This window comes from Camellia sinensis, chromosome 4, assembly GCF_055761805.1.
Source record: "Camellia sinensis isolate YWXY chromosome 4, ASM5576180v1, whole genome shotgun sequence".
NCBI lineage: Eukaryota > Viridiplantae > Streptophyta > Magnoliopsida > Ericales > Theaceae > Camellia > Camellia sinensis.
In genome coordinates, this window is record NC_138964.1 from 109545208 (window position 1) to 109617296 (window position 72089).

The window sequence follows — 72089 nt, forward strand, 5'->3', positions numbered from 1 at the left end:
ACTAAAGTTTTTGTGTCATGTTGTGCAGTAATCTCACTGATTTTTCTTCCAGGGTGGATAAGATTCTAAAGATCCAAAGTAAAGCACTGCTGATATGACAGTTTTTGTAAGTCTCGTGATATGTGGTCCTCCCTATAAGATTTTTGTAACTCTATGGCTTTCATCTAGCCATGGTGAGGTGATACTTTTCTGGTGATATGAAGCATACTTCAGGCATTTGGATTTGTTCTGCTCTTATTGTGACAACTCCTTAGTTCAAATGCATAATACATACATAGATATATATATATATATATATATATATATATATCTATATATTGTTTGAGAATTGGCATTCTTTATTCAATTTTGTATCTCTTTGGATGTGCATGTCAGCTCTTGATTGATAAAGATCATCCCATTGTACATAATCTTTTGTTTTGTTGTCTGCAAGAAAAAAGATTGCTTAAAAAATAACTGCTCTATATGATAGAAGCGTGTTAAAATATTTTTTCTGCCTTTTTCTGTGGTTTCAAAGCCTCAGAAATGACTGATTTGTTTAAGTTGTTCTTCCAGATACAAAACCTTCTTCAACAGATGGTGAGTTGTAATGTAGATCTTATGTTTTATAGTTACAACGCTTCTACTGTTGTTGATTTATGCAATTCACCTAATTTGGCTACATGTTCTGATGTAGGTATCCAGACCAGTGAAGACTACAGATTCTATGCTATATCAACTGAGTTCAGTGAATTTAGTAACAAGGGCAAGACATTAAATTAAATCATAACTCATAGGGTTTGTCTTGATGTTTTTCCTATTATTTGTTGGTGAATGTTAAAACATGATTTGTGGATATATTATTTTGTAGTTAATGGTGATTGGATATTAAATTGAATGAGAAAGTGAATTAATGTTATATTTGCTACCTGACAGCTTTTCATATAATTGGCTTATCTTTTGACAAATGTTCATTTGAACGGAAATGGGAGTGTTATTGTTTCATATTAGTGCTACTTTTCAATTTTGTTACTGGTATTTTTTTAGTTCAACCACATAGAATTAGCACAATTTCAAAAAAACAATTAAAAAAATAAAGATATAATGGCATTTTTCAAAATGTCACTATATAGCTAATGGTTAGTTTTTTAAAATAAAAAAAAGCTATGACGACATTTTTGAAACGTCACTAAAAATTGTCATGATGTCACTTTGCCGTTATGTACCACATTTAGCAAATTAACGACGTTTTTAAAGCGCTGCAATGCTACAACGACGGCTGCGTCCTCGGCATTTGGTGCTAAGCGTCACAAAAGAATTAGCGGCATTTTTAGCACCAACACCGCTAAAAGCTAAATTTCCTGTAGTGTATGGATCAGTTGGGAATAGATTATTTTGGTAACAGAAAATATTTAAGACTCAAAAAAAAATTATGTACTCACAATGATGTAGTATCATATGTGTCAATTTTGATTTGTTACAAATCCAATAATATAAAGCCTAACTCCCTTGGCACATATGAATTGTTTAGTAAAAAAAAATTATTAATTTTTTTAAAAAAATTGTGATTATTTCACAATTACCAAGAGCTTCTCGGGCACGTGATAAGCAGCAACCAATAATACTTTATTTCATGACTCTTGAAATTTTTTCAATTTTAAATAATAGGTTAAAAATACAAAACTATTACATGCACCTAATTTAATTAATGAATAAATTAGACTTTGCAACCCTGCATTTTATATTGAATCTCATTTTAATCTCTACACATGAAATTATAACAGTTACCTCCTGCTCTTTTAGTTAATTGTCAATATCTCCCTTTTATTACTCTATTGTATAAATCTTTAATAAAAATAATAATATAATAAGCACATGACTACGGAGTGTAATTTACCCTTAATTAATAGTTTAAAAATAGAAAATTACTAAATTCAAAAAAAAAATATAATATTAAATACGCATTAATAATTTAAAATTAGACCGTTACTAAAATCAAGAAAAATTAATACTATCCTATTTAATAGAATTAAGGTGCCTATTGTCCTGATCAAAAATAAAAAATTAGGGTGCCTATTGTATATGTCAAGCACTACTGGCACTGTTGTTCTCATGGTGTGGCTTGCTCCGATTCTTATTTTAATGATTGAAACAATTTATTTTTTAGAGTATATTGTGTACAATATACTTATAAAACATAAGTTAATTGGACAACGATAACCCTTTAATCGAAACATATTTATATTCAATATTATATTTAAAATAACACTTACTATTCATTTTTATCGATACAAATGTGTTTTGATGAAAGAGTTACTGTTATCAGATCAACTTGATTATTTATAGATATATTCTTCATGGTATATGCTAAAAAATAAACAGTTCGGATTATCAATATAAGACTCGAAGTGAGCCTCAAAGCGTGCACAATAGTGCCCACATACTTGATGCACAATAGACACCCCAATTCCCTATTTAACACATGGCTAATGCTAGGAATACCAAATTTTTTATCAAACAAATGACCAAATGTCTCACATGAGTGTGGGGTCCATGTGAGACATTTGGTCATTTGTTTGGTAGAAAATTTGAGGCCTATAACATTTTTTCTTAACCACATCTTATCAAATACCCCAGAGACATTTATTAGCATTAACCATAATTAATAATGGGCATTGCTAGACATCAGCTTCTTTTACTAGTATATGTGGGGATATATTTTCTGAATACCAGCACGTGGCATGGTGACGCCGACGTGTCAGCCGAGGTGCTACGTGTCCTGGTAGTTAAGCCGAGATAATCTTGTAGAAGCCGAGGTTATCCCCGAAGATATCGGAATCCGAGATAAGGGGCAAGAGTCCTAAGGCAAAGAGGGGACTTAACCAGGATAAGGATAAAGCTCTTAGGGAGTTTATCTTTATCTCTTAAAGAGTCCAGAGTAAGCAGTAAATTGGAGTTCATAGAAGTCATACTTCTAGTGGGACTTGGATTGAGTATATTATAAAAGAGAGGCACCCCCGTGGGTCTAAGGTATGCAATTTATATTCTGAGTATTCAGTTTAACACTTGATTTATCTTTGAGAGATATACTGACTTGATCGTCGGAGTGCCCCCGGGTGGAAGAACCACCGCCGGAGCTTTTTCTTTCTGTTACAGGTCGCCAAAGCCATCTATTCTGCCTGTGCTTTCCTGCTGATCACTAAACGGGCAGTGTGGTCAGATTTCTACCCACACAATTTGGCGCCGTCTGTGGGAACGAAGGAAGAATAGATGGCCAGTAACGGACAGCAGGAAAATATTGGGGATGACGCTCCTTCTGGGAGTAACAAACCAACTGACCTTGAAATTGAGGGAAACAACCACAATTCAGAAGCCCGTGACCAGGGCCACAGAGAGAACGACGTAAACCTGGAAGGCGACACGTCAAAAAGAACAAACCAAGGAAAGTACTACAATGAAGATAACCTCCAGGTATGGAGGGACATGTGCCTACGAAGGGATGAGGAAGTAAAAGAATTGGCGAACAAGTTGGCAGACCTTCAGTCAGTCGTCAACTTCATGATGCAAAATAATGTAATGCAGCCACCATACCCGCTGCAAGATACGCCGATACCAGCAACCAACACCCAAAAGGGCGGACGAAAAACAATCCCCGAGGTCCCTCAGCATACCAGGAGCGGAAGACATTCTCACCGGCCTTCCAGGGAAGTCGGACGGGAAAAGCCGAGGCAAGAAGAGTCCCGAAGGACGCACCACATGAAGAATCCAGACCCCAAAGAACATCGACATGTTCAGGGGCAAGTACTCCACTTTGACACAACCCATGAAGAAAGGTCCAAGCGGACCCACCACGAGGCCGAAAGCAGTGTACCAAAAAGACTAAAATCTAAAGACAGCCGAGCTCCAGGGAGGAGCAAAGAAGACTTATGGGACTACCTCAAGAGGAGGCAGCAGAATGCAGAAGCCGAGGTAAACTCCCCAGTAAAACCGAAGACAGCCTTCTCGGTGGAACTGGACAAATTCGAACCGCCCAAGAGATTCAGTATGCCGAGGTTTCAAATCTATGATGGTAAGTCAGATCCAAACTTTCATGTTGGACTATATCTAAATTCAATGGCATTATATAGCGGGAACGAGCCGTTGCTCTGCAAAGTATTCCCCTCGTCCTTTGGGGAAATTGTATCTGATTGGTTCCATAAGTTACCAAAAGAAAGCATAAAGACATGGAAAGGCTTGGCCGAGATGTTTGTGGCCAGGTTCGTGACCAACAAGCTGCAACCCCTGAGGGTTGATGCTTTGATGGCTCTAAGAATCACCAAGGAAGAAGGCCTTAGGGCCTATGCGAAGAGATACTACGAGGTGTTCAACCGAATACCCGAATGCAACCAAGAAGTAGCAGTCGTGTCTTTCAAGAACGCCCTGAAAGATGACTGCCCACTACGTAAGTCTTTGGCAAAAACATTGCCAAAAAGCATGGAAGAACTCATGGCAAGAATTGAGAAATACGCCAGGGCCGAGGAAGACACATCAGGAAACAAAGAGGTGAAACAAGAAAAGGGAAACGGCTCGCCAAAGCGAGGCCGAGTCAACAATGGGCCGACCAAACAAGAAATAGAATTAAGAAATAAACAGGCGGTAACAACGGTATTCCGAATCCCAATCCATAAAATCCTAGACCGGATTCGAAATCAACCTTATTTCAGGGCTCCGGCAAGAGCACCGGGGGAATTCATGGGAAGGAACGTTGGTAGACGTTGTGCCTACCACAATGAAGAAGGGCATCCAACTCAAGGTTGCAGAGCCTTAAAAGCACACTTGGAGGACCTGGTAAGACAAGGCCTTCTGAGGGACCTGGTCGATGAGGCCAGAACAAGGGAAGAGCAGGCAAGGTTGCCTCAAGCACCAGCAGCACCCCCTCCCCCAGCATAGCTACCACAAGCAGGAGAACCGAGGGTGGTTAATGTGATCCACTCAAGGGTCAACGAAAACGAAGTCAGAGGAGAAACCCAGAGGGTAAGACATTTACAGCATATCTACCAAGTTGGGGAAAAGAGACATCGGCCAGAAGAATGCCAAGGACCAATGATAGCCTTTACTGAAGCCGACCTAGAACTGGCCCAACATCCGCATAATGATGCCTTGGTAGTATCCCTCCAGGTTGGAGAGTGCCAAGTAAAACGCATCCTAATAGACCAAGGCAGCTCCTGTGACATCATGTACGTCAGATGTTACAAAGAGCTAGGCCTTCACCGCGATGACCTAGAACAATCCAACGGCCCGATGGTCGGCTTTAATGGAACGCCGACATGGCCACTGGGTGCAACAAGCTTAGAAGTACAAGCCGGCACTAAAAAGATCAGGACGGAATTCCTGGTAATTGACACGCCCTCACCATACAACATCATCTTGGGAAGACCGTGGTTGCATGCAATGGGGGCAGTTCCCTCGGCGTTGCATCAACTACTCCGGTTCCCAACAGAGAATGGGATTGAAGAAGTCAAAGGGGATCAACTACAAGCCAAAAATTGCTCCATGGCAGCAATAAAGTCCACCTGTAATATACGGGAGCCAAAGAAAGCAGAAGTTGAAGATGAGGACATGGAAGTCCTAGAAGACGTCGGAAAAGAACCAGCCGAGAAAAGCGAAGAGGCGCTAAAGAAAATCCTCGTCCAGGAGGGTGACGAAGAACGATTTTTTCTTCTCGGCTCAGGCTTAACCAGAGAAGAGGAAAAAGAACTGGAAGATTTTTTAAGGGCAAACATAGAGGCGTTCACCTGGACACCTTATGAAATGCCTGGCATTGACCCCGAGGTCACTTGCCACAGTCTGAATGTCGACAGATCGGCAAAGCTTGTGATTCAACGAGCCAGAAGGCCGACGTTAATGCACGTCGAAGCAGTAGAGGAAGAGGTAGACAGACTCCTTGAAGCCAGGGCCATCCGAGAAGTTTAGTACCCAACATGGCTGTCCAACACAGTAGTAGTAAAAAAGAAGAATGGCAAGTGGAGGGTTTGTGTAGACTTTACCAGCCTCAACAAAGCTTGCCCAAAAGACAGCTTTCCTCTGCCCAAAATCGACCAACTGGTAGACGCCACTTCGGGACATGAAAGGATGAGTTTTTTAGATGCATACAGAGGGTACCACCAGATCGCTATGTACCCTCCAGATGAGGAGAAGACCGCGTTCATCACCCCGAAAGGCCTGTACTGTTACAGGGTGATGCCTTTTGGGCTGAAAAACGCAGGAGCAACCTATCAGAGGTTAGTGACAAAGATGTTTAAACACCTGATTAGCAAAACTGTAGAAGTTTACATCGATGATATGGTCGTAAAGACCAAGGAATCAAAAGGTCATCTTGCCGACCTAAAAGAGGTCTTTGACATACTCAAAAGATATCGGCTTCGACTCAACGCCTCGAAGTGTGCCTTTGGGGTTGGGTCAGGTAAATTTCTAGGATATCTGGTAACAAGAAAGGGCATTGAGGCCAGCCCAGACCAAATCAAGGCCATCCTGGAACTACAGAGTCCGACATCGGCAAAGCAAGTTCAGGTGCTCACTGGAAGGGCCGCAGCCCTAAACCGATTCATCAGCAGAAGCTCAGACAAGTGCAGACCCTTCTTTAACTTGGTAAAAAAAGCCACAGACTTCCTATGGACAGAAGAATGTGAAGCTGCCTTAGCCGACCTAAAAAAGTACTTGACCACAACCCCGGTCCTTTCTAACCCAGTTCCAGGAGAGGAATTGTTTTTGTACTTAGCAGTCTCTGAACACGCAGTCAGTGCAGTGCTAATCCGAGAGGAAAAAGGGGAGCAGAAGGCTGTCTATTATGTAAGTAAAACTTTGGCTGACGCAGAATCAAGATACCTACCACTGGAAAAATTAATGCCAGCCTTGGTGATGGCTTCAAAGAAATTGAGCCATTACTTTCAGGCACACAAGATTGTGGTCCTAACAGAGCACCCACTGAAGTCCTTATTGCATCAAGGCGACATAACAGGAAGGATAGCAAAATGGGCAGTGACACTGGGCCAGTTTGACCTAGAATTTAGGCCAAGAACGGCAATAAAGGGCCAAGTTTTGGCCGACTTCGTCGCAGAACTCACACCTGAAGCCATCACACCTCGGGCTCCGCCGAGCCAAGATGGACATTGTCCCAATAAGCAAAAGGAATCCCAGCCGAAAAAACAAGAAAAAGAGAAGCTCAGACCCTGTAGCATCTACATTGGGGATTCATTCAGACTATTCGTCGATGGAAGTTCAAACCGCCAGGGAGCAGGAGCAGGAGTACTGCTGATATCTCCAGATGGAGAAATAGTAGAACAGTCCATCCGTCTAGGGTTCAAAGCCTCCAATAATGAAGCAAAATATGAAGCATTAATTGCAGGGCTAAAGCTAGCAGCAGCAGCAGAGGCAGACGAGATAATTGTTTTTTGTGATTCACAACTGATTGTTAACCAGTCAACAGGAGAATTTGCAGCCAGAGACGAAAGAATGTCGGCATATGCAAAAGAAGTCATCCGAGTGGCAGCCCTATTCCAGAACTGCAGATTACTCCAAGTTAGCCGAGATGACAACACCCATGCCGACGCGTTAGCCAACCTGGCCAGTTCAATTCAAACTGGAAAAACAAGGACAATTATGATCGACTACATGTCGGCCCCGAGCATAGATAAACAGAACACCGAACAAGAAGCAATGTGCGTGGGCTTTGGACCAAGCTGGATGGATGCAATCATTGCATTCCTAAAAGAGGGAAAGCTGCCAGAAGACCATAAAGAAGCACATAAAATTAGGCTGAAATCTGCCAGATTCAGTCTAACAGCAGATGGCCATCTCTACAGGAGGTCCTTCACTGGACCACTTTTAAGGTGCGTACACCCTTTGCAGGTTGAAGATTTTCTTTACGAGATTCATGAAGGAATTTGTGGAAGCCATGCTGGGGGCAGATCGTTAGCCCACAGGGCCATTACCCAGGGGTATTGGTGGCCCTACATGCAAAAGGATGCCGAAGCCTATGTAAAGAAGTGTGAACAATGTCAAAGATTTGCACCTTTGATACATCAGCCAGCTGCCGACCTAAACCCAGTATCCAGCCCTTGGCCGTTTGCCCAATGGGGCATGGATCTGGTTGGACAACTTCCCCAGGCAACTGGGCAGAGAAAATACTTGCTGGTAGCAACAAACTACTTTACAAAATGGATAGAGGCAGAACCTCTTGCCAAAATCCGAGATGTGGACGTCAAGAATTTTATATGGAGAAACATTATCACAAGATTTGGGATTCCAAGAGCAATAGTTGCCGACAACGGAACACAGTTCGACAGCAAACTTATCAAAAACTTTTGTGCAAAATTCAAGATCAAGAATTGTTTCTCAACGCCAAGTTTTCCTCAAAGCAATGGGCAAGCAGAGGCATCCAACAAAGTAATCCTGGATGGAATAAAGAAGAGGCTGCAGGCATCAAAAGGAAAGTGGGTGGACGAGTTGCCCAACGTATTATGGGCATATCGGACTACGCCGAGAAGATCAACAGGAGAATCCCCCTTTGCCATGGCCTATGACACAGAAGCAGTCATCCCATTAGAGATCGGCATCCCAGGGATCAGAACCCAGGGAGTAGAGAATGGCACCAATGACATACTCTTAGCCCGAGACCTGGATTTATTGGAAGAACGAAGAGAGAAGGCTGCAATTCAGCTCGCAGTATACCAGCAATAGCTTGCCAGAGCTTACAACAAAAAGGTTAATCCAAGAGATTTTCAAGTTGGCGACCTAGTCCTAAGAAAAGTCGTTGGGAACAAGAAGGATCCCAGGGAGGGCAAGCTTGGCCCAAACTGGGAAGGACCTTACAGAATTACTTCAGTATTAGGCAATGGAGCTTATCGGCTTGAGGACAATGAGGGCAAAGCATTGCCCAGACCTTGGAATACTTGTAATTTGAAATTTTTCTATCACTAGATAAGTATCATTGTTTGGCCGATATTATCAATAAAGTCTTTTCAGAATCCTTTCAACATGTATGATTGATTAAGTTATACATTGAAGACATAATTAATGTGAACCCGAATTGAACTCAAGTTCACATTGCGGGCAAAGAATAAGCCGAGCTGATTCCTTTTCTTCACTTGTTGAAATTTGTAGCAATTTACAAGTTGAAGTTAAGCCGAGATGATTCTTTAATTCACTTGTTGAAATTTGTAGCAATTTACAAGTTGGAATTAAGCTGATTCCTTATCTTCACTTGTTGAAATTTGTAGCAATTTACAAGTTGAAGTTAAGCCGAGATGATTCCTTAATTCACTTGTTGTAATTTGTAGCAATTTACAAGTTGGAATTAAGCTGATTCCTTATCTTCACTTGTTGAAATTTGTAGCAATTTACAAGTTGAAGTTAAGCCGAGATTATTCCTTAATTCACTTGTTGAAATTTGTAGCAATTTACAAGTTGGAATTAAGCTGATTCCTTATCTTCACTTGTTGAAATTTGTAGCAATTTACAAGTTGAAGTTAAGCCGAGATAATTCTTTAATTCACTTGTTGAAATTTGTAGCAATTTACAAGTTGGAATTGAGCTAATTCCTTATCTTCACTTGTTGAAATTTGTAGCAATTTACAAGTCGAAGATAGGCCGAGGTTATTGCTTAAGTTCTCATAGCAATATGTGGGTTGTTTAAACCCTAGGGAAGATGCTTAACACTTGTTGAAATTTGTAGCAATTTACAAGTTTATGTTAAGCCGACATATGATCACCCACTGAGGTATACAGAAAATTACAGGTTAAAGTAAAGGCTAAGTATATTGTTCATTACTTGTTGAAATTTGTAGCAATTTACAAGTAGGTTAGACTAAGATTACCATTTAGTACTTGTTAAGAATTGAGAAGAAGCTTGCAAAGTTTACATTCCGAAATATATGTTCTAAACTTGTTGAGGTTTATGAAAAGATTGCAGGACAGTATCTTGCCGAAGTAAAAGTTTTATAGTTATACCCGAGGTATGAAACCCCGAGAAGATTGCACCAAGGAAGCAACATGAAGAAGCATGCAAAAAATTTTCTAAGTACAAAACTATGCAGAAGCAGTCAACAGAATATCACAAGATCAAAACATCCAGAGGAAGAACTGTTGCAGTTACATATTGAGGAAACCACGTCGGCCAAAAGAAAGAGTTTTGCATTATCCAGAAAGTAAAAAAGTACAAAGCGCAAAAAAACAGAAAAAGAAGGAAAAAAGTACAAAGGGCAATTTTTTCAACATTCTTCAGTGTTAGCCACTGCAGGGATTGGGACCTCGGACGATTCTGGTGGAACCTCGTCGGCCACTTTTTCCGCTTGTATCTCAGCATCAATCTCTGCGATCGTTGTCTCAACACTTCTTTCTATCAAGAGAAGATTGGACGAGAGCTGCCCAGTGGCAATTTCCTTGGTTGCCTCCTTGGCCCCATCACCCTCCTCATCCAAGGTTAAGTCCATAACCTGCTCTGCAGGAGGAGGGGACTTGGCTTTGGCAGCATCCTTGGGTTTTCTCACCAAGGCCTCACCATCTTCTTTTTCTTCATCTTCATCCACGGCATCGGCCTCAGACTCTGATTCACCTTCAGGATGAGGTGGAGGAAATGGTAAAGGAATAGCATCGGCCTGACGCAATGGCGAGTCAGCAGGAAGATCAAGCTTCTTTATCAGGGACATCCAACCAAGGGAAAATCCCCTGTTGCATGCCTGCCTGACTTGAAGCTTATAATCTTCTGCGACGTCGGCCATACCTTGGGCGTAGGCCTTTTCATCGGCCTCTTTGATTTCGGCCTCTTTGGTAGCAAGAGCTTGCTGGAGTTCTTTCTCCGCCTGGGCCTTCTGAACCTCGGCCTCTCTTTTCTCGGCCTCAGCAACTTTCCTAACGGCTTCAGCAGCTTCGGCCTTCTCAAGAGCTAAAGTCTGAACTTTAGTTGCAGCCTCGGCTTGATCCTCCAGTTTCTTCATTTTTGCTTCAAGGGACCTTATCTCTCTCTTCATGGAAGACGCTTCCCTTTTCATATCAACCAACTTTTGACGATTCTCAAAAGATTGCATGGAAAACGAATGGGCATGCTGAATGGCCTGCAGAAAAACAGAAGTGTCAGAAAATTTTCTCAGAAAGAAACAGAAGGAAAAAACACATATACAAACAGAAATACTTACTTGAGCGGAGTGTTGGAGCATAAGAGCGTAATTTTCATACTCACTAAGCTTGCCATTTCGCTCCAAGTCATTTGGTAGAAGAAGAGCAGTGCTAAGGGCGACAGCAACATTAATGTCGTCAGCACTTTCACTAGCCATAATAGGCCTATCCTCCAGGGATAGATCAGGGGCCCAGGGGACGTCGGGCTTCTTTGAAGCCGAGGTCGTCGCAGACGATGACCTTGGCCTTTTTGATTGTGTAGATCCTGAGGGTTGACCCTCAGCTGACCTCTTGGTGGAGACAGAGGCTGATTTCCTGCTTTCTGCTAGCTTTGAAATAGGCACAGCATCCTCAGCTTCGGCATCTGTAGCCTTGGCCTTAGGCTGAGCCTTTTTAACTCTCTTTTGTTTGGGTGGGAGCATTGATTGCATTGGTGCGGCCTCGGCGTCAGTTGGAAGATCGGCAAGAAGGTCTTGAACGACAGGCCTTGGACGAACCATCTCGGCAGTCTTTACAAGCCTTCGTCGACGTCTACGTTCAGGAATTGGTATTAAGTAGGGGGCCGAAGTTGATGGAAGATCGGCTGGGTCAGATGTGGACTCTTGATCTGTTCGGGATATAGAAGCAGTTAAGGTTGTGGCTGTGGGTGGAGAAAGACTCTTCTTCCTTTTTCTTGGGACGTCGGGTAAGGTGGATTTGTATGTAGGGATGAAGTTTAGTAATACTGGGGCTTTTCGTTTATGGATTGGAAGGCCAAGAAGTGTTTTCAGATCTGTTCCTGGGAAGAAGGATTGACGAAAATTTTTCGGTGGCTGATGAAGATCTGCAAAGAAACAGACGTCAGAAACAAAAGTATTAAAGTCTTAAATAAAAACAACTAAGTATTGACTCAGGGCTCTTACTCTTGCCCTCTGTAATTGTTCGAGGAAGAGGGTAGAGGTGGACATCTTCATCTGGGCCAAATTCCTAATTTCCAGAAGCAATGAGGAAACCATCTCCAGCCCCCTTGTTGGAGTCTGGGAGGTCGGCTATAATTTTGTACTGAGTGGATCTCGGCTTAAGGTAATAGACAAAACCCCTATCCTTCAGATCAAGAGGGCACATGGTATAACAATATTGAAGGTCGGCTAGGGTGATTCTAAGGTTTTCTTGCCTAGCTAAGGCTATAATACCGTTAATTACCCTATAGGAATTGATAGTAAGTTGCATGGAGTTCAGCTTATAGAAATGGAGAACTTGACGAAAAAGGGGATCAAGTGGAAGCCGAAGTCCACATTCGGTAAAAGCAACTATTGGAAAAGGCATTGTATGGTCTGTGGGCACGATGGTATCATTATCCCCAGCCAGCTTAAGATGAACGTCGGCTGGGATAGAAAATTCTTGCCTAAAGTATTCAAGTTTTGTTGGGGTATTTACCCTATGCCTCCACATACCCATTATGTCGGCTTAAACTAAGAGGAATATGTTTCAGAAGATGGGCGTTTTTCAGGTTTCCCTAAAGATTAAGGGTTCTACAGACAAATCCCAAATCTATGAACTATGAAGATAAAGATTGAGGGCACAGATCTGGGGCAGATACAAAAAAGAGAAAACAAAGACGAAGTTTCAGATTCAAGAACAGAGGTATAGTTCTCAGAAACAATAGAGATACAGAAACAAATCAAGAACAGCGGCAAAAAGAATGATGAAAAAGCATAGAAGTTCAAGGTATAGCCACAAATTCAAAGATACAAATAAATCCAAGACCTCGAACAAAATCAGTAATGGCAACAGATAGACAAAAGCACATAAAGAGAATGGAAGAATTAAAGGAAAGGGTTTTACCAGGACAAATGATGCCGAGGCAATGCTCGCCGAACCCAGAAACCGGTTGTAACAGCAAAGAAGGCTTTGCAAGAATGAGGGATTAAGAGCAGTTCCAGAAGAGAGATTAAAGCGATGGCAGATTCGAAGAAGAATGAGCTTTCAGAGAGAGAAAGAGCAAGAAGACGGAATGAAAAAGTGAAGAAAAGATAGAGGCAAAAGAAAAGTTTTGTCAAAAATGTGAAACGGCGGCAAAATTAGGGCAATCATTACGCCTAGGGTAACGCACGCGTCAGACGGCGCAGACGAACGAACAGACAGCTTCAGGCGCGTCACTGACACGCTCCAATAAAGACGAAACACGTAAAAGAAACAGTTAGATATGCATGACAGCTCATGCGCGTGGGAGAGTACGACCGAAGTCTTGTTCTCCGAAAGGAACACGTCGGCTGAAAGAAGATAATCTTGGTTAAACAGTTTTTTGAGCCATAACTCAGAAAAGAGGTGACAAAATATCGGAATAGGTTCCATCACCTCAGAATGCCGAGGTAATAGAACCTAGGGGGCAGTTGTGGGGATATATTTTCTGAATACCAGCACGTGGCATGGTGACGCCGACGTGTCAGCCGAGGTGCTACGTGTCCTGGTAGTTAAGCCGAGATAATCTTGTAGAAGCCGAGGTTATCCCCGAAGATATCGGAATCCGAGATAAGGGGCAAGAGTCCTAAGGCAAAGAGGGGACTTAACCAGGATAAGGATAAAGCTCTTAGGGAGTTTATCTTTATCTCTTAAAGAGTCCAGAGTAAGCAGTAAATTGGAGTTCATAGAAGTCATACTTCTAGTGGGACTTGGATTGAGTATATTATAAAAGAGAGGCACCCCCGTGGGTCTAAGGTATGCAATTTATATTCTGAGTATTCAGTTTAACACTTGATTTATCTTTGAGAGATATACTGACTTGATCGTCGGAGTGCCCCCGGGTGGAAGAACCACCGCCGGAGCTTTTTCTTTCTGTTACAGGTCGCCAAAGCCATCTATTCTGCCTGTGCTTTCCTGCTGATCACTAAACGGGCATTGTGGTCAGATTTCTACCCACACAGTATATATATTCGAACTATTCCCATTCCCATTCCCATTTGTATTAAGGTTTCAAAATCATTCTCGTGACAGAAGTCTATTGTCTTTCAGGTATTTGTTTATGATTTATGGCATTATATTTTTTCCTAGTTAATAATTTGTTATTTTTAAATAGAAATTTCTGTAACTTCCTTCAAATGTAAATATGTTTTAGTCTAAATTCCAAATTAGATAGTGAAAAATTAAATAAATGTTTGTCATTCAATCAAGCAAAGCTGCATTTCACAACATCTCTCCCTACAGTATACTTTGTTAACAGAAAACGGTGTTAATTCATGCTTAATAGTTGTAAAATTAGTATATTTAAATCCATTTTTACTAAACTCAAGAAAATAAAGATAAAAAATTATTGAATTTTCCTTCAATTACTTACAAATAATATACATTATTCCCACTTGCATTTTTTTATATGGCAATCATTACTTTAAACAAATTATGCCTTGATTTTTGTATGTGCGTTTGTAAATTTACTCAATATTTCCCGTTTAATTTGTCTGTTCATTTTCATTGTTATTTGGTTTACTTTGGTTTAGCAGTTTGACATGTCTTTTTTACTCTCTTCATAATAGAATTTTGCTAACCATTAGGCGCTATTTTTGGTTCATTAAAATGAATTGTGATTCCATAGACTTTCATATGGAATGACTATTTATTTAAAATTGTGAAAGGTAATTCTATTTATAATGCGTTTGTTAATATTTTTTTAATTTAATCAAACAAGTGAATGAATATTTTGATGGAATGATAATTTCATTCCACTTTAATCATTCTAATGAATGAAACACTACCTAAGGAGTTGGCCTGGTAGTCAAGGCTGGGAAAATGGAGATGTGCTCTCTCTATGTTCTTAAGTTCAAAATCTCCTTGTCCCAAACAATTTTTTGAGCCAGTCTATACTTTAATTGGACCATTTGTTAGTAAACAGTGAGATTGGTGGTTACCAAGTTATCAAAAATAAATAAATAATAATGCTCTCTCGCACTCTTATTAAAATAAATTAAGAAATTGATTTACAAAAATAAACTTTACATAAATAATTTAATTAAAATAATATGACAATGATATTTTAAAATAATAAGTTACATTGATTAGACTATCTAATTTAAAATGAATTTTCCTATATTATAAATTTATCACCTCATTGGTATAATTTTTCTCCATCAAAAACCCAATGGTTAGCCACATCCAGTCAAATTGATATTTTCAGTTTTCAACTAAAATTAAATTGGAGTAATGCAAGAGATTGAGTTTTTAATTCATTAATTCTTTTCATTGGAAATAAATTTAATTATTATATTTTTAAGGGTATTTTTTTTTTTTTTTGGGTCAATATGTAAGAGAGATATTTACAACCAATCTATCAAGCCCAACTTCTGTATCGAAATTGAAGCAGTGACGTCTATACAACTATTAGATTAAATATCCTAATTTAATTTTATGAATCTTAAACATTCTCCTCCATATAAAATGTGCGTCCTAGTACCAAGTGTATACACACTAATACTTCAATTGCAATACTACTAGAAAGTTAGCATTTTGCGTGTAATCTTTTGCGACTGACTATATTACCGTCGCAAAAACAAATATTTGCAACTGCAAAAAAAGCGGATGCAAAAAAATAAATGAATGGAACATGATTTTACTTTGCTCAATTTATTATTCCTATTTCTTTTATTTATTTTATGGGTCCGACTATGGTACCCAAAAGTGGTATTTGGGTACCATACATAAAAATGAATTTTAGCCTTTAGATGGAAATCTTTAATCTGAACCATTGAAAAAAAATAAAAAAATAACCGGTTGAACCAGTCACACACAGCTAACACACAGACTCTTTCTCTCTTTGTCTCTATTATGTTTTGTGTCTCTTTCCCTCTCTACAGGAGACCCACCCATGGTGTTCTGTTCTGTTTTTTTTTTCTTTTGAATGAGTTTTGTTCTGTTGACTATCTCTATACTCTCTTTTCTCTCTATACTGTGTGAGGCTTTCTTCAAACCCTTCTCTCTCACACCCCGCCGGTCTATTGTCGCCTCAATCCCATTGTTCTACTACCACCGGCGCAACCTCCAAAGCTCTGTTCAATGGCTTCCTGTGATAGGAACAAGAAGAAAAGGGTTTGCCTTCTATACTTTTTTTTTTTGAACCTTTAGACTTGTTCATGGGTGTTGGAGTGAATGTGCATATTTATAGATTGGTTTGTCTAGTCTAATACAGTGAGCAGTGAATATGCATATGAAAAAAAAGAAAAAAAATTCTGCATACGAGAGAGAGCATTTTGTGAGTGTGGATCTATATTTCTAGAAGTTTGACTCCTTGTGAAAAGTGTTAAAACTATTGAAAGATCAACTTTAATAATGTGAAAAGTTTTTGTTTTTTTATTTTTTTTTTGGGGTTCAAAATCATAAAGTGTTTCTTTATCTTTTTTTTATTATTATTTTTTGTTCACAATCATAAAAGTGTTTCTTTTTTTGTTTTTTCTGATTTGTTTTTTTGGTTCAATCTGTGTTATTAAAACTACCCATTGAGTTCAACAATTTGGGGGTTATGGGACATAAGAGGTTGGAATTGGTATTGGTTTTTTGGGATGACACAAGAAAAGAGATTGTGTAACGCCATCAAAATAATAGCATTAAACCCAACAAATAAGACAGGCATTGATATTCAAAAGTTCCACATTCTTTCATTTATCAGGGTTTCATTACAAAAAGTATTACATGTTAACAACAAAAGCAAATGCCCTACAGGCTTACAGCTTTCCAAGTTAACACTTGGTTACAACAAAAGAGTACTAACTCATACACATTAAGCCCTTGGCTTGTATTTACATGTAATACATCAAAAAGAGAAACGATAACATTATGTCCGCCTCTAGCCTCCCAAGCTATGTCCTTGGAGGTGGCATGCTTCCTGCACCTGAAAATGATATTCCCATATAGGGTGAGCCACAGCCCAGTAGAAATATACTAAACCAACCATGAACATTGACTAAAACATTAGCAATTGATAGATGGCCAACACTGATACATTCACATAAATCACATATTTATGTCATACGACTTACAAGTCCAAATTACTTTTCATTTTCCCTTTTTCAACAGATAGGCAAATAAGCACTACCCACATTCAACAGATATGTATAACAACAATATCCACATTCTCAGATAAGCAAATAAGCTATATCCACATTCTACAACAGATATGTATAACAACAATATCCACAGATAAGAATATAAGCTATATCCACACTTCACAAAGATAAGCATATAAGCTCTATCTTCACTTCTCTAGACAAGCATATGAGCTGTATCTACGGAGTTCATCCTCTATCTTCTCCCAACACTATCCGGTTTAGAGGTACATCCCCTATCTTCCCTTAAACCGCGGAGTACATCCCCCATCTCCTCCTCTACACATAACGTATACAAACACATTGGTTCTATATACAATCATTCAATACATGTAGTTAATGTATTCTATCAACCGTCAAGTTCCATGACACACTTCATTGATTAGTTTCAATTTGCCTAATCATCATGCATTGTCTACAACAATCACGACTATCCTCCACCGATAGCCCAAAGCAGTTATTTCTAAACAGAAAATAAATGCACAAATGGATATTCAATCAACATTTCATTTCCTCATTTCTCACAATTAATTATCCCAATTAATTAAACAATGTAATTAGGTCAATTCCCATAATTAACATTTCAACCCTTAGGTTCCATTTTCATCAATGATTTAACATTCATTCCATTTCTCTATGCCAAACATGCATCTAGGTTTATTATGAATAAAACCCCAACTTTTGTAAAATTACACAAAAGCCCCAAACTTTCAGGAAATTACCAAACCAACCCCAACATCTCAAAATACCAAAATTTAAAGACAAAATCCATAGAGAGGAGTAGGATATCCCTACCTCGAAGTTTGAGCCATAAAGGAGATGAAGACTCGAAGATCAACGTGTTCCAAATCCCAACTTTTTCAGATTAAAACAAAGCTCTCAACGCCCTCTACCTTTTTAATAAAGGCCCTAGGCTAGATTCACACTCTAGGGAGATCGATTCTTAGAGAGAATATAAGTGTAGAGAGAGAGGGTCTCGGATCTAGGGTTTGATCAAAAAAAGAAGATGAAAAAGTGATGTTCAAAACGCTACTGTCCGCTGATATAAAACACGCTCGCTCGAGCGAAGCCTTCGTCGCTCGAGCGACCAGACACAGAAAACTCTCGCTCGAGCCAAGAAGCTCTTGCTCGAGCCAAAAACTCAAAAGTGCGCTCGAGCGAAAGAATGCTCGCTCGAGCCAACAACTCGAACCCTCAGGTCTGCAACCAGAAGCACGCTCGAGCGACAGACCACTCGCTCGAGCGAAGAACAAACCAGACCGCTCGAGCCAAGAAAAGCTCGCTCGAGCCAGGAAATGCAACTCTCAGGTCCAGAACCAGACGCCATCGCTCGCTCGAGCGAAGCCACTCTGGCTTGACCCACCAGACAAACTCAACTCTCGCTCGAGCGACAAACTCCTCGCTCGAGCGAAGGTCCAAAAATCTGGGCAGCAACACTAGGCTCCCAAACACAACCAACCTGAAACAAACCTGCCCAACACATCCTATAACTCAAACATGAAGTAAAGAGGATGCAAACAAGATAATAAACAACTACCAACATCCACAGACACATGTCCGGATCACTGTACAACAAGGGTAAACCTGGGATCGCTATAGATTGTGAGGTTTGAAAGAGAGAGAGAGAGACATTTTTTTTGTTTCTGTTTTCTTTGGTAATGGAAGCAAAAAAATTGAAATTGTGTGGACTTTGATGAAGAGGATTTTTTTGGGGGGAGAGGGGTTGACATTTCCGGAAAAGAATGTGTTGGAAAATGGTGGAGGTATTGATTGTTTTTTGCTTCTTTTTTGAGACAATAATACAAAGTTACTTTTGTAATATAAATTACAACATTGTTTGATAAGAAGGAATTCATCCTATTGATCCCAACTAAATAGGAATGAATTGGTTTAGTAATGTTATACAATAATACCTTTTTTAACATGAAATTTTCAGTGGATTTTTTTTTATATTCGTGCAATTTTTTTTTATTTTTTATTGTCTCTTAGGAAGTTTTAGTCAAAAAGCCTTCCAAATTTGAAATGCAAAATAAATAAATAAATAATCCAGTAAACACAAAGAAAATTGCTAAAATTCTCTTTTTATTTTGGGGGATTTGGTGATAGCCCCCTCACTATCTAATTTGTCTTTCAAAAGGACAAGAATTATATAAGTACTTTCAAAACCTCCTGATATTTTAAAACTTGTTTCTTTTACTATATTACCCTCATATCTATCAGCTCTTCTATTAAGCCATCTTCACTATGTATTTCAGAGTAAAATTTTACTTTGATACAGAGTAAAATTTTACTTTAGTTTCAGAGTAAAATTTTACTTTCATACAGAGTAAAATTTTACTTTAGTTTTAGAGTGTAAAATTTTACTTTCATACAGAGTAAAATTTTACTTTCATACAGAGTAAAATTTTACTTTAGTTTTAGAGTGTAAAATTTTATTTTCATACAGAGTAAAATTTTACTTTCATACAGAGTAAAATTTTATTTTCATACAGAGTAAAATTTTACTTTCATACAGAGTAAAATTTTACTTTAGTTTCAGAGTGTAAAATTTTACTTTCATACAGAGTAAAATTTTACTTTCATACAGAGTAAAATTTTACTCTGGTTCTGTCAAATGAAAAAAACAGAGCAAAATGAAATTAGATCAAAAACAACAAAAATAAATCAAAAAAAAAAAACAAACAAAAACAAAATAAATTAATCAACAAATCAACATATCTAATTGAGAAGAAACACTTCTAAAACTCCATCAATAATCACAAATCTCAATGAAAATAATGCATGTGTTCAACAACACTCATACACACAAATATATATATATATATATATACATATATTCTACTGTTCCTTATCCACATCCTCCTCAACCTCCTATTCAACTTCTTTCAATCTCGAAGCTTCAGCCTTCGCATTCAACATCGCAAGCATCTCATCAACAGCCTCATCATGTTTCTTCTCCGCTTCCAATTGAGCCATCTCCACCACACTCCGAATCTCCCCCATCTGCTCCGAAACCCTAGCTTTCAAATCTCCAAAGAGCTTATTCAGATCTTGAGACAAAGAGCTTATTCCTTAGGTGCAAACAACGAAGCCATTGATTGAGGATGAACTTTTGCTATTTTGATCTTCTTATTGTTTCTATGGAGGCATTTGCTACCAGATCTGGTCACTCCGACCAGATCTCCTTTGAAACCCTAGCCATGGAGTCATCATCTATGTATATGCAATAGTTGTATCAGACGTAGCTTGAGAGATTGAGATTGTGATTAGGGAAGATTTAATTGAGGGTATAATAGTCTGATAAAATATTTAAATAATAAATTTTGTCCTTTATATAAGACTTTATAATTATGAGGGGGTTTTAAAAGTATAATTTTTTTCTTAGTCTTTTTAACAATAAAAAGAAGATAAGGGGGGTTTATAGCCAAATTTCCCTTTTATTTTTAGTTCCATTTAGACTAAAGCAACTATAAATAAAAAAGCAATTTGTGAAAATTAAAAGATTTTTAAATTATAAAGATGGTTCCCAGTTTGTTCTCATGGATCTGGTACTGTTCACTATCTTTTTCATGTAGTTTGTTAAAAGTCCTACTGCTAGCCTAGTTTGCTACAGCCTTGTTCATTGTCTTACCCATGAAAGTAACTCAGCAAAGGCTTCATATGGGCTGGTGATGTCCTTTGTTTTTACAAGTAAAATTTTTATTTTCATATAATTAATTCTCCATGCTGATGAAGAAATCTGGTTAATTTGACGTCAATTTTATGCTTCTCATACTACTTTATAGCTTTCTACTATAGCTGAGAGAGACATTGTTTTTGTTTTTATATATATTGATTGTTTTTGTTTTTAAATTATTTTTGTATGGTATTTTTTTAGATTTTTAGTATGTGGTTGGAGGTAGCATTTTTTTCTCTCATTCCCCAAATCTTTCTAGAATACTAGGTATATGGTTATCTCATATGTTTTGGAGTTTGTTTGTTTGTTTGTTTGTGGGTATGAATTTTGTGTTGTCTCATATGCTTTGTTACTTATTTTTTTAAAGTAATGGTGGTCCCATTTGTAATTTTTATCTTCTTTCTTTCTTTCTTTCTTTTTTTTTTTCTTTATCATTTATACACTTTGTTTGTTTTTGGAATGGAGGGACATGAATGGTTGACAAATTGTTCCATTGGTGGGGTAATGAGACTTTGACACTTTTTGGTAGACAATAAATGGTTGAGTTTTTTGTATTATCTCATGCATTGTTGTTTATATTTTTAAAAGTAAGATAGTCTATGGTGGCCCCATTTGTGGGTTTTTTTTTTTAAGTCTTATTTCTATTATTTTTTTGAAGTAAGATAGTCCATGATGGTCATATATCTATTACCGATTTACTTTGGAGATTGTGTATATGTGACCATATGCTTTATTACATTTATTTTTAAAAGCAATATAGTTCATGTGGTACCATTTGTGATTTTTTTGTTTTGTTTTGTTTCTTTTTTTTTTTTTTTTTTAAAGCAAGATAGCCCATGATGGCCCCATTTCTATTATTGTTTTTGTTTATAGAATGGAGGGATATGTAGGCTTGATTAATTGTCCTATTAGTGAATAACTGGGACTTGGGTGAGTAATCTTAAAAGAATATATATCTATATATACACAATATTTATAGAATACAATAAAAGAACACTATAAAAAATTAATGATATTAATAATATGTTTTAATTGTAGTGTTTTAATATAGGATTAAATTTTCATAGTATGTTTTGGAATTTAAATTTGGTCTAATTTATTTTTTGTTATTGTGTTTAACTAACCATGACAACTCGGACAGCATTGAACTCAGTTTATGAGTTAATACAATTGCTTCAACCATTACAAAAAGAAGCTATCAAATCAATTGGCTTTGGAGGTTTATTAGAGCTTAAATGCACGAGGTTGCCACGACAACTCTGTGAATGGTTGGTTGGTTGTTTTGATCATACATCTCAGTGTTTATTCGTTCATGGTAAAAGAATAATTATAACACCATTTGATGTAAGTCACATATTAGGACTTCCTTGTGAGGGATCAATTATAAACGTAAATGGGGACCACACTGATATTGAAGAGTTGTCGAACAAGTATGGTGTTAAGAAGTGTGGTTCTATTTCATTGAGTTCTTTAAGGAATGAGTTGTCCAATATGAAAGTAGACGGGGATGATTTTAAGGGAAGATTTGTATTGTACATTCTAGGTTCTCTTTTGTGCCCTACATCGGAGTTGTCAATAAATCGTTGTTTTCTCCATTCCTTGAAAGATATGTCTGCTTTACATAAGTTAAATTGGTCAAAACTCGTCTTAGACTTTTTAGTCGATGGTGTGCGAAAGTACAAGGACAAAGGAGAAGGAAAGGGACAACGAGGAATTCGAGGTTGCTTGTTTTTTCTCATGGTATGTTTCTAAATCATGGTAAACAAATGATTGTCTATTTAGTGCATTCTTGAACTTACTAATCATTACATAACCATATCATGTAGTTATTCTACGTTGAGCATGTGACACCTGCTGTGGATTTTGTTAGTCCATGTGCAAGTAGACAAGCACCTCGTTTAGTATATTGGACAGATGAGGTGATTAAAAAGAGAATCTCCATGTTGGAAAAACTTCAATACCAAAACAACAAGAAGGTAATCTTATGTGTTATATAATTTAATTTATATGCGTGTTGTAATTAAAGAATTCGTTTAACATGTTTGTTATTATTTTCTTAATAGGTTGGTTTTATTGTTGAAGATAATGATGTGAGTGTAGAGCCAAACATGAATGCACGGTTAAGTAATGTTGAAAAAGAAGTGAAAGATTTGAGAGGAGACTTGAATAACTTAGTCGTTGGTGTTAGTCAATCAATAGAATCTGCCAAAGAAGAGATTTTGATAGCAATTGCAAAGGTAGCTAATGGGTCATGGGCTATTGAGAAGGAGAAACACTATCATGATATCGATTGTCAATTGAAAAATGAAGATATCTTGGATGAAAAATGGAGTCCCCCACCTTATGCTTTCCAAGATCGTAACTTTCCTATGGATAAACAACTCAAACAACAAAATGAGGGATTGCCTAAGACTCCATTATGTGATCAATTCACATCGTCCGTATCTCCATTTGCCCCCCTTTTTAGTGAACATGAGCTACTACCACCAAAGTTACCAAAAGTGATTTTAAAAAGGTCAATTCCGGTAGATGATGGTGCCGAGTCTTCAACAGTTTTGCCTTATCATATGAAGCTTAGGAGGGAAAGCAAACGAAAAAAAAGCAAACATATACTTTCACCCTATGATGTTGAACTTGGCAAGGTAAGACATATTATTATTATTATTATTATTATTATTATTATTATTATTATTATTATTATTATTATTATTATTTGTTTTGTTTTGTTGTTAGAATTGAAAGTAGTTATTGATTTATTTGTATTATGCAGAAATATAATATAACAAGCAAACAACTTGACATGTTGCCTAAATATGGACAAAAGGTAATAAATAATGTTTGTACACATAACAATTTTTTAAGAGTAATTCATTACAAATGAACTTAGTCACCAACTGATTTATGTTATACAGGAAGCTACAATGAAAAATAAACAAGTTGTTATGTTTCCTGAACAACATTCGATAAAGGTATACTTATGTTTTCTTATAAAAACTCATTTTTAGGAGAATATTCAATTACATACTTTATGAAAATATTATTAATTATTGGTTAAAAACAGATTTCTGAGTTGTTGAATATGCCAACTCCCATGAAAGGATTTGATTTGCCACCGCTTTCAGTTGAGGATAAATTGATAAGAGACTATTTGTTTCATCGTAGTAAATTGGAAAGGTTCTATTTCTTTCAAGAAATATTTTCTTTTATGTTTCATATGTTTATATTGTCACATTGACATGTATCATTTAATTAATATGATAGTGAAATTCTTATCAACTTTGATATTCAACATGGAACGCGCAAAAACATATGGACATAAGATCGTGGTTGTTGGCTTGATGGACAAGTAAGTCGTAAACCATTGCACAAATGAATTTATAATGCACAAGATAATTGCATTTATTGATGAGTTGTTGTTTCTTAGATAATCACTTTAGTTGCTTTGCAATTTACATTGAAGCAAAAGGATTGTATCCCAGATGCGAAATATCCAGCGTGGTAGCTACCTACATATTTTTCGGTAATTTACTTATGCATTTTATAATTGAAAGTATTTGACTACGTAGCATATCATGTTTATCTATACTAAGCTTGTGTTATTGATATTTATACTAATTTTTATGAGTTGTAGCAACATATTTTGCACCACAAGGTTCATAAGCCAAACATGCTCAAGTCCTATTTTGGAACAAAACGGTACACGGGAAAAATTGAATCATGTGAAAGGGTATTGATTTGTTATTATTTCACTTTATTTTTGTTTAATATGTTAATGAATATGATAGTGCTGATTATTGATTTAATATAGGTGTATATTCCAATTAATGATGCGGGTGAACATTGGTATATGTGTGTGGTATACATGCGACAACAAGTGGTATATATCCTTGATCCGTATATATCAAGAAGAAGTAGAACTCGGCCCACTCAAGTGAAAAAAGTGGTATACATCCTTATACAATGTTGTTATTTGTATTTTGTATTGCATGTTTTCCTACTAATTAGTTATGTAAATAACAGGTTGAAATATTACATGACTTATTGGGAATTCAGTACTAGAATGCATATACAAATAAAATCACCGAGTTTCCAATTAGAACACTTGAATGGCTTCCACAACAAAGTAATGGCTATGATTGTGGAATGCACGTCATCAAGTATTTTGAATTGGTGCAATTTATTGATTCCGAAGCTTGTTTGCTTCAATTTGACTCATGGGATGCTAGACAAAGATTAGCACTGGGCTTAGTTCGAGATGCAAACAATAAAATTGGGTCAAGAGTGATAGAATTGGCTTGCGATAGATAATTGTCATGTATCATTGATGTTGTTGCATGTTCATACTTGAATTATGTGAATTTCAACTGAATTTGTTTTGGGAGGATGTAGAGCAAATGGATTTTAGTTGTATGATTTTTGTCATTTTTTTTGTAATTTGGATTTGGATTGTACATGGGCAGGATTTGAATTAGTTATGACTTACGACTTTATTATACTTCAATGACTCCACTTACTATTTTATTATTCTTTACTTACCATTTTATTCAACCATACTTATTAGTTAAAAAGACTCTACTTACTAGTTTATTAGACTTAACTTACCATTCAAATAAGTCTCACTTACTACCACTCAAATAAACTCCACTTACTACTTTATTACTCTTTGCTTACTAGTTTATTCAATCTTACTTACTAGTTAAAAAGACTCTCTACTTACTAGTTTATTAGATTTAACTTATCACTCAAATAAGCATCATTTACTACCACTCAAATAAACTCCACTTACTACTTTATTACTCTTTGCTTACTATTTTATTCAATCATACTTACTAGTTAAGAAGACTCTACTTACTAGTTTATTAGATTTATCTTACTACTCAAATAAGCCTCACTTACTACCACTCAAATAAACTCCACTTACTACTTTATTACTCTTTGCTTACTAGTTTATTCAATCTTACTTACTAGTTAAAAAGACTCTGTACTTACTAGTTTATTAGACTTAACTTATCACTCAAATAAGCCTCACTTACTACCACTCAAATAAACTCCACTTACTACTTTATTACTCTTTACTTACTATTTTATTCAATCATACTTACTAGTTAAAAAGACTCTACTTACTAGTTTATTAGACTTAACATACTACTCAAATAAGTCTCACTTACTACCATTCAAATAAACTACACTTACTACTTTATTACTCTTTGCTTACTAGTTTATTCAATCTTACTTACTAGTTAAAAAGACTCTACTTACTAGTTTACTAGACTTAACTTATCACTCAAATAAGCCTCACTTACTACCACTCAAATAAACTCCACTTACTACTTTATTACTCTTTGCTTACCATTTTATTCAATCATACTTACTAGTTTATTAGACTTAACTTACCACTCAAATAAGCCTCACTTACTACCACTCAAATAAATTCCACTCACTACTTTATTACTTTTTGACTATTCACATGTGACTCATATAATTCACATGTGACTACAAAGAGAGAATACACAGATGCAACGAAGATTGGATAGATTTCATTACATTGAATATGCCAAGAAAAAAATCTCATTTTGATTGTGACAATGCTATCACAACAATCATTGAAGATCCATTGCTAGTTTCTGATCCAGACATTTCAGACTTCTCTGATGATAGTGATGATGACTTTGTAAACTATTTGCCAAATAGTTTATGTGTTCGTGGAAAACCATTATGTTGTTACGAACATGGTGAATAAAATCATATGACTATTATTGTGTTGATGAATGGTAAGTAGCATAAGAACAATTAGTAAGCATTGCCTTATAAATATAAGTCATACAACTTTTTACATTTCACTTACTATTCAAATAAACTTTACTTACTACCACTCAAATAAACTCCACTTACTACTTTATTACTCTTGGCTTACCATTTTATTAGTCAAGAAGACTCTACTTACCAGTTTGTTAGTCTTGACTTACCACTCAAATAAACCCCACTTACTACCACTTAAAATAGACTCTACTTACTACATTACTTGCCATTATGTTGTTATGAATATGATGAATGAAATCATAGTGGTAAGTATTGTGTTTGAGAATATTAAAAGTCTTACACTATCATTTGTCTTGTACATATAAAAAGTCATATGCCTTATAAATATAAGCCTTACACAAACGAGTAATGTCACACAAAAAATCAAAATATAAGGCTGATTTCTTTGATTGTCTCGAAGATTGTTACAATCACTTTGACAAGTCAATTGTCCCTCCTACGACATGGCCATAAATGTTGTCAGGAGTTTCTGAGCATGTATGTACCTACATAATGTAACTAATAATTAATAAATTCTGAAACAATAATTTTGTGAATAAAAGTTAAATAAAAAATTATTACCGCAAAGTTAGGATAGATATTGGAATCGCATCCCATTATATTGTAATCAGTTCCAACAAAAGTAGGGTGCCCACTGGAACCATATCCCATTATATTGTAGTCACTATTAGTAAAAGTAAGGTCGACATTGAAACCACCTTCTTGGTGCAACATGCTTGCCCCTGATACATAAGTATCTTGTGTAGGAAAAGAATCAATATTCTCATTTTCGAGTTTTGGACACTTATTCCTCGTATGACCAGTACCTCTGTAACAAAACACATTACACTTAGGATATAAATTTAATTATAATTCAATACACTTACTAGATAAATTAAATTGTTAGATACCTGCAATGACCACATTTTCTTGGCTTTGAAAACTTATCCTTTGCAACTGAACGACTCCCCTTCGTCTTTGCAAAGGGAGGATCACCAACACCAAAATGTAAACATGTCCCTTCAACATTGGCTTTTCCTTTTGTTCCATTTTCTTCAACATGTTGGACGTACAAATCTTTCATTCGACATGTTAACTTTGTCACTGCATCTCTAGCTTCTTCGTATCCATTGGTTAAGTGCGAAGCATAATAGCACATCTCAGTACATGCACTTGACAATGCACCGAACCGTGTTGTTTGCGTAACCCATTCTGGAAAAGGGGTCTTACCAAGTAAAGTGGAAGACTTGACATTTTTTGTCCACCTTTGTAATATACAGCTAGAGGGAATTTCTTTCAAATACTCCATTTTCATGATTGATACCATATGGGAACATGGTATTCCACATGATTCAAAATACAAACAAGAACATTTCATGGCATGATCACTTGGCCGATATTGTACATTCCATGTGGATTCTGGATGTGTATACATAGACAAATAGTATACGTGAATATCTTCTATATCAGTTTTTCCTGACATAAATAACACTTGCTCGGATTTTATTTGTTCGCGAAATTTGAAAAATATGGCACGAGTAAATATATCAGCTGCATGTTTTTCAATCCTTTTCATACCTGTACAAAGAATAGGAGTGGTATTCTCAGTTTCGGATTGTGCCTTAGCTTCGTTATGGCGAAGTCTTGCAAGTGCTCTATCATATGCCCTTACAAATTCAAAGAGCCTTAGGCGCACCTTTAGGAATCGATTCAAAAATGCATTCATACTCTCACAACGTTGCGTGCTTTTTGCACCAGCAAAGAAATGTCCATGGAGGTATGCTTCAGCCCATAGAGTACGCTTGCAATATACATCTGCAATCCACTTGTTATTATGAAGGCCATACTTGTCTACAAGGTTCTTCCACTCTAATTCAAACATTTCTTGTGTACATTGCATTGACATGCATTTTTCAAAGCTATGAAGAAATCCCTCTATGTGGATATTGGAAAGTGCATTCATTTTAAGATGCCATTTACATAATCGATGTCGAGCAGTAGGCATAACTGTTTTGATTGCTCTACACATGGCCTTATCCCCGTCAGTGATTACAGACAGAGGCATCTTGTGATCCATCGCATTAAGAAATTTCTCTAACACCCATATGTATGTCTCTACTGTCTCGGAAGCTAACAGTGCACACCCAAAAACAGTTGTTTGAAAGTGGTTGCTCACACCTTGCAGTATCACAAAAGGTTTGTTGTACGCATTTGTCCGATACGTAGTATCAAACATCAACACATCACCAAAATACAGATAATCTGTTCGAGATCCACCATCAGTCCAAAACAAATTATTTAATCGATTTTCTTCATCTACATCATATTTATAATAAAACATTGGATCTTGCTCTTCTTTACCACATAAGTAGGCCAAAGCACCTTCTGCGTCACCATCGACAACTTGCGCTCTACGCTCAGTCCCAAAATGGTTGTACATGTCTTTCTGTATGAACCCAACATTCTCATAGCCACCTGCTTGTTGTGCAGCAAAGTCCATAATGTGACTTGTCCTCATACCAACATGATGCATTGCATTGCCTTGTGCTTTGTCGGCACTCGTAACATTCCGGTGTGAGCGAAGAAATTGAACACCAAGAGGCCCTATCATGGAATGATTGTGCTCCTTGAAAAATTCATTCACTTCATATTTCGAAGTACTCCGATTGTATTTGATACGAAAACAAGCACGACAACCAACTCTAGTTAATTGTTTTGGTTCTCTTTTACGTTCTTCAACCTCAAGGTATTTGGATTGTCTGTATCCTTCTTTTGAACATACCCAACTCCTTGATATAACCATATTATTCTTGTCCTTATACAATTGATCCCTTCGAATACTAAAGCCTTTCACCTTAGCATACGAATTATAAAATCTTTCTCCGTTTTCTTCTGAATCAAATGTCATTTCAAACACATCCTTTTTAGTTAATTCATCTAGACGCTTAATATCTCTTTCGGTTGGAATATTATTAGAATTGACGATATCATCTTCATTATGAATATTATACTCACCATCATTACCGTCATCATCATCTAGTTCATATATAATGTTATTCTTGTGCTGCTCAGTGTTGTCTTCCATCTGCAATAAGCATAAACAAATTAATTAAGAAAAAGCAAGTAGAAAATGGTAAGTAAAATACTAGGTGGTAAAATAGATGGTAAGTGGTAAGTTGAGTCACAAAGAGTTGCTAGTAGAATGAGAAGGAATGGCAAGTGTTGTGTTTTTGAATGATAATTAAACTCATTTAAACCACACTTACTACTTTATCAGAATTACACTTACTACTCAATGAGACTCTACTTACTACTTTATCAAACTTGACTTATCAGCCATTTAAACCGCACTTACTAGTCAATGAGACTGTACTTACTATTTCATCAGACTTGACTTACCACTCATTTAAACCATACTTACTACTCAACTAGACTGTACTTACAACTTTATCAAACTTGACTTACCACTCATTTGAATCACACTTACTACTCAATAAGACTCTACTTACTACTTTATCAAACTTGACTTATCAGTTATTTAAACAACACTTACTACTTAATAAGACTCTACTTATTATTTTATCAACCTTAACTCATTTAAACCACACTTACTATTCAATGAGACTATACTTACTACTTTATTAGAATTACACTTACTACTCAATGAGACTCTACTTATTACTTTATCAAACTTGACTTATCAGCCATTTAAAGCACACTTACTAGTCAATGAGACTGTACTTACTATTTTATCAGAGTTGACTTACCACTCATTTAAACCATACCTACTACTCAATACTTGACTTACCACTCATTTAAACCATATTTACTACTTTATCAGACTTGACTTACCACTCATTTGAATTACACTTACTACTCAATGAGACTCTACTTACTACTTTATCAAACTTGACTTATCAGTCATTTAAACAACACTTACTACTTAATAAGACTCTACTTATTATTTTATCAGACTTAACTCATTTAAATCACACTTACTACTCAATGAAACTCTACTTACTACTTTATCAAACTTGACTTATCAGCCATTTAAACCACACTTACTAGTCAATGAGACTGGATTTACTATTTCATCAGATTTGACTTACTACTCATTTCAATAACACTTACTACTCAATGAGACTATCCTTACTACTTTATCAGACTTGGCTTACTACTCATTTAAGCCACACTTACTACTCAATGAGATTATACTTACTACTAAACTTGACTTATCACTCATTTAAACAATACTTACTCAGTGAGACTCTACTTGCTGCTTTATTAGACTTGACTTATCAATCATTTAAACTAAATTTAAGACTACATTTACTATTTCATCACACTTGATTTTTTTTTTCTTACCACTTGATTCCCATAATTTTTCTTTTAATTAAGTGAAATATTATTCTAACAAAACGTAAAAATTTATAAATTCAAAATATAATGGAAGTGATAGTAAAAAGAGAGAGACTTACCTAAGGAGTTCCAAATCAACAACAATTCTATCTTAAAATCTCTGAAAGTTTTAGATATGAACATCCTTGACTTGTCAATCATTTCAACTAAATTTAAGACTACATTTACTATTTCATCAAACTTGATTTTATTTTTTTTTCTTACTACTTGAATCTCATAATTTTTCTTTTAATTAGGTGAAATGTTGTTCCAACAAAACATAAAAATTTATAAATTCAAAATATAATGGAAGTGAAAGTAAAAAGAGAGAGACTTACCTAAGGAGTTCCAAATCAACAATAATTTTATCTTAAACTCTTCGAAAGTGTTAGAAATGAACATCAAATTTTGTTTATGAAATCCTCAAATGAAATTGAAAATTTTCTATATTTTGTTAATCATATTTCTCATTAATTGCATTTATTGTGGTAGATGAAAAAGATACTAGGTTTCATTTATTGCCATTCATTGCCATTAAGTACATAAATAAAAAAATCATATTCCATAAAATGTAAAAAATTATAATAAATTTATAAATTTCATATTTATTTTGTATATATATATATATATATTTTTTGTTTACATTCTATTTTATAAATTTTATATTTGAATGGTAAGTGTAGTTATGTGGAATAATTACAACTATATCAAGTAGTAAATGTGTTTTGTTATTGTAATAAATTGAAAACCACTCATTTAAACCATACTTACTATTTTATCAGACTTACTTACCACTCATTTAAACCACATTTACTACTCAATGAGACTCTACTTATTACTTTATCAGACTTGACTTACTACTCATTTAAATAACACTTACTATTCAATGAGACTTTACTTACTACTTTATTAAACTTGACTCATCACTTAAACAACACTTACTACTCAATTAGACTTTACTTACTACTTTATCAAACTTGACTCATCATTTAAACAATACTTACTACTCAATGGAACTCTACTTACAATTTTAGTAGACTCGTTTAATTAATCATTTAAACTAAACTTAAGATCGCACTTACTATTTCATCAAACTTTATTTTTTTTTTACCACTTAAATCTCATATATATATTTTTTAAGTAGGTGAAATGTTATTCCAACAGAATATTAAAATTTATAAATTCAAAATATCATGGAAAGTTAATGTAAAAAAAGAGATAGAGAATATAGATTCTTATCTAAGGAGTTCCAAATCAATAACAATCTTATCTTTAAATCTTCAAATATTCAAAATTTTTAAAAATAAACATAAAATTTTGTTCATGGAATCCTCAAATAAATTATAAAATTTTCTATATTTTATTAATTATATTTCTTCATTAATTGCATTTATTATTTTCAAGTGTGATAAATGAAAAGGAAATTAGGTTTCATTTATTGCTATTAAGTAGATAAATAAATAAAAAATCATATTTCATAAAATGTAATAAATTATAATAAAATGTTTAGAATTCAAATTTATTTTGTATATTTTTTTTCTTAAATTAATTTTATATTTATTTTAGAGATTTTGAAAATTTATTATAATTTAATTTTTTAAGTTTACCCGTTACCTGAATAGCAGGTTAAGTGTATTTTATCAATAATTGAATGGTAAGTATAGTTATTAAAAATAGTAAGTATAATCACATCAAATAGTAAGTATACTTAGTTATTGTGGTAAGTTAAAAATCACTTTTTGGAAAACCATTGAAAACCACTTTATTTTTTACGAAACTACCTAAATTTCTTAACCTGGTTTTAATTATTACTAATCAATGGTTAGATTTATTTTACTTTTAGATCTAATGATCCAAAATTATTTATGTATGATACATGAAAACCATCTTCATGTATCCTAGAAAAATCCTTATTTTATATACCAATGCCCTAGCCCCTTTTACTCTCACGACATTCACAAACTGTCTCTTGCTCTCTTGCTCGCCATAGTCGCAGCTCCAGCGGTCTGAATCTCTGTCTCTCGGTCTCTCACTTTCTTCATGTTCTGTTTCTCTGATCTTCAATTTCATTTTTCGACTCGAAATTTGATTTTCTAAGTTGAATTTTCTTGAGAAAGATACAGCCTCTACGAGACTTGATCGACGATGAAACAGAAAATTGTTGAGTGAAATTAAGCTAATTGTGTGATCGGGCAAAGAGAAAAAAAATAGAGAGATGAGAAGCACGAACAACAACGCTCTAGATAGGATAAGCGCTGCTGCGACTGAGATCGCGTCAGCTGGGACTCAAGCTTCGGTTCAGGTAAACAATTTGATTAGAATTTTAACTATAATTTCCGTTGCTTGTTGTGGTTGATGATTTGATTATCTCAATTAGATACATGAATCTCTTGAGTTTTGATTTCTAATTCTAAGCTCTGTATAATCTGAACATTTAGGTTCAAGGTCTGCTGATTATATATATGTTACGTTGATCATTTCACTTTGTTTTATGTAGTTTTTGGAAATTATATTTGTTTAATGCTTTTTATTTTTTGTTGCAAGTCATCCTCATCATCTTGAAATTGAGAAGACAAAGAAGATGGAGAAGGCAAAGAAGATGCTGAAAGTATGAACTGAGATGTATCCTACAATATATATATATATATATATATATATATCACTTTGTTAACGTTATTGTTTGGTACTAAGTGTTTGAATGAACAAGCACTGATTAGCAATACAAATGGTAAATTATTATTTATGATAGCCTTTGAAAGATTTGGTTATGATAAATTTTATTTTTTTCTGTTTTGGAGGAAATAACCATTGACATTGACAACCTGAAGCTCATCTTGTCATAATAGCTTGTGGGTCTGCTTTGGAGGTAATTTATACTGTTGTTATCTCTTTTGATAATGTTAATGTTGGCCTAAATTAAAAGTTAATGTATTCTCTGAAGCTCCGTCATCGGTACTCCCAAAAAGAAGCACTCCTCGGTTGCCAGAGTTTCAAGTGCATGCTCAAACTCGTATACTGCTTGTGCATCTGTGCATGTACAAATATCATTGTTTTGAGTCTAAGTTTGGGCCATATCTTGTGCAAATAAAATCTCTTGCCACTTTGTGTGGCTAAAATATTCCTTCATCGTGTTCCTTCTCAGGAATTTCACCTGAAGATGGTGGAGAGGGCTATGCAACATACATCTGCAGTTTCATCATCCTCGGTTTCTTGCAGTGATAGTGATAAGATTCGTGATTGAATTTACCCACCAAAAAAAAAAATAAAAAAATTGTTATTGAATTTAATGGACTTAAGTATACTCTGACACAATTAATATATTGTGTCCTTGATTGCGACTCTTGTGCCTAAGAAGGATACAGCCCAGTTCCAATTAATAAATGTATGTTTATTTTTTAAAATAAAAAATTGAGTTAAAAATTGAAAACTAGATTGAAGTAGTTTGATGATTAATTTTTATAATAATAAATTAAGGTAGTTAAATTAATTTAATTTAAAGTGTTATTAAATAAGAAATTTAGATAAAAAGATAAAACAAGGTTCGTTTCATCTTCTTACATTGAAATTTCACTTTGACTAATTTTTTTCCCCTTCTCCACTCTCAAAATATGCATGTGAAACAAACTCTCTATTAGTTTGGATGGAAATTTTTTTTCCCCTTCTTCTTACAATGCTAAATATGTATTATGGATTGTTTAAATGGTTGAGCTTCTGTGCCTAGAAATTCTTTGCAGGAAGTTGCTGAACCAATGCACATGTATAACATCTTCACATAATTTTAAAATATATACAGTACTTTTAAATTATTCTACATGCTTGGTTGTGGTCCCTTCACCTAAGAATGTTTGCTGACATGATCTTCTCCTTTATTGCTATTATTATACTCGAAAATTAACAAATGAATAAAATTATGAAGCAGAGGTGGAAAATGAAGGCCATTGAGAAATGTGATGTGATGGTGTACACAAAGATCTTCTTAAAGTTTCCATATAAGTTCTGGCCTAGTGGACCCGAAAAAGAATTCTTTATATATGCCCATTAGCGGAGAGGTTACTACACGTTCTGGCAGGTTCGTATAATTTATTCGAAATTACTGTACTTGCATCCTAAAAGTCATCGTGTTTTTTTATTTTATTTCGTACTGGGTGTGTTATGTTATTTCATGGATCGTGAATCATTCTAGTCGTTCTATCACTTGTTCCACATGACAAATAGCATTTTTAAGACTTATGGTCTTCTATTGCAGTTTATTTTGAGTATCTAACGACTTTTGCTTTGTTTGGTTGGGTAGGCCTTCAGATTCACTCTTCAATGATCATAGGCAGCCTGTACCTCAGAGGCCATGACCACCGCCTTTTTCCCCAGAAAACCATTATTTTTTTGACAATTTTGGTCCTTTTGTTGAAACTCAGAGGTATTTGTAACATAAACTGTGCCTTCTGTGTTTGTGGGCCAGTGCTCGTTACTGTGTATTTGTTAATGTTATGGAAAATTTAAACATGTTGCTCGTACTCAAGCAATGCAAGGTTAGAATCCAACAAGAAGTTCCACTACATCTGGAGGATAAAAACATTGAATGTTTTGTCTATTATGCACCGTGTTCTATGACATTGCTATTGTAGATGTTGGTTGCTTTTGATGAAAATTTGGGACAAAATCATGAATAAATAGGTCCAAAATTATATGATCTGGTATATAGTTGAAACCACAGATCTCTTAATTATAACATGTCTTGTGCTGCACCAGACTCCCATGGGATATCGTGCATTAGGACCCATGATGGGGTTAAGGTTTGGGATACAAGTACCTTGACAACGTCTACCGGGATGGGCATATATCGAGACTATTAGGTAGGGTCGAAGCCCTTTTAACAGGTGTAGATGTGGGCTCATTTTGGGTTTAGGAGGCCTGCTTTGCCTCATCCCATGTCAATCATATAGTATCTTACTAAATACCTGTCTAAAAATTGTCAAAATTGTGGTTCGTAGAGCACTTTTGGTATTTTTTTGGTTGCTCATTGTTGTAAAATGATAGTAAAGAATATTACCATTGTTGGTTAAATGGTTAAAGTCATGTGCTTTTTATTAAGAGAATTTTCTGTTCATTTTGTACATCCCTTAGTTGGTAGCACATAGTTTATCTTAAGATATGTGTAATTTTCCCCAGATTTATCTAATTATGCTGTTGATTTGTCATACAGAACTGCCATATCTCCCCCTGTATGGTGTAACCAGGCAACGTTGCCAGGCAATTTTAGCAACTCATGGACTTGCCAAGACCAACCTGCAGTCTTGCCTTATGATTCTAGAAAAAAATTTTGCAACCAAGAATGTGGATGCTCAGGCCCCAAAAAGAACCAGGTCCCCACCTATACCATCTGCAGATGAAGTTTCCCAAGAATATTCTTATCTTAGTCGAAATGACAAAATTCAAGCTGTGCTTGAGGCATGTGCCTGTCCACGGCTTGTGGAGCTTCTGCTGTATGTTCCTATTTGCTTCATACTTCTTCATTATGACATTGATTTTAAATTTGGTATGTCTTTTAGTTTTCTAGAATTAGTTCTATAGAAAAAATTCTCATTTTTTGCAAATTAGTGGAATATTTTTTTCTTTTCTCAGGGCTAAATTTCATTATGTGTTATTCTCTTTATAGTGGTCAGATTTTTAAAAGTAGTACTAACTAACTAACTAAATTTTGTTTTTCACAAATCATCCATCTCCTACAGTTCTTATACTCACACTTAGGGCAGTGGGAAACATTGTTAATGGTGATGATGCCCAAACTCAGGTATTAATGATTTCTACTTCTGTACTGTTAGTTCTTACCATAGTATCAGTTTGATGCAATATTTTCCATTCTTCATATTCATTCTCTGCATTTCTGTACTAATACCAACATCAAAGATGATATTCTTGTAATCAATACAATTACCAGATTTGTTAATATATTACAACTTATTGTAGTAGATTTGTTTTGGCATTCTGGTAGTGAAAAAGATAGATGGAAAAGGACTTCCTAGAGAAGGCTTCTGATTCTTTTTTTTTTTTTTTTGATCAACAACAAAAAAATTTATTGATAAATCAAAAAAGGAACAAGGAGAAGGCTTCTGGCCTGGATAAGAATATAAAATTTGGTTTTATACTCTACATGTACATGACCCAGCCCTGTGTTTTTTTTTTTTGAACTTCTAGTTAAGTCATTCTTTATCAAAGTGAAAATAATGTAAGATTTTTACTTTGCTCCTTGTACTAGAAGAGCTGAATGCTGAGATCATTTAAAAAAAATAAATTTAGCACGTAAAACTGCATTTTAGAGGAATGAGAGTGCTGAGAAAGATTGAAATTCTCACTCTCTCTCTCATTTGTTTGACATTGACAAACTTTATATACTTTTCCCACACATGAGAAATTAATTCTTTTAATTTGTTTTGGTTTGTGATTGACAAACATGTCCTCCCTTGTCTCTATCAACTTCTCACACAAAATCACAAAAAAAGCATCAAGAAATAAGCTTGCCGGACAATATCAAATATCACTGTTGGGAATAGAAGTCAAATTCAGGTATATGGATTCTCTCGCATATCCTCAAAAGATCCTTATGTGTCATCAACTATGATTATGTGACACAACATGGCACAAATCTCTCTTTGCTTGCATGTATTGTGTTCGTCGACCATGACTGACTGGGTTCATTGGTGGAAATGAGGGCCTTTATCCTCATTTTATTCATGAGTGATAGGACATTTTTTTTAATCTTTTCCAACTAACATCTATCTAATCTGAAATCATTTGTTACTGAAGATATATATTTGAGTTAGAAATTTGGGCACAGCTGGTTTATCATTAGAAGAGAGGTACATGCACTCATCATAGCTGTTTCCATATGGAACCACTGTTGTTCTGTTTTGTAAATGGCATCTGGGTTGTGTTCTGGCTGTTTATTTTGATTTCCATAATTTCTTTGCAATGTTTGCTCTGCTTGAGGGTTTATATCTAAAGAAAGATCTAGAAATTGGGTACTCTGTGTTCTAATCTATCTATTCCCCCTCATAATGTGTATTGATTAGGTGCAAGCTTGGATTTGAGGAATATATATCTCCATGGTAACAAATTGGAATTCAACCGGTGCCTTATATAGTGGTGAACACCAGCATTGTAGATTTTGACTTTACTAGCATTCTATTTGGATTGTATTTTTTTCATAAAAGAATTTTTTCCAAGTTTTTAGTTGTAATAACTTTCACGTATGGCTCCAATTTTGAAACTCAAATGGAATGCTTGATTAAACTACAATGCTATGCTGTCTGAATTCTTGTCATTGTTGTTCTTAGAGTGCTTAACGTTACACTTTAATGGATTTTTTTTTTTTTTGGTGACGGTTACAAAATGGTCGCCAAAAATCATGTTAGTGTTTTTCTTTGTTTTTTTGCGACGGCAAAATAGCGGTCGCTATAAGTAGTCTAGGTGGTCACGAATAATTTGCGATTGTTGCTTTGCCGTCGCAAAAAGTACTTGCCACCCCTATATTCGCGACCCCTATTTGTCGTCGCAAAAGGTTTGTTGGGACTGTTTTTTATTATTTGTGACGGTTTATAGCGGTCGCAAAAAGTATTTTTTTTAGTAATAGGGCTAGCATATGTCTCAGGTACAAGGATATTCATTGTTCAAAGTTTCACGACTTCAATACGATTCTAATTTAATGCCAAACACAGGTGTCATTTGTTTTTTTCCACATTACATAAAAAACTAAAGGATAAACTACAATTTTAGTTTGTAAAATATAGATTCATTCACTACTAGAAAAATAGCTTTTCGCGTCTATTTTTTTGCGACTGATTGTTTGACCGTCGCAAAAAAAATTTATTTGCAACGCCGAAGCAAATTAGGAATGGCGAAACATATAACTTTTTTACATAAAAATCTCGTTTTACTCGTCATGTGCCCAATTTATTTATTTATTTTTATTTTCCTTTTTACTTAAACCCCAAATTGTGTAAAAACTTGCCCTAGACTCTCATTTACCGAATCTGATTTCGCTTGATCGTGTCTGAAGAAGAGAATTTGATTCCCTCTCTCGATTTCGCTCTCTGTTTCTTGCTCTATAGATCTCCATGGTCATTCAACGGTATGAACTCTCTCTCTCTCTCTCTCTCTTTCGTCTCAGTGAGTCTCTTTGAATCATTCATTCATATTTCAACTTCTTCGCCTCTCTACATCGATCACTTGTTTCTTATCATCTGAACTCACTGTAATTCGATCACTGCTTCGTCAATCTGACTCTCTCTCTCTCTCTCTCTAGTCACATGCACATGTAACTCAGCTCACCTTTAAACGAGCTTTGGTTCGAACCAATCATTTCTCATCTGCTACAGGTACAAGCTGAACCATTCAATTCTTAATTGTTATCGCTTCACCCTCCAATTCTCACCTCTCTCTCTCTCTCTATATATATTGCATTGCTTTGAACCCTACTTTTAGTTTTGAATTCGAATTATTATTATTATTATCTTTGTCATGTTTGGTTTGTAAGTGTTTTGTGTTGCAATAGAATTGCATTGGTGGTGTTTGTTGATATTTAATAATGTACAGTTGTCCTAAAAAGTGATATTTAATTGTGTACTCATTTATTTGAAGATATATATATATATATATATAACCTTCTTCTCATAAATTTTGATTTCTTTAGTTGTTCTATTTTCGATATGAAATTGAATTTGCTTCATGATAGCAAAAGTATGTATGAATTGGTTGTATATGCTCCAATTTATTATTTGATTGATGCAAAATTGAAAAATGGAGGGGAGAGAGTTTCAGCATGGAGAATTTCAGCATTTATTAAGTGCTGGAGGGGAGAGAGTTTTGAATTTTTTAAATTGGCTGGCAGAACAGGGAAATTTGTCCTGAATCATAATTTTGCTTAGATTAATGATCAATTGAGTTTGGATAATTGTATGTATATATATGTATAAAGGTATAGTAATTTGTCTTACCTTTATAGCTTTTTATTTGAGTTTGTATTAGCAAAGTTGTGTTTTGAGGCAATTTACAGATATATTACTTAGATTAGCTACTGGAATATGTGCTTTGAGTTTATGAATAAGCTGGGTTTCGTTTAGTTTCTCCAATCTAGCTTTTAGTTTTTCGATTTTTTTTCAATTTGAAAACTAAACCAGAGAAGATTTTGAAGTTTTAGATGATAATCATGTTACTCCTTGATTTTTGGACGGTTAAAATTGCAAATTGTTGAAGAATTTCATAGTGTTAGTATTAACTTGATTGGTTTTGTGATTAATTTTTTCTGTATTTTTGCTTGAAGATGCCGAGCATGAGTTTTGGATGATAAAGATGTTACTCCTTGAGAGGAGAAACATCTCATATCTAGGGAGTATGGCCTGCAACTTAACTCCAAGTAGTTGAACCAATATTCACAAGTGTGTGCCTGCATTATTTAGTTTTTATGTTTTCAGGAATGGATGCTTTTGTTGGCTTATATCTGGTGCGATTATAATGTGGTATGAACATTGAAATGCTCGCTTCCTGTGTATGATAAGCTCCCGTTGATACCCCCAACATGCATGTTTATAATTTTAGGCATTTCGCTTTGAAGTCTATTATAATTTCAGGAACTTGTAGTTTCAGGCATTTCTTAGGTTTCTATGGATCCTCTAACATGTCCCCCTTCTCTAATTTTAAGTTGAGGATATTACTCAATTTCATATTGTCATATATATAATTTCATTAGCAGCCCCTTCATTTATTGATGAGATCACACAATATGTGACACAAGCCGTTAAGTCTAGGTTCACTACAACAATCGAGAATCTGTGTTCTTAGAGTCACAGGGTGTCGCTGGGAGCATGAGCTTGAGAGAGGTGTAATGCTTACAAATTGATGAATCTTACGTTTTATCAATTTGTATATATACATATGGAAATTATTAACACATGATACTAACATATATATATTTTTTTGATAAGTAATTAATTTTATTAGAAAAACATCAAGATGATGCAAAGAATACAAAGATCGTAGAACTCCTAACCAACAATTTTATCCACAAAATCTATGAAAACAAATATATTCGGCTTGGCTTGTGACTCCAACCAAGTGCATAAAGTAAACAACAAGCGATTCTGAAGCCAAGACACCGAATGAGTGATGTCGAGAAATGTTCGCCGATTCCTTTCCAACCAAACCATTCACATCAAACAAAAAGGCACGACGGACCAAATCCGCCGACGTCGATGACCAACACGAGCTCCTCGCCAACTCTATAACATCTCCAACACCCCCTTGGGCTGCACCCAAACAACCCCAAACAAAGAGCATACCAACCCCCATAGACGAGCTGCCACATCACAATGAAGAAATAAATGATCCACCGACTCTGCATCCCTACAACACATACAGCAGCGATTCACTAAGACATGACCTCTACGGACCAAATTATCAATAGTGAGATTCCGGCCCAAAGCAGCTGTCCACAAAAAGAACACTACCTTAGAAGGAATGCTCGGAACCCAAATGCTTCGCAAAGGGAACAACGAAGTTGCCCCCCCCCCACCAGACTCCGATAAAAGGATGACATCGTAAAAAGGCCTTTTGAACCCAACACTGACCACACCACCCTATCCTTCCCTCGCCCAACGGGTCCCAAACCATATAAAAACCCCAACATCTCCTCCAATTGAGTAGCCTCCCAATCTTGAACTGCCTGCCATAGGCGGACGTCCCAGACTACCACCTCTCCATTCCCCAAACAATTCGCAACAGTCACCTCAGGATCCGCCGCAATGCCAAAAATCAAAGGGAATCGATCTTCCAACAACACCTCCTCGCACCATTTATCCCTCCAAAACCGAACCCTCTCCCCATTTCCTACTTGGAAATGCACTCGATTCCAAAACTCATCCCTCCCAAACCAAATCCCTCTCCACAAACCCCGCCCATGAAATCTTGTACTTGTTCCTGTCCTCCAATCCCCGCTATCCACCCCATACTTGGCAACAATCACCCTTCGCCAAAACTGGTCTCGCTCCCACGCAAAACACCAAAACCATTTACCCAATAAGGCTCGATTAAAAGTAACCAAACTCCGGACCCCAAACCACCCGCAGCTTTTGGAGAACAAATCTAATCCCATCCCACCAAATGATAACGGAAAACCGCCGTTTCACTCCCCCACAGAAAATCTCTCTGAAGCTTCTTCAAACGTCGAGCCACTGAAATCGGAATTATCAGTATAGACATAAAGTAAGTCGGAATACTACTCAGCACACTCTGAATCAAAGTTAAACGTCCCCCTTTTGACAAATATTGCTTCTTCCAACCTGCCAGACGCCGCTGCACTCGCTCCACCACACCATTTCACACCCCTTGCAACCTAAAAGTAGCACCCAACAGCTAGTCTAAATAAGAAACTAGCAAAGCTGACACCTTGCACCCCAAATAGTTGCTAACATGGGGACTCGATCAACCTCCCCTACTGGGATTAACTCAGACTTACTCAAATTCACTCTCAGACCCAAGACCGTCTCAAAACACAGCAAAACACACCGCAAATAGCCCAACTGCTCAACACTCGGCTCGCAAAAGACTAAAGCATCATCTGCATACAAAAGATGCGAAACACTCACCACGCCTCCGCCCAAAGATCTGACCGAAAAACCCTCCAACAAGCCTTCATCTACAGCCCGCCCCAACAATCTAGTAAAAGCCTCCATCACCGAGAGGAACAACAATGGCGACAAGGGATCTCCTTGTCTAAGGCCACGAGAAGTAGAAAAGAATCCCGCCGGTGTACCATTCACAAATACAGATAGGTGGACCGTAGAAACACAGAATTTTATCCACTGACACCATTTCTCCCCAAAACCCATCCGCCTCATACCGTAGAAGAGAAACTCCCAATTAACACTATCATAGGCCTTTTCAATATCCAACTTGCAGATCACCCCGGGACGCCCCTGCCGAAGCCTCGAGTCAGCACATTCATTAGCTACTAATACTGCATCCAGAATCTGACGACCCCCAATGAATGCATTTTGAGCTTCAGACACCACTGTTGGCAAAACACCACGCAGCCTATTGGCCAAAACTTTAGCTAAGAGCTTATACATGCTCCCAAGTAAACTAATAGGCCTAAAATCCCGAATATCCTTAGCCCCTCCTTTTTTGGAATCAAAGCCAAAAAAGTCGCGTTTAGACTCTTTTCGAACCGTCCCGAACTAGAGAAATCCTGAAAGACGGCCATCACATCTTGCCTAATAGCCTGCCAACAGTGCTGGAAGAAGGCCATCGTGAACCCATCTGGACCTGGAGCCTTGTCCCCACTCATAGTCTTCAGAGCCCCCATAACCTCCTCTTTAGAGAAATCCATCTCTAGAGCCTCCCTATCCCCTCCAGCAATAGCGTCAAAAAGCACCCCATCCAAACCTGGCCTCCACTGTCCTTCCTGCCGACTAAACATAGTCTGATAGAAGCCCACTATACCCTCTCTAATCTCTGTAACTGTGGTCAAGTCTGTCCCAGCTATCCGCAATCTAACAATCTGTGTAACGCCCTCAAAATAATAACATTAAACCCATCAGATAAGACATGCATTTACATATAAACTAACCACATTTCTTTATTTCATTGAGTTTCATTACATAAGTATTACATGTTAACATCAAAAAAAAATGCCCTACGGGCTTACAGCTTTCCAAGTTAACACTTGGTTACAACAAAAGAGTACTAACTCGTTTACACATTAAGCCCTTGGCTTGAAGTTATATGTAATACATCAAATGTAAAACAACTACGCTATGTCCGCCTCTAGCCTCCCAAGCTATGTCCTTGGAGGTGGCATGCTTCCTGTACCTGAAAATGATATTCCCTTATAGGGTGAGCCACAGCCCAGTAGAAATACACTAAACCAACCATGAACAATGACTAAAACATTAGCAATTGATAGTTGGTCAACACCGATACAATCACATAAATTATATATTTATGTCAACGACTTACAAGTCCCAATTACTTTTCATTTTCCCTTTTTCAACAGATCAGCATGCTAGCTCTATCATCATTTCCACAGATATGTATAAAAACTATATCTCACATTCAGATAAGCATAAAAGCTATATCCACATTCTCAACAGATATGTGTATCAACAATATCCACAGATAAGCATACAAGCTGTATCCACATTCTACAACAGATATGTATATCAACAATATCCACAGATAAGCATACAAGCTGTATCCACATTCTACAACAGATATGTATATCAACAATATCCACAGATAAGCATACAAGCTGTATCCACACTTCACAAAGATAAGCATATGAGCTCTATCTTCACTTCTCTAGACAAGCATATGAGCTCTGTCTACGGAGTTCATCCCCTATCTCCTCCCAATACCTATCCGGTTTAGAGGTACATCCCCTATCTTCCCCTAAACCGCGGAGTACATCCCCTATCTCCTCCTCTACACACAACGTATATAAACACATTGGTTCTATATACAATCACACAATACACACAATTAATGTATTCTATCAACCGTCAAGTTCCATGACACATTCCATTGATTAGTTTCCGTTTACCTAATCATCATGCATGGTCTACAACAATCTCGACTATCCTCCACCGATAGCCCAAAGCAGTTATTTCTAAAACAGAAAATAAATGCACAAATGGATATTCAATCAACATTTCTTTTCCTCGTTTCTCACCAATTAATTATCCCAATTAATTAAACAATGTAATTAGGCCATTTTCCATAATTACCATTTCAACCCTTAGGTCCCATTTTCATCAATGATCCAACAATCATTCCATTTTTCTATGCCAAACATGCATCTAGGTTTATTATGAATAAAACCCCAACTTTTGTAAAATTACACAAAAGCCCCAAACTTTCACAAAATTACCAAACCAAGCCCAACATCTCAAAATACCAAAATTTAAAGACAAAACCCATAGAGAGGAGTAGGTTATCCCTACCTCAAATTCGGAGCTCCAAGGGAGAAGAAGACAAAACTCAACGTGCTCCAAAACCCGAGATTTTCAGATTAAAATGAAGCCCTCGACGATCAACAACTTTTTTGTAAAGGCCAAAGGTGAGTAAATCACTCCTACTAGATCAAAACCTAGAGAGAAGGTAGTATCTAGAGTGAGAGGCTCAACAATGGTGATTTTGGAAAAGTAAGAGAGAGAAGAGAAAGCAAAAAGTGATTTGGAAAGTCACAATTTTGGGTCTTTAACCCAGGTCTCCGCTCGAGCGTAAAACATCCCGCTCGAGCGTCCACTCACAGACTTACGCTCGAGCGGCCAACCTCCCGCTCGAGCGCAGAATGCACTCGCTCAGCACTTTTGCAGAAACAGACCTACGCTCGAGCTGCCAACCCTACGCTCGAGCGCACAACACTGCACAACAAATACTGGATGGGTGTATTCCCCGCTCGAGCGCCAACACCTCCGCTCGAGCGTACAGGCCAAAATCTGGGCAACTAGTTTTGGCTTCTAAACTCAACCAACCTGAAACAAAACCGCCCAACACATCCTATAACTCAAATATGTAGTATAAAAGGATGTAAACAAGATAATAATCAACTACCAACATCCACGGACACATGTTCGGATCACTGTACAGCAAGGGTAAACCCGGGATCGCTATAATCTGGTTCACCCGACGATGGCAATTCGCCATTCGATGAAAGAATTTTGTGTTTCGGTCCCCCTCCTTCAACCATAAACATCTAGATTTCTGTCGGAAGCACACCTCCTCCATACGAGCTAGACGAACAAAATCTTGCCTAGCTGCCTCCCTCTTAGCAAGATCTGCCTCCCTCAACCCCCCATTCATCTCTAGCTCATCAAACAACTGCAAAATCCCTAGCACTTCCGCTTTCTGCGTCTCTAGCCGACCAAACGACTCTTTGTTCCATTGTTTCAAGTTACCCTTTAGTAGCTTCAGTTTTTGAGCCAGCCTACCACTCGGTGAGCCAAACACCACGTAGCTCTACCACCACTTCTGGACCATGTCAATGAAACCGGCAGATTGTAACCACATGTTCTCAAAACGGAATGGCGTAGGCCCACCACGAAAACCTCCACAATCCAACAGAAGAGGCCAATGATCTGAAACTGGATGAGGCAAACGAAGCTGCATAACCCCCGCAAAATGTTCCTCCCAATTTCTGCTGACCAAAAATCTATCAATCCGAGACATCTGCCGCCCATTAGACCAAGTAAAGCACCCCCCATGAAGCGGAAAATCCATCAGTTGACAATTATCAATAAATGTACAAAAGGCCCGCATCGCACCGTTCACCCGACTATTTCCCACCTTCTCAAGCGGCCTTCTGACCACATTAAAATCACCCTACACACCATGGTTCGGACACCGGAACGCAACCATATCCAGCTCTAATAAGAACTCAGCCCGTTCTGCATGACAAACCAGCCCATATACTCTTGTAAACACCCACCGAAAATTATCTGCCACACACCTAAACAAGCAAGAAACCGAGAAACCCCCTATCACCTGTCCCTCCCTCACTACGATCCTGTTGTTGCAACATAGTAGAATCCCTCCTGCTGAACCCACTGCAGGCACATAAATCCATTCCATAAAACGACCACCCCAAAGTTGTCGCACCACTGCATCCTCCATTATTTCCATTTTTGTTTCTTGTAAACATACCACATCCGCTCTAGCATTTCGCACCACTGCCCTGACAACCATCCTTTTATCCCTATCGTTCAACCCTCGCACATTCCATGACAATTTTTAATCTCATTTCAACAAAAGGGCCCCCCCCGTGGCTTACGAACCTTTTGCCCTGCCATCCTGTCGACATGGTCATAATTAATTGAACAATGCAGATTTTTTAAGCTCACGAGCCCCTTTCCGACCTGCTATTGATGACATCTTTCCAGAACTAGAACTCCCTGGCCTTCGTGAAGCCTCTACCGCTAAAAATAATCTCATTGCATCTGCCTCATGTCCTTCAAAAGACACTCCTAACAAGCAGCTTACCTCACTAATCCTTTCCAGGACCCATTCAGACACAGCAGAGTCAGAAGGAATCGCAGTCTCACCAAACCCAGCATGATGGCTTGAAGCTGAATTTGAACTCTGTTGCCACAGCCTTTCGTCACTCCCCATAGCCAAAGGCTGAACCAGCAGGGCTAGATCGTGCCCGACAGCATCCAAAGTCTCCATTCGATCTCCCTACGACATCGCAGCTGTCTGCGGCTTTTCCGTAAGTCGACATGACTTCCCAGCTATCTGCATCTTTTCCGTAAGTCGACCCCCAACGTCGTGAGACCGTGGCAGCAAAGGCCTCACCTCGAGACGATTGACCTCGTCCACCTGCATCGCCCCCTGCCAAGGTTCGAAATCCTCACCACCATCAGCCAAGCAGTCCGACGTTGATGGGTCACCCGTCGTTACAGTCGGAACTATCGCAGAGGTCGAAACCTGATCCACTTGAGGAAGATCCAAACCCTGATAAAGGCTATCAAAAATATGGGCCACTGGAGTCATGTATCCAGCAGATTGGACCCTGCTCTACCCAGATGGACTCTTCCCTTTATTGCCCAAGTGCTCATTCAATTGAAAATGGCCCACTTTCCCCACATTGAGCCCAAAATCCACTGCCACTCCCAGAGCCCACATGCACTGAAGGGTTTCTAGTTGGCCCAAGTCCATTAAATGGACCCAGACCCAGTCCCTCCAAGCTGCCATTTTGATCACAGGTGGACCGAAATTGTGGCCCAACACACTGATTACCTCCCCATAAACCTTCGGCCCAAGAGAGACCCAGCCCCCTGACCTCGCTGCTTAGGTAACCATATCTGAGATGATCTGCTTCTATCTCTATTATTCGGCAAATCTGGCCTCCGCCATTCTCGCCCAAAATCACGATGGCCAAATCGCCCTAAATCTCGCAATTTGAATTTCAGTCGTGGTTGAGCACGATTTTCCGACAAACTCCACCGTTCCATGGCTGGACTCACCTCTAACCAGACTGGAAGGACGTACCGCCATTGGCCCCATCGCACATGAATCCGCGACGGAACTCCATGCCCCGAACCCCGAACCTTCAAACGAATACAACCCAGCGACTCCATCGTCGTCGTCGCCACATCGGTGGCCAGAAAACCCCCACACCGATTCCCAATTGCTTGAAACACTTGCTCCCCTCGAAGGTGAATCGGAAGTCCCAACACCTGTACCTAAACACTCTGTAGAGGCAAGGGATGATCCTGAGTACACAGTACCTCCGGCGACCACCATTCAAGCTATAGGGGTCGGCCATCAACCACCCGTGCATTATTCAGAATTCGAGTGGTGCCAGATGGTGAATTGTTTGTATTCAGAGAAAATGTATATATTAGGAGGCAAGTGTCAATGCCTTTTGCATATTTGTTGTAGGATTGCACTGGCTATATACCATTGACTACCCAAATAATGTGTAATAGAAAGGGTACATATGTGATATGCTGAATGATAATTGGATTTGGATGGACCTCTATGATACAATAAGACAATGTAACAAGAAGCCAAAAAACTTTTTGAGTCCAATAAATTCAATCTTAAATGTTCTTTCAAATGGTTTGTCTTTACAGCTTTTGTATTGATTGAAATTGTTTCTATATCAAGTCTTGATGGTTATATGGGTTTGTTTTTATGGTTGTCTTCGTGTTTGGTGCCTTTTGTAATCAATCTGGCAATTAAATATGTTAACATGTGCAAGGTAGTTAATTTATGCTTAACTTGATCAAAATCCCCCTAGTTTTGTAGGCTTAAAAAATAAAAATAAATAAAAATAATAAAAAAAAAAGTTGTGTACTCAAAACAAAATTTTGTTAGGTTGGCTGAAGACAAATATTGATGGTAGGTAGTTTAATGCATACATGTATGTCAATGCAATCTGTTTTGTTTTGCGTTGTGTTGATGTTTCAGGTGAAGTATTCGAATGAACCGGACAATCCTACCAAGTGAAGTTCTCTAAACTTTGTCGATGCTGAGTTTCACAAGAATTGGCCTTTTTTTTATTTCGTTTTAATTTTCTTGAATGTTTTCCTCCATTTTCTCAGCTTCCAAACGGTGCAATTGTGCTTGCTAAATCATGGGTTTTATCTGATTTTGTGTGTGTGTGTGTGTTTTCTGGTGCCTTTTTTATTTCAGCGTGCAAAGCTAGGGGCTCCGATCTCCGAGTTCATTTCAAGGTATGTTGATGAGTTCGATCATATGGATTTGCCATTGTGTCTGTAGTGTTGCGTGTGCTATTATTCAATCTTGAATCATATATTGTAGTGTTGTATCAGATTGTTCCTGAATTGATGGTGTTGTGATAAATTGATGTAAGAATGTTGAATTAATGGTATTGGCAGGTTGGTCTGTCTATGGTCATGTGCGATTCGTAGGACAGGATTAGCTTTTGTGTTTCTTTCTTACTCAGCCTGATGAAAAAAAAAAAAAAACAGGGCTCCTCACCTTTTGTGGATCAGTCTCTCGTAAACTGGAGGGAAATTGTTGCATTGTGATTTGGTGAACCTATGTAAGTACGTTAGTGGCAGATGGTTCAGTAAATAATGGCACATTTTAACTGCTCTCCAAATCCAAATTATAGTTTTTTTATTGAAATCTTTTGTGATCTGTTGTTGGCTTTGTTTAGTTCACCTTTTCAACTCGAATACAAACAAATGACATGCGTTTTTCATAAATACTATGCAACGTACAAGGCCGAGAATTGAGGATGAAGCAATTGTGCAGGGGATTTTATTTTTGTTAAAAATGTCTCTGTTAACCTTTCACACTTGAGCTAGACAGAGTTCGCTTATGGGTTTTTCCAGTAAGAAACCAAATAAAATCAAAATTGAAGTCGCTGACTAACTAACACATACTGATGATGCATTCCAATAGATATTGTAACCATTTTGATGTATACGATCGTTTTTTGATTATTGTAAGACTAAATAATATTAAAGGCACCTTAGTATAGGTTCTGATTGTTTTTTATTGCATTAATTACTGTAGATTATGAAGTGGAATGAGCAGTGGGGGAATGGGATTTTCGCAGGGCCTCTTTAATTGAACATCTTCATTTGGCATGGAATTTTTCAAATAATATTTTATGTTTTGTTTGAAGCTAGTTATTTGGTTTTATTTGAAGCTTAATGGATTAATAAGGCTCCCGAGACACTCTTCTTGAACATTGACACTTGATTATTGTTTGTGAGCAAGTTACTTAAGAGCTCGGAAGGGGCATGGTGTGTTTTTTATTTTATTGAACAAATTACAAACATCTCCCTCGAGGTTTGGTGAAAATATAGATTTTCCCCTGAGGTTTGAGAAATTACATCCCGCTCCCTGAGGTTTATATTTTTATAACAAATTGTCCCCTGAAGTTTTTATTTTCACACAGATTCCCCTCTAATTTGTTATGCAAATTTGACCATCAAGGGGCAATTTGTAATTTCTCAAACCTTAGGGGGGAATTTGTATTTTCAACAAATCTCGAGGGGGGTATTTGTAATTTGTCCTATTTTATTTTATTTTTTTTCATTTTTAGTGTTTTTTATATTGCCAAGTCCCATTTCACCGCTTGAGTGAATGTTACATTGTTATGTTTCTTGTTGATGCTTAATGGATATTGTTTTGGCCATAGCTATTCCCAAAGTGCTTAATGTTACATTTTTATTTTTTTTATATATATATTTTTTTGCGACAGTAACAAGATGGTCGCTACTACATTGTGGGCATCTTTTGAACTTTTTGGGACAGTAAAACATTGGTCGCCATAAGTAGGTTGGGTGATCACAAATAGTTTGCGACTGTTGTTTTGCGGTTGCAAAAAGTATTTGCCACTTCTACATTTGCGACCCTCATTTGCTATCGCATGGGCCGTCGCAAAAGATCTTTTGCGATTGTATTTTTATTGTTTGCGACGGCTTGTAGCGGTCGCAAAAACTACTTCTTTTAGTAATGCTGTTATATTGGCCCCTTAATTTTTAATTTTGTCAATCAACTAGGCCTAACCTAATTAACCACTATGACTTTTTTAAGAGCTTAGACCCTAGGGAAGGTTATTCAACTCTTCTTAGAGAGTTGAATTTGCAAAAAGTGGGTAGGCTAACTTTTAAAGGTGCTAATTTAACAACTAATAAGTGATTTTAGTAGATCAAAAAAAAATTAACTTTGTCATTTTGCTATTCCAAATTGTCAATTTGAGTCAAATTAATATAATCTCAAAACGGATGTTTAAATTGTTAAGAAAAAATAATTATAAATGTTACTATGGTCCCAAAGATGTATACTTTGTGTCGTATTGGTCTCTAAAGTATCAATTTTATCAATTTCATATTGTAATGTGATGTTTCATTTTCTTCATTAATGTTTCATGACCAAATTGACAAAATTAAAAACTTTGAGGACCAAAGTGATACGAGTGACAAGAAACACTTACTTTAAAGAACATGTGTGTATTTTATTACGATTCCGTTAACTAAAGAAGAAGATTTGGAGTTGGAGGAGTGACTTAAGCATCTCAACAAGCTAGCAGTCAGGACTATACAAGTATTTATTCTCAACTATTATTAGAAACATTTAGACTGCGTTTGGATCACTAATTTAGATAGAGAAATGAAATATTTAGGTAAAGTATAATTATATTTGATTCACTTGTCACTCATGTTTTCTATTTTCCTTTTCAAATTCATATATAAATTTAAAATCTAAAAACAGTCTTAGTTCAATTTTGCTATGTTTGTTTCATGGGAGTGAATTATATTTGATTAATAGACTCGTCGTAATTGATGTTGATATTATCAATTGCATATATTATCCCAATTTGAAATATTCATGGATTGGGAAGTTAAATCTTATCATATACCATGTTTGTCTGGAATCACACTAGACATACATACGTAGTGTAATGACCATAATGGGAGAATATTTTGGTGTTTTTACTAATGCAGACCCTTTTTAATCTCTCATTTGGTATCTCATCACCTAATGGAGCTCAATAATCAATCATATCCCATACTTAATGTCATATTTTGTGTCTACCTCTTATGGAACTTAATAATCACCATATAAAGGATACATAGGGACAATCCCAAACAAACACAATCTCTATGTACGGCATGGGACCCTTTTGTCTCTAATGTGGAATGAATTAAATTTATACCAAATTAACAATAAAATATTAAACTAATTTTTTGAATGAAAAAGTTATTTATTGGGTTAAAAAAAATCTATCTCTTCAATTTTAAATCGGAACATAAAGTTGTTGACATCAACAAACTATTGTCTCAAATACAATAAATAAAAATTTAAGTTGGGCCGGTTTCATAGGATGTCCTGGGATTAGTTTTGAGGACATCCAATTCCAATATTGTCCAGTTAAATTTTCTATGAAAATCAAATGGCAGAGATTAATAGGCATCTTAGGCCTAATATCATGGATGTCTAGAATTGCAACCATCTAATTTGACGTTCTGAACTTGAGAATACATAATATGGTATTATTATTTTTGCACAAAATTGTGAACAACCTTTCATGAATTAAACAATTGTATATAAAAATTAATAGAAAGATTGTAACATTTACAGAATAATTATGGAGATATTTATGATTGCGTGGATTTCTATAAACAAACTGCATTTGATCATCCTTTACTGAAGAACCACACTTTTCATTTTCAAGTTTGTCTCCATACATCCTCTTATCTCCAACACATTATTGAAGGCTGCTTAATTATTTATTCAACACTCCATAAGAACAAAATAAATTACAGAACACTGTAGTTCGCACATTAGGTGTTGGGATTATTGCACATCCTAAATTCAAATGGAAGCACATCCATATGCACACACTTAAGAGGAAAAATCACAAAGATTTGCATACAAAAGAGAAATATACTATGAATCATAGCAAGTACAACAATAAGACCAAAAACCACTAAAATCTGACACCAATACCCATTTCCCTACTTAAGATTAACTGATTCTAGAAGCTACACGTGCTTACTTACTCACTATCGTTGTCCAAGGAATTTTTTCATATCCCCTACATCTTTACAGACCCTCTCAATCTCACACCTCTACAATACTTCTTTTTATTAGCAAAGGGAATAATTGTATTGATCAAATCCAATAGATAAAATATAATTTTGGGACAAGAATCAATAAAAGAGAGGAGAGGGTAGAGAAGATTCATATTTATTGGCAAACCATAGAAATGTTAGTCCCATACAATTAGTAAAACCCTACACATTGAATTACTAGTGAACTCTTGATTTCACAACCTAACCCAAAATATAGTATGGATCTTACAAAATTTGATACACACACCCAACACTAATAACTGCATGGGGCTCATAGAAAACAAGACATGGACGTACCCAACAGTAAAATCCAACTCGTGTGAATTTCTGTAATCCATTATGTGATCAATTTATGTGCAAGTCTCCTTTACCTTTTTTGAATTGAGTTGAATTGCAGATGAAGCCCACTTCATTACCCAATAGATCAAGAGATCAAGTTTCCTCAAAAGATAGCAAACCTCTACATATAGGACTAAAGGGCGGAGGTTGCTTGATTGGAATAGTTCCAATTAGAAGAACTACTAAAGAAGATCTCACTAGAGAGAAACTTGCTTAAAAAATAATGACTCCTGCAGATGACACCGGTGGTGCTGATGTAAGTTATCCTAGTCAATCAAGATTATATAGCTTCACAATACTAGTTTTGCACTATTGCTTGTTTTCTATATTTGGTTTTATTTGTTTCTATGAATCACCTTTTTGAATGAGCTGCCTACGCACACATAAAACACTCTTAACCACATTTTTTGATCCTACAAATTGATTTTAGTCTTCATTTTTTTAAGCTATGTTTAGCCTCATCTTGTTGAAAGTTTTAGGCAAACTTTTGATAATAAATATACTTGTAGACGTGATTGTTTACATCGCTTGAATCAGCACAACCAAAAACACTAAATATTAAATCTTATAGTTAGGGCACAATGCGTTTTTTGAATGAAAAGAGGGGGAAAAAATCAACAAAAAAAGTAAGATCATACATATGTGTGTGTGTGTGTGTGTGTGTGTGTGTGTGTGTGTGTGTTGGGTTTGGTTTCCCTCGTATGTGGAGGATGGCCTAAATATTTGGTAAAGCCCATATGAGTCTCAAGCCCACATGGAGAGATGAAAAATATTTGGGACCCCCTTTAGGGATGATCCCCACACCCCCAAAGTCATCCTAGCCCATCATGTATGTGTGGGGTCCGCATCATGAGTAGTCCAGATTTGTGGGGGTCATGTGGGGGTTTTGTAGGGGTAGGGGTCTCAATCACCACTCTAGAGAGATTATGGTAGCGTTTGGTTTACTTTTCAAAACTCAACTCTATTTTTAAATCATGATTTGAATGCAACTTGTTAACCAAACATATTTTTAAAATACAACTCAAAATTACTTTCAAAACTCCTCTTTTTATTTTTATTTTTATTATTAATCTATCACTTTTTCTCTCTCATTTCTCCTCTCTCCTCTCACATTCTCTCATATTCTATACATCAATCAATCAAAAAAAAAAAATAAAAAAAATAAATTACAAATCATTTCAAAACTCAAACCTAAACAAATTTTCTTTTTTCAAATCATGATTCAAAAACTCAAAACTCAAAACATAACTCTACACTCAAATTATAATTCTAAAATTAAACCAAACGGATAATGTTTTTTGTTTGGTTTTTTGGCCCGTGTGTGATGAGACAAAAACCCTCTCTACTACCCTTGAGAGAGAGTAGAGTACAACCACCAAACAAAGAGGAAAAAGGGGGCCAAGCAATTTTTTGATAAACTCTATCCAGTTTTGATCAAGCAGTTCAATCGGCAAGCATTTGTGGTCCGATTGAGCTGAAATTTGGTAGGCGAGTTCACACTCAAGGCTCTAAGATTTGAACGGTGGAGATCAGATTTGGAGCATTCTGAATTTGGTTTTCTAGCTCATGAACAGTACCTTGTTTTTGTGAGATCTTCCCTAAACTTTGTAACTAGTTTTTTGGTTGCGAGAAAAACTTATTTGTAGTTGTTCTTGATTGTTTGCCTCTAGTTCTAACCAGAGAGAACTCTTGTACACCCATTATTTTTTGATAGTGGAGATATTTGATAGACTACAGTCCCGTGATTTTTTCCTTCTCACAGTGGGAAGGTTTTCCATGTAAAAATTGCTCTTGCCTTTTATATATATATTGTGCTCTATTCAAATTGTTTCCTAATAGATTCACACAAAGAGGGAGAAAAATTACTTCTGCTATTTTGTGCTAAATTGGGGTATTTCGAATTGGCCTTTGGTTTCCCTCCCAACAATATGGATATGTACAGATTCTCACGGCGGAAAAGGTTAAAGGGAAAATATAAAAGTAACACATGTTTTGGACTTTTATTACCTAGTATGCCATAGTTGAGACAATAGATGGTCCAAACAAACACAGTGGAGCGTCAGCGGTGCTTACTGTACACCAACCAGATGTCGTGGGTAAACAATATAGTGCAGGGCGAATGATGATTCAAAATGGGCCTGATAGCTTACAAGTCGGGTGGAGGGTAAGTTGCTCTTCTTGCTTCTTGTAAATGTAACTTCTTACTTCTTTTACAAACAATTTTCAGAATTAAAAACTAGCTTCACATAGACAAAAGCATTTGTTTTTATTATGTTTTTGGTTTGTCTCAGGTGGATCCATCTCTGTTTGGTGACGCACGGACTCGACTATTCATAATGTAAGTATCACTGCTTTTGAGTGCATGTTACTTAATTGACTATATTTCTTAGTAGCTCTTACAATATATTCTTATATGTTTCTCTACCAAATAGGCAGGTCAATCTCATTGTTTCCATACAAATTGTCCGGGATTTGTGATTGTGGATACAGATATACCTCTTGGTTCAACAATTGGAAAGGTCTCTATACGTGGAGGGACATCGGTTGAGGTGGAAATCTACATCTTGCAGGTAAAATTTGAAAACTCTTAATATACATAAAGTCCACACCTAGACCACTGTATTGGAAGATCACAAGTTCCTAAGTCATGCTACCATTGTGTCAAATAATTATTACACCAATAATTATAAAACAAAAATCATAATTAAGTAATCAGTGGTAAAGAAATAGAATTTGTGTTCTTCTATCAATTATTCAATTTTGATATCCATGTAAAAATATATAGGACCTAGCTAATGGAAACTGGTGGCTTGGAGTTGCGAATACCAATTTTCTCTCTTTTAATGTTTTGTTTAGTTTGATACAAGCTATTTATGTTATCAAGTGATTGTAATATTATTATTCTCAACAATTTTTATAATTAATAATTTTTTTATGCATATCCAATTTTATTGTGAAATTTTGTGGCTTAATTATTGTTAACATCTACCTAGATGGCTTAACATCATGGCTTGTCACTATTAAGACATAATTTAAGATTAAGATGATTTATTTATCACACAAAATATATATAGTCTATATATGTCTAATGTGTTCTCCATCCTTCTCCTTATTTCTTTTGTCTATACATGAAATCTATCATCTTCCATTATTATTAGGGTAAATTATTAATAGATTTTAATAGTTAAATTTAATTCCCATCTATACTATATATTAAGAAAAATAAGGTTTTTAACTTTAAGAACTCTAAAAGCTTTAAAATTTCAATCCAATTATATTGATTTTTATTTATTTATTTATTTTTAAAAATCATTGGCTACTAAAAATTGAAATTTTAAGTTGAAAATTTAAAATTTTAATTAACGAAGAATTTATTCAATTCACATATCATTTAGGGGTTCAAATTTCAAAATACACATGATTTAAGGAATACTGAAAATTGAAATTCAAAGTTTAAAATTTAAAATTATAGTCAACAAAGAATTTATTGACTTCTATTATTTAGGGATTTAAATTTCAAAATACACATGATTTAAGGAATTGTTTTCCATAATAAAAATATATTATATATTTTACCTAGCTAATTAGCATGAATTTACTATTAACCAAAAAAAACTTACACAAGAAACATCTTTCACTGCTTTCAAAATAAAAGGAAGTTTACACAAGAAACATCTTCATCTCTACCAGAATAAATATTCTTTACACCTCTCTCTCTCTTAAAATGGTGATTTTTAAGATTTCATTGTTTAATTTTTTTTTGGTGCCTTTTATTCAAGTTTAATCTCCACCCCCATCCGGCCTCTGTTAATAACGGAACAACAATAAACCAGGCACATATGTGAATATGACCATGAATGCCTCATTCAAATTCTAAAGTAATTACAAATAGTTGTTGGTCTCGGTGCTAAGATTATGTATGAGATTTTTTATATGTTTGTTATTTTTTAAGACATGTAATGGATCAATATATAATCTTTTAAATTGCTATGTTATTAAAAAAATTAGAATTTGTGATTGATTATACCTCTATCATATAGATTACAAATTAAAAAAAAAAAAAGAATTGTACCTTTTATTGATTTTATATATGTAGTCCTTAAAAGCCAATAGTTATATTTTTCATAATTTTCAATTTCAATTCTACTAAGTGAATATTTAATTTATCAATTAGTGTGTTTCTTAGATGTAGAGTATACTCTAATCCATATCTATATGTATACTATTTCCGAGCAAAAGAAACTTTTGATCTAAAAGACTCTAAGAATTTCAAAACATTAATATAAAATGTTAAAAGTTAAGAAATATAAGTGACATACAACTATTGGCGGATTAAACCGTATCTATAATTTTAAATTTAAAAACAAAATATTTATACATAGAAAGTCAAATAAATAACTTTAATCATATCTAAGCCACATCTAATTTCATATTTGAAAATCCTTAAAAGGAAATTCTAAATTTAAATTTATTATATAATTTAAAATTATAAAAATATATACTTCAAAATATTATTCATTTTTTAAAAAAATATTTGAAACTAAAAAATAAATATAATTTAAAATTACTGACTTATCTGACCATATCTAATTTTCAAATTCTAATTCAATAAAAAAAAAAAAAAATGGACATAAAATGTCAAAAAAACAATCTTAGCTATATCTTTTTTTGTTAGATAGTAATATTTTTAGCTATGTCTAAACTATATTTAATTTTAAATTTAAAAAGAAAGTGCGAAGAAAATTTGAATTATACATAATTTTAAAATATTTAAATTATTTTTTAACTGTTAATCATAATTTATCAAATGGTCAATAATGTCAAGTAGGCATGTCATAATCTTATTGAAAAAATATTATATTGAATAGTTTTAAATTTTAAGTATTAACTTCAAATTAATAAATTTGATATAAAATTTCACTTGACTACCAAACAAAATATTCAAAAAATGAAAACAATGGTTTACATCTATTGTGAGTGCAACCCACGTCTTACTAACTTTAAATTAGCATACACTCACTTACCAGATAAATTTTTATGATCCATTGCATTTTTAGGCTAAAACATAGTTCATGAGTTAGCCCAATCTAACCTTTGATAATTTTTTTTAAGATTTAAATATACTTTAATACTGATATAATGGACATTAGTCAATTTGAATTGATTATTATAAAATATTCTACTTATCAATGATATAATTTATACATAAATATTTAAATTTATAATTATCAAACGTTTTTACAAATTAACTTATCAATTTTATAGATTAAGTGTAAGATTAAGACTAGAATATGACCTATAATTTAATGTGATTCTATCTTAGATAACTTTTTATTTTTTATTTTTTTTATACATATATATAAATAACTATTCATTTCATAGTGTTAACATAAATATATAATTTTTACTTAAGTTCAAAATTTTTAATAAATATGCATAAAATATGTTCATATGATTTATTATAAAAAAATAATTACAAATATTTATTTACCAATTTAATAAATAAATAGGTCAAATGATTCATAAGTTAGATATAGATCAAAACAATTTTTAATAATTAGATGAATGTCACATTGACATAAATATTGAGTCAACTAACTTCTAACAATTTTGAGTAGAAAATTTTTTAGGCTTTACAAAATAAGAAAAAATTAGTATATTAACAAATGTAATTTACTATTATCATATGGCAAATTAAAATTACAGAACATTTAAAATAAAATGTATTTATTTTTTATCATAAATATAACTTTTGTAATTTATTTTTGAATTTTTATTAATTAAATTATGACATGTATTTTTTATTAAGAATCTAGAACACAAAATTGTTGATATCAAAATAAAAACTCTTATGTGTAACTTTGATAAAAATAAATAAAATTTAATTGATTATGAATCATTTTACTACATATTTAGATAAATTTTATATTATTATTTAAATTTAAAAACTAATTTTTGATTATTTATTTATACTTGTTCATACGTGTAATATGCTAAACAAAATGTGACAGTATGATTATGAGTTCTACAACAACAACAATATTGCTCTTCCTCTTAGCAAGAGGATTTCAAATTTTGATTTCACAAAATTTGGAGTTTTATACAAATTAAACATTCTAGGTTCCAGTTCCGAGGTCGTAAATGTCAGCCCCTCAATAAAGTTTCAAATTCCGGAATTACAATTACAATATTCAAACATTCAACAAAGTCGTATTTTCTTTTTTTACAGAAAAGCAGTGAGCAACAATTAGCAGATCAAGATTCACACATACAAAAAAACAAAAAAAAAAAAAGAAAAAGAAGGAAAAGAATGCTTACCCTCGGATTCATAGAAGAATGAAGAAGAATGGAAAGATGGGTAATGGCGGCTGAGGCCACACCGCGTGGGTTGAGAAGCCACGCGCGTAGGCCAGATCCGAGATAGGGAATCGGCGCCGGCCAAACACAGTGGTGGTTTGAAGACGCAAGAGCAAGAGCAATGGCTTTACACAGTGGTGGTTTCAAGTGAAGTGTGTGTTCTTCAATCGGCAACAGGTTTTGCCATGGATTTGCAGGAAGACACAGCAACGTGGACCCTCATTATAGATGGATCATGGCGGGCGAAGGGATTGCGAGCAGGTGCGGCATGGATCTGTTTCGATGCTAATGGCGGCTGAGGCCACACCGCCACGCGCGTAGGCCAGATCCGAGATAGGGAATCGGCGCCGGCCAAACACAGTAGTGGCTTGAAGACGCAAGAGCAAGAGCAAGAGCAAGAGCAAGATGAAGCCAACAAAAATGATATTCTACAAGAAATGTCCAAACACAGTAGTGGCTTGAAGATGCAAGAGCGAGAGCAAGATGAAGCCAACAAAAATTTTATTTCTTTCTGCAAGAAATGTCCAAACACAGTAGTGGCTTGAAGACTGGCTTGAAGACGCAAGAGCAAGAGCAAGATGAAGCCAACAAAAATGATTATTTCTTTCTGCTAGAAATGTCCAAACACAGTAGTGGCTTGAAGACGCAAGAGCAAGAGCAAGAGCAAGAGGAAGATGAAGCCAACAAAAATGATTATTTCTTTCTGCTGGAAATGTATATACTAAATGATTTAAATTTTTTTTTAACAAAATAATTTTTTTAAACTAATGTACTGATTTATTAGTCAGTTGGAGACTTTCCTAAATTGTGCATTTCGCAGGTGAGGTTGGTGTAGGAAATGTTTTCCTCAACATTGATTCATTAATTATGGCTCACCTACTTGATTGTGATATGTTGCCTTGTAGGAAAGGCCATGCACGGTTTGAATGATAAAATGATAAAATTATACAAATCTTTTTTTTAATTTAAGTAGGTGTTGGAAAAGTTGATCTATTGACTAAAAAAATTATCTCTTTTTTAAAATTTTATCTTTAGACGGTTAAATTTAAATAAAAATTTCAACTAAACACCATTAATTTTTTTTTCAAAAACCAATAAACTGAAAAATTAACTTATAAGTACCATCAAATAGAGCATATATATATATATATATATATATTATATAATATCATTTTATTTCACACACACACATATATATATATATATATATATTTGTGAACTCTTATTATTTGATTAATTAGAATGAGATGACATGGAATGATTATTTCTTAGGCGTTCAAACATAGGGTTTAAATTGAACAAATAAAAAATTCAAGATTTATTTTGTTTTAAAGGTTTTTTTTTTTTTTTTTTTTTTTTTTTTGGGGGGGGAGATAACTATATGCCTTTATTAGACTTTAATTATGCATTCGAATTCTCTAAAATAATTTTGGAGTTTTTTTTAAAGATGAATGGTACTTAATTATACAAAAATTGAAGATACAATAGTCAAAAGTTAAGGACATGTTTGATTAATAGAATTATAATATTGGATTGGGATGGTTAGTCTCTATGTACTCACAATCCCATTTTGATTGCAAATTTTATTAACTAGATTATATGTATGGCGAACATTCAATCCAACAAAATTGACAAAATTTTAATATTGAGAGAAGTTAGGAATCATAATTTCAAGTATGAAAGAAAAAAAAATGAATACATAATAAATAATTATCTCTCTAATTTAATTTGATAATTAATCGCACACTAATTCATGAAATTATTAATCATTTCACTATTAATCGTGTTAATCAAATAAGACCTAAGAGTATAGCAACCATACAAATAATCACTATAACATTACTTATAGCGACCCAGTCTTTTCTCTTTAGATTATTGTATCCGGACTTAGGTTCCGTGGATCCTGTCATTACTTATTGGTTGTTGTTATCCTTTAATCTCTTAGTATTTGAATTATAGGTTGTGTTGGGCGGGTCTGTTACAGGTTGGTTGATTGTTGATGCCAATAGGTGATGCCCAGATTTCGGCCTTCACGCTCGAGCGGAGGTTTTAACGCTCGAGCGGGCCCTTCGTTGTTGCTTCTCCGCTCGAGCGGGAGTTTTAACGCTCGAGCGGTATTTTCCATCTCCCAGTATTTTGCTCTGCAGTTCTTCCGCTCGAGCGGTAGTTTTTACGCTCGAGCGTGATCCCTTGTTTTTGCTCCTCCGCTCGAGCGGGGAGTTTGACGCTCGAGCGGGTGCAGCGCCTGCAAAACTTCTGTGAGGGTGCAATCGACGCTCGAGCGGCTTTCTTCACGCTCGAGCATGATTCTGTGTCTTACGCTCGAGCGGGGCTTTCTACGCTCGAGCGTAGAGTCGACTACATCAGTCCGTGATTTCACTTTTCTGATCACTTTTTGACCTACCTTTTCATCTCTTAACTTTTAAAAACCGCCCCTTGAGAGTCTCTCTCTCTACTCTTACCTTCTCTCCAAGATTTGATCTATTTCCGGTGGTCTTCTACCCTAGTTCCTTTGGATGAAAGGTAGAGCTTCTCGAGATCTTTCTTTTAATCTGAAAAAGAGAGGATTTGGAGCACTTTGGATTTTGGGTCATCATCTCCATCTTCTCTATTTTAGTTGTGATCTTCAAGGTAGGGATTTCCTACTCTATTCTATAAGCTTTGTTCTAAGTTTGGTATTTTGATAGGTTGGGGACACTTTGATAATTTTGGGAACAAAACCTAGTTAAATTGCTAAATTGATTGGAGTAATTAATTTAATGAAATTGGGGAATTTGGTTAAATCCATGAAATTGGGGAATTTATTGATTAAATGGTGTAGTTGGTTAATATAAATCACTTGCCTATTGAATTGTTGTTATATTTATTTCCAGTCTAGAAATAACTGTTTTGGGCTATCGGTGGAGGATAGTCGTGATTGTTGTAGACATTGCATGTGGATTAGGAATAACTGAAACTAATCACATTGGGTAAGTCATCAATTTGACTATTGCATTAATACAGAAAATACGTGTATTGATTGAGCATTGAATTTGCATACATTGTTTTGTGTGGGAGGAGATAGGGGATGTACTCCACGGTTTAGGGGAAGATAGGGGATGGACCTCTAAACCGGATTTTTGTTTGGGAGGAGATAGGGGATGGACTCCATTAGCACCATTTTTATGTGTGCTTATTATATTGAAGTGTTTTTACATGATTATTGATACAGCACTAAAATGTGTATCAAATGGGAAGTATGAAGTGTTTTGATATGAGCATGAGTCTCATTTGTTTTGTTGATATTGGAAGTAATGTGAATGTGATATATAATTCACTGTTGTAAGTTTGGCCAGGTTCTGAGCCATGTTGATAATAATAGAAAGGGAAATATGTCTTAGACATTAGTGTCATGAGACTGTTTAATGTCATGAGATTGTTTAATGATAAAATTGATTATCTTGGTTAACCATCTATTGAATGCTATGGCTTTATTCAATGCTTATATTTGGTTTAGTATTTTTCTACTGGGCTGTGGCTCACCCTTTATGGGAACATCATTTTCAGGTTCAGGTGATAAGCTACCTCCACGGACTTAGCCTGGAAGGATTTGATGTTTGGGATTTTGAAGACTTGTCTTTAGTTATATGTTTTAATTTGTTATTTTTGAGATTTCATGTAAACATTCAAGCCTAGGGCTTAACTTGTAAATGAGTTAGTACTCATCCTTTTTGTGTCCAAGTGTTAGCTTGGAAAGATGTAAGCCCTTAGGGCATTTATTTTGATGTTGCAGGATGGTACATGTGATGTCTTTCAATAAGAATACTCTGATGAATAACTCAAATGATTCATTTTCTTTTATAAATGCATGTTAATGTTATGGTTATTATGGGTTTATTTTGAGGGCGTTACAACTTGGTATCAGAGCGTACCGGGTTTGAATACTTTGGGTACGTGGGAAGTGATTAGTATCACAATGGGCTCGTCTCGTTTGATAGAGACTTAGTGTAATGTTATATGCTTACGTGATAACATGTTTATGTGACTATGTGGGTATGGAATGTAGTTTCTTGGATGGTGATTTGACCCTTGAGTTTCTAGTAGTCTTGTTGGAAAGGCACTTGATCACTGCTGCTTCCAACCGGAACTATAGTAACGCTTCGGGACTATTATTATCCAGGAATGAAATTCGTAGGTGCTTATGTGATTATGTGCTTACGTGGAATGAATTATTGTTGTCCATTGTATTAGGACGCGAGTGTTTAGCTTTGGCACATTTATTAATGTGCTAATGTCTTTGTTTCCTTTATTAGGATGTCAGGACGAGGACGAGGACGCGGTAGGCGTGGTAGGCCGGGTAGGCAGGAGGTGCCTGTGCCAGAGGAGATTCCGATAGTTCAGGAGGGAATTGGCCAGGCCAATGTGGCCGAGCCAGTAGGCCAGCAGGCTTTGGGCGCTTTAGCTCGAGAGATAGCGGGGGCATTCAGGGAGTCAGTAGGCATTCTTAGGGCTGAGAATCAAGCCCAGGTTGTTGTTGCGGATGCAGGACCTTCCTTTCTGAAGAGGGAGTTCTTCCGGTCTAATCCGGATGAATTTGTGGGTGATCCTAAAGAGCCGCTTAAGGCAGACGAATGGCTCGAACAGACAACGAAGACGTTTGAGATGCTTGGCATCGAAGACGAGGGGTTGAAGGTGACCTTGGCATCATTCCAGTTGAAGGGGGATGCGGGTCAGTGGTGGAAGTTTACTAAGGGGCGTATAGGAGGTACGTGGGAGGCTTTTGTGAATGCTTTCCAGGAGAAGTTTTTATCTCCGGCAGTTAGGGAGAAGCTGCGAGATCAGTTTTGTCAGCTTAAGCAGTCGAGTTCTTCTGTGGCCGAGTTTGAGGCTGCATTTACTAGCTTGTCCAGGTTTGCACCTGAGTTAGTGGCGTCTGAGGAACGCCGCTGTATTGAGTTTGAGAAGAAGTTGAGGCGTGGCCTCAAGCTGAGAGTTGGGGGAACTATGATTCGGGATTATGGGCGTATGGTTGATGCTGCAGCCCATATGGAGATCATGATGCAAGAGGAGGAGGAAGGGCAGAAGGGCTCCAAGAGGAGTCAGGATAGTCAGAGTGATGGTAGGAGACAGAAGGGTTTTAATCCCCAACAGTCTCAGAGTAGCTTTTCTAGATCAACTTTTCCTGTGCCGAGTGCTAGTTCAGGGAAAGGCAGTCAAGGAGACATTACCTGCTTCAAATGTGGCCAGCTGGGCCACAAGTCTCCAGTTTGTCCTCAGAGGGGAGGAGTGCAGAGAGCAGCATCATCTTCGGCTCGATCTCAGAGCCAGAGTCAGGGTAGAGGCCAGCCACTATCGTGTTATCAGTGTGGTCAGCCAGGGCATATGAAGAGGTATTGCCCGCAGTTGGGTGGCACACCTGGTGCACCTAGTTTGAGGCAGATTCAGGGTCAACAGCCAGCTCAGTCGGGTCAGGCCTCGAGGGCCAATCAGGGGGCTTCATCGTCTCAGTCGGTGCAACAATCTTATGCTCCTAGGGGTGAGCAGGTCGATCAGAGGTCATCTGGGCACGTGTATGCTGTTACCGCGCAGGATCTTGTACCGGCTCCATCTGTTGTGAGAGGTACTTTCTTGTTTTGCAACTCGGTTGCTAATGTTTTGATTGATACGGGTGCATCTCATTCCTTTGTGTCTGCTGCATTTGCATCTGTTTTGGAGTTGGAGTTAGCACAGTTGTCATCTCCTATTTGTGTAGTGTCGCCTCTTGGGGGTGAATTGATTTTGAAACACGGTGTTAGGGGTTGTGATATAGAGGTTGATTACCATAGAATCCCATTTTCCTTTGTAGTTATGCCTATGAGGGGTTTCGATGTTATTTTGGGTATGGACTGGTTATCGTCATACCGGGCAGTTATTGATTGCTACCGCCAGAGAGTCACTTGTTGTACCGTGAATGGTGAGTGTTTTCATTTTCTGGGGGACCGTGTTGGTAGTGTTTTGCCACCGGGGTATGTTCCGCGAGGACGGAGTGAGCTTAGTGGTCTACTTGCTAACCTTTCGATTAGTGAGGACGGTGAGACTCAGATTGTGTTGCCAAGGGTGGTGTGTGAGTACTCGGAGGTTTTTCCCGAGGATCTTGTTGGTTTGCCACCGCATTGAGAGATTGAATTCTCTATTGACTTAGTGCCCGGCACGGCGCCGATTTCTATGGCACCCTATCGTTTTGCTCCAGCTGAGTTAGTTGAGTTGAAGATCCAACTCCAGGAGTTGCTAGATAAAGGCTTTATACGTCCTAGTGTTTCGCCTTGGGGAGCACCGGCCCTCTTTGTTAAAAAGAAAGGTGGTGCTTTGAGACTTTGTATAGATTACCGGAAATTGAATCGGGCTACGGTTAAGAATAAGTACCCTATGCCCCGTATAGATGATCTGTTCGATCAGTTGAAAGGTTCCCGTTGTTTCTCGAAGATAGACTTGAGATCAGGTTATCATCAGTTGAGAGTCAGGGAGGAGGATATTCCAAAGACGGCATTCCGTACGCGGTATGGCCACTATGAGTTTTTGGTGATGCCATTTGGGCTCACCAACGCACCGGCAGTATTTATGGATTTGATGAACCGGATATTCCGGGAATTTCTAGATCGTTTTGTAGTCGTCTTCGTGGACGACATCCTTATTTATTCGCCTTCTGAGGAGGAGCACGAGGCACACTTGAGGGTGGTGCTTGAGTTACTTAGAGCCCATAGGCTGTATGCCAAGTTTGGGAAGTGTGAGTTCTGGCTGAGAGAAGTCAAATTCTTAGGCCATGTGGTATCCGGTGAAGGAGTGTCTGTTGATACATCCAAGGTAGAGGCAGTGCAAGATTGGGCACAGCCTAAGAGTGTGTTTGAGATCCGCAGTTTCCTGGGGTTAGCTGGGTATTACCGTCGGTTTGTGAAAGACTTCTCTAGGTTAGCATCACCGTTGACTAGACTGACTCGGAAGGGAGTTAAATTTGTATGGAGTGAGACTTGTGAAAAGTCGTTTCAGGAGTTGAAAGTTAGACTGACTACCGCTCCAGTATTGATTATTCCAGAGCGAGGGTTGGGTTATGCAGTCTATTGTGACGCCTCACGAGAGGGTTTGGGTTGTGTATTAATGCAAGAAGGGAAAGTAGTTGCCTATGGTTCACGTCAGTTGAAAATTCACGAGCAGAATTACCCTACGCATGATCTAGAGTTAGCAGCTGTGATATTTGCCTTGAAGGTTTGGAGGCATTATCTTTATGGTGAGAGATTTGAGGTATTCTCGGATCATAAGAGTCTGAAATTTTTGTTTACACAGAAAGACTTGAACTTGAGGCAGAGGAGGTGGATGGAGTTCATAGAGGATTATGACTTTGAATTGCATTATCATCCGGGAAAGGCCAATGTGGTGGCCGACGCCCTTAGCAGGAAACCTGTTGGTGACATAGCTAGTTTAGCCATCCGAGAGTGGGAGATGTTAGGTGCACTTGGAGAGTTTGATTTGCTTCTGGGCGAATCCATTGAGGCTGCGGCCTTGTTTTCTGTTGTTGCACAACCTACACTTGTGACTCGAGTGTTAGAGGCTCAGAGGGGCGACCTTGAGATAGAATCCCTCCGTGAGAAGATTTCTGGTGGGAAGGTTGAGAAAGGTTTGACGGTGTATCCCGACCTGAGTGTGAGATACCGAGACCGTCTATTTGTGCCGGAGTCTCATCGAGAGGAGGTACTCCGAGAGTTTCATCATTCACGCCTTGCGGTGCATCCGGGAGGTACTAAGATGTATCGGGATTTGGGTCGCCAGTTTTGGTGGCGGGGTATGAAGAGAGATGTGGCAGCTTTCGTATCTAAGTGCCTTACTTGTCAGCAAGTGAAGGCTGAACATCAGAGGCCAGCGGGTTTGTTGCAACCCTTGCCTATTGCTGAATGGAAGTGGGAACACGTCACTATGGACTTCGTTGTGGGTCTTCCAAGGACTCAGCGGGGTAGTGATGCTATTTGGGTGGTTGTAGACCGGTTAACTAAGTCGGCGCATTTTATTCCTATGCGCGTGAGAGATACGGTAGATCATCTTGCCGACTTGTATATTCGGGACATAGTGAGATTGCACGGGGTTCCAGTGACGATCGTCTCGGATAGAGATCCTCGTTTTACTGCCAGATTATGGCAGAGCTTGCAGAGTGCCTTAGGCACTAAGTTGACCTTTAGCACAACTTATCATCCTCAGACTGATGGGCAGTCCGAGCGTACTATTCAGATCCTTGAAGATATGCTTCGGGGTTGTGTTCTTGACTTTAGCGGGTCATGGGAGAGGCACTTGCCATTAGTGGAGTTTGCCTACAACAACAGCTTCCAATCTAGTATCGGTATGGCACCGTTTGAGGCCTTATACGGCCGACCGTGTAGGTCTCCTGTTTGTTGGGCCGAGGTGGGTGATGCACCTCTGTTGGGTCCGGAGTTAGTGAGGGAAACAACGGAGAAGGTTGAGCTTATCCGTAAGAGGCTTGTTACAGCCCAGAGTCGTCAGAAATCTTACGCCGACCGTAGGAGAAGACCTTTGGTGTTTGAGGTGAGTGATCACGTCTTTTTGAAGATATCACCAAGACGGGGATTGATGAGGTTTGGGAAGAGCGGGAAGTTGTCCCCCCGATTCATTGGTCCTTTTGAGATCCTTGAGAGGATTGGCGAGACTGCTTATCGTTTAGCTTTGCCGCCGCAGTTGTCCGGAGTACATGACGTGTTTCATGTGAGTATGCTTCGGAAGTATGAGCCGGATCCATCACATGTATTGGATTGGACCGATTTAGTAGTTGATGAGGATGTCTCGTATGAAGAGAGACCGGTTAGGGTCTTGGATAAGCGGGATCAAGTCTTGCGAGGCAAGACCATTCCTTTGGTGAAAGTTTTGTGGAAACATCACGGGGTGGAGGAAGCCACATGGGAACGTGAGTTGGAAGTCCGCGAGAAATATCCGGACATGTTTATTGATTTGTAATATTGTCGAACTTTAAAGCTTTTTATATATGTCTTAAGCTGTACAACATTTAGAATGTTTTGGTTAATGGAAATATTTTGGAACTTGCCTCGAAATGGAAGTTTAATGGAACATTGTATATATTGAATATATTGAAAATTGTTGAAATTGAAAGAAAATTGCATAGTGTTAATGCAGGTTGAGATATATGTTTGTTTTGCATATTGTGGCATGCCTCTTAGTTGAGAGATGGAATGGCCAGTGTTGGGTCAAGTTGTTTATTATTGAGTTAACATATTGTTGGAATTTGAGAAAACTTGTTTTTAAAACCTTGTGCTTAATTTCGGGGACGAAATTCTTTTAAGGGGGGGAGGTTATAGCGACCCGGTCTTTTCTCTTTAGATTATTGTATCCGGACTTAGGTTCCGTGGATCCTGTCATTACTTATTGGTTGTTGTTATCCTTTAATCTCTTAGTATTTGAATTATAGGTTGTGTTGGGCGGGTCTGTTACAGGTTGGTTGATTGTTGATGCCAATAGGTGATGCCCAGATTTCGGCCTTCACGCTCGAGCGGAGGTTTTAACGCTCGAGCGGGCCCTTCGTTGTTGCTTCTCCGCTCGAGCGGGAGTTTTAACGCTCGAGCGGTATTTTCCATCTCCCAGTATTTTGCTCTGCAGTTCTTCCGCTCGAGCGGTAGTTTTTACGCTCGAGCGTGATCCCTTGTTTTTGCTCCTCCGCTCGAGCGGGGAGTTTGACGCTCGAGCGGGTGCAGCGCCTGCAAAACTTCTGTGAGGGTGCAATCGACGCTCGAGCGGCTTTCTTCACGCTCGAGCATGATTCTGTGTCTTACGCTCGAGCGGGGCTTTCTACGCTCGAGCGTAGAGTCGACTACATCAGTCCGTGATTTCACTTTTCTGATCACTTTTTGACCTACCTTTTCATCTCTTAACTTTTAAAAACCGCCCCTTGAGAGTCTCTCTCTCTACTCTTACCTTCTCTCCAAGATTTGATCTATTTCCGGTGGTCTTCTACCCTAGTTCCTTTGGAAGAAAGGTAGAGCTTCTCGTGATCTTTCTTTTAATCTGAAAAAGAGAGGATTTGGAGCACTTTGGATTTTGGGTCATCATCTCCATCTTCTCTATTTTAGTTGTGATCTTCAAGGTAGGGATTTCCTACTCTATTCTATAAGCTTTGTTCTAAGTTTGGTATTTTGATAGGTTGGGGACACTTTGATAATTTTGGGAACAAAACCTAGTTAAATTGCTAAATTGATTGGAGTAATTAATTTAATGAAATTGGGGAATTTGGTTAAATCCATGAAATTGGGGAATTTATTGATTAAATGGTGTAGTTGGTTAATATAAATCACTTGCCTATTGAATTGTTGTTATATTTATTTCCAGTCTAGAAATAACTGTTTTGGGCTATCGGTGGAAGATAGTCGTGATTGTTGTAGACATTGCATGTGGATTAGGAATAACTGAAACTAATCACATTGGGTAAGTCATCAATTTGACTATTGCATTAATACAGAAAATACGTGTATTGATTGAGCATTGCATTTGCATACATTGTTTTGTGTGGGAGGAGATAGGGGATGTACTCCACGGTTTAGGGGAAGATAGGGGATGGACCTCTAAACCGGATTTTTGTTTGGGAGGAGATAGGGGATGGACTCCATTAGCACCATTTTTATGTGTGCTTATTATATTGAAGTGTTTTTACATGATTATTGATACAGCACTAAAATGTGTATCAAATGGGAAGTATGAAGTGTTTTGATATGAGCATGAGTCTCATTTGTTTTGTTGATATTGGAAGTAATGTGAATGTGATATATAATTCACTGTTGTAAGTTTGGCCAGGTTCTGAGCCATGTTGATAATAATAGAAAGGGAAATATGTCTTAGACATTAGTGTCATGAGACTGTTTAATGTCATGAGACTGTTTAATGATAAAATTGATTATCTTGGTTAACCATCTATTGAATGCTATGGCTTTATTCAATGCTTATATTTGGTTTAGTATTTTTCTACTGGGCTGTGGCTCACCCTTTATGGGAACATCATTTTCAGGTTCAGGTGATAAGCTACCTCCACGGACTTAGCCTGGAAGGATTTGATGTTTGGGATTTTGAAGACTTGTCTTTAGTTATATGTTTTAATTTGTTATTTTTGAGATTTCATGTAAACATTCAAGCCTAGGGCTTAACTTGTAAATGAGTTAGTACTCATCCTTTTTGTGTCCAAGTGTTAGCTTGGAAAGATGTAAGCCCTTAGGGCATTTATTTTGATGTTGCAGGATGGTACATGTGATGTCTTTCAATAAGAATACTCTGATGAATAACTCAAATGATTCATTTTCTTTTATAAATGCATGTTAATGTTATGGTTATTATGGGTTTATTTTGAGGGCGTTACATTACTACTACTAAAAAAAAAAATCCTCAAAAAAATCTCAACTTTTGGAGTTTTAGGCTAAACCCAACTTTTGGACTATTAATCAAATTCTACATTGTAGATTTGTCACAATTAACCCAATATTCTTACATAATTTTCAAATATTGTGTTATTATATAATCTTAAATATGGTGAATTTTCCATTATTAATGTGAAAAAAAGTTGTAGAAGTTCAAATAAATGGATTAAATTTCTAACTTCACTCATTATGCATAAATTTAAAATATGTTGCAATAATTAGTTGCTAATGTATGCACCCTTTTATCTTAGTATTAAGTATATATTACAGTTAGAAATTATTTTACTAATAATATTTGAAAATTAAAAATTCATTTTTTAAAGTTTTGAGTAGTCTTGTCTTTATAATAATGTAGTGGTGTCATTGTAACTTAATTATATATTAATAAAAAAATTATAATTATAATTATAATTATTAATATTTATAATATTTTTCATTTAGTTGCAAATATTTTTTTAACTGACACATGTCAGTGTAATTCTCAAAAATAAAAAAACTTGTCATTAATTTTTATTTTATAAATGTAATGATGTGCTTTAAATTATTTCATCTGATTTTTTTTTTTTTTTTACCAACTCTAGTTTATTTCATTAATTTTTTTTTTCTTTACCAACTCTAGTTTGAAGACATTTGTTCAACCATTTTAGATAGGTCTTTCCTTTTTTATTTTTTATTTATGATTATTTGGAATTTACCTAAAGATAGTTGTGAGATTTTTTGTGTATCGTTTGTAATTGTTTGTAAACTCTTAGTTAATAGTAGAATCGGATTATCATCTCCTAGA

General features: G+C 36.5%; 2 protein-coding genes, 2 long non-coding RNA genes and 1 other non-coding gene across 7 annotated transcripts; 4 read left to right on the forward strand and 1 right to left on the reverse strand.

Moving 5' to 3' along the window:
• Window positions 1–21977: 21977 nt before the first annotated feature.
• LOC114306307 (uncharacterized) lies at window positions 21978–25090 on the forward strand. 2 transcript variants are annotated; one of them, XM_082865904.1, is made up of 10 exons: window positions 21978–22614; window positions 22701–22850; window positions 22938–23516; window positions 23645–23698; window positions 23787–23843; window positions 24136–24220; window positions 24299–24394; window positions 24506–24601; window positions 24683–24817; window positions 24895–25090. In XM_082865904.1, exons 1-6 carry the CDS (start codon window positions 22000–22002, stop codon window positions 24136–24138), a joined length of 1458 nt encoding a protein of 485 aa, XP_082722030.1. In that variant the 5' UTR covers window positions 21978–21999; the 3' UTR covers window positions 24139–24220; window positions 24299–24394; window positions 24506–24601; window positions 24683–24817; window positions 24895–25090. The 2 variants fall into 2 exon arrangements, with proteins under 2 accessions (XP_082722030.1, XP_082722031.1); XM_082865905.1 differs by having other exon boundaries at window positions 24299–24372.
• A 2014-nt stretch (window positions 25091–27104) lies between these two features.
• Window positions 27105–29758, reverse strand: LOC114265115 (protein FAR1-RELATED SEQUENCE 5-like). Its single transcript, XM_082923538.1, has 3 exons — window positions 27585–29758; window positions 27256–27502; window positions 27105–27179 (listed from the first exon to the last, which is right to left on the reverse strand). Exons 1-3 carry the CDS (start codon window positions 29756–29758, stop codon window positions 27105–27107), a joined length of 2496 nt encoding a protein of 831 aa, XP_082779664.1.
• Window positions 29759–33119: 3361 nt separating this feature from the next.
• Window positions 33120–34678, forward strand: LOC145789431 (uncharacterized). The gene is made up of 4 exons (XR_014327316.1): window positions 33120–33373; window positions 33616–33679; window positions 33870–33937; window positions 34214–34678. It is a non-coding gene; the product is annotated as an uncharacterized LOC145789431 (long non-coding RNA).
• Window positions 34679–34766: 88 nt separating this feature from the next.
• Window positions 34767–40721, forward strand: LOC145789432 (uncharacterized). 2 transcript variants are annotated; one of them, XR_014327318.1, is made up of 5 exons: window positions 34767–35140; window positions 35363–35485; window positions 36272–36551; window positions 36798–36859; window positions 38139–40721. It is a non-coding gene; the product is annotated as an uncharacterized LOC145789432 (long non-coding RNA). The 2 variants fall into 2 exon arrangements; XR_014327317.1 differs by lacking the exon at window positions 38139–40721 and adding an exon at window positions 37569–38121.
• An 8825-nt stretch (window positions 40722–49546) lies between these two features.
• On the forward strand, window positions 49547–49675 carry LOC114283790 (small nucleolar RNA snoR74). The gene has a single exon (XR_003636684.1). It is a non-coding gene; the product is annotated as a small nucleolar RNA snoR74 (small nucleolar RNA).
• The last annotated feature ends 22414 nt before the right edge of the window (window positions 49676–72089 follow it).

Coding starts and splice junctions, on each gene's coding strand:
- LOC114306307 (XM_082865904.1), top strand. CDS start 22,000: ATGACAACTCGGACAGCATTGAACTCAGTTTATGAGTTAATACAATTG. Junction 22,615..22,700: donor GTTGCTTGTTTTTTCTCATG/GTATGTTTCTAA, acceptor CATATCATGTAG/TTATTCTACGTTGAGCATGT. Junction 23,517..23,644: donor ATGATGTTGAACTTGGCAAG/GTAAGACATATT, acceptor TGTATTATGCAG/AAATATAATATAACAAGCAA.
- LOC114265115 (XM_082923538.1), bottom strand. CDS start 29,758: ATGGAAGACAACACTGAGCAGCACAAGAATAACATTATATATGAACTA. Junction 27,503..27,584: donor AGAAAATGTGGTCATTGCAG/GTATCTAACAAT, acceptor GTTTTGTTACAG/AGGTACTGGTCATACGAGGA. Junction 27,180..27,255: donor ATATCTATCCTAACTTTGCG/GTAATAATTTTT, acceptor TACATTATGTAG/GTACATACATGCTCAGAAAC.